This window comes from Leucopleurus acutus (genome assembly GCF_964270905.1).
Source record: "Leucopleurus acutus genome assembly, chromosome: 2".
In the NCBI taxonomy this organism is placed as follows: Eukaryota; Metazoa; Chordata; class Mammalia; order Artiodactyla; family Delphinidae; genus Leucopleurus; species Leucopleurus acutus.
In genome coordinates, this window is record NC_139143.1 from 145,815,041 (window position 1) to 145,887,129 (window position 72,089).

The 72,089-nt window shown below is 37.2% G+C and overlaps 1 protein-coding gene across 1 annotated transcript; it reads right to left on the reverse strand.

The window, feature by feature from the left end:
• Nucleotides 1-779: 779 nt before the first annotated feature.
• Nucleotides 780-59,985, reverse strand: PRKAA2 (protein kinase AMP-activated catalytic subunit alpha 2). Its single transcript, XM_082857807.1, has 9 exons — nt 59,830-59,985; nt 27,857-27,998; nt 17,772-17,865; nt 17,047-17,191; nt 15,721-15,808; nt 14,102-14,326; nt 5,918-6,422; nt 4,071-4,197; nt 780-2,802 (listed from the first exon to the last, which is right to left on the reverse strand). Exons 1-9 carry the CDS (start codon nt 59,921-59,923, stop codon nt 2,564-2,566), a joined length of 1,659 nt encoding a protein of 552 aa, XP_082713933.1. The 5' UTR covers nt 59,924-59,985; the 3' UTR covers nt 780-2,563.
• Between the last annotated feature and the right edge of the window lie 12,104 nt (nt 59,986-72,089).

Here is a 72,089-nt window from a genome sequence, read left to right on the forward strand (position 1 = left end):
CCACAATTACCCAGTTTACAAGACTGAAATGTGGGAATTTAGCAACTGATTTCTTTCCCTCTCCCTGCTCATTAGCAACAAAGAGCCTCCTATGAAAATGTTCTAGCCCTGTTATGCTGGGCTGAGCCTCCTGTAATCTTCTCTCTACAAAGTACTACGCCATCTACATTCACAGAAGAGCTGTGCTCTAAAACCTTAAGGACACAAGAACCCGAACTGTGACCCTTGGTTCTCCTAAAATTCAACAGATGGCTATCAAAATGTAGATATTCATAAATACTGGCAAGAATGAGAAAATAGTAAATAACTTCTTAACTCTTAAAAAACATGACAGTCATCCATTTAAAGCAATTTTTATGTAAGTTTCTAACATTTGATTCATTAGACTAAAGAAGCTAAAATGCTACTGGATTCCTTCCTACCTTTTCTCTGTCTTCAAAATTGTTAGGGATTTTGTCCTTGGGAATAAGGAATCAGATTAATTCCTTATTTTGAAGGTCACCCCATTCATAGGCAAGTATTATGAGGTGGCCCTGTTTTTCCCTAAAGAAGTATTTACACATTTGTTGAGGCCAAAATTATGCCATACCTATATGCAGCAGGACTGCTTTTCCCTATAAAAATATTCACAAAAAAGTATCCTTCGATGCCACTAGGTGGCAATCTTTCAAAGGTTTAAACTTAACACATCTTAACTGCCTGCAACCCCACCCTCTTGCCAAGTTCCCAAATTGGCTAATAAGCCAAGTTCCCAAATTGGCTAATAAGGATTCCTTGTATTTTGATATTAAGAAGTCAGGCTTAAAAGTTATATAACACCATTTTTAAAAAGTTCTGCAAAACAATATGATGTGACACACCGCAAACTCCTGACTCAAAGCTCTTTAAAGACAGACATACTTGTCTTTCATAAACACAAGAGAAATCTGGTCTAACATTCTCATTTGCTTCTTGGTAGAAAACACATTATTTTTGGCAAAGAGAAACCTGTCAAGGCAATGTCACTTTTTGTTTTCAAGAGCTTAATCTTTTATAGGGTAAGTCAGGTGAATGAGATTGTTAATTATAACATATTAGACAAGACAAATGAATAAATACAAATTCGATAAATTATACATAATTTTAAAATTAAATATTTTTACTAAAACAAAATATAATCAATGGGCTATTATCTACCCTGCTGTATATAGGTTTTTTGTTTTTTTAAAAGCCTTAAAAAAACCTGCACGTAGCCAAAAAAAAAAATGTTTGGTTTTTCATTTAAAAGCACTGGTGCGAATACATATATGTATATATGTAAACAACACATATATTTATTCAAGAGAGAATTTTTTGAATGTTTAAGGCTTCCCTGCCCTACCAGGTTCAAAAGTGAAAGTCACAGCCTACCAAACTTTGGAAGTACACAAAAGCCCTGAGGGCCAGAACAGTGTTTCAAACTTGATGGCTAGCAACCAAGATATAGAAGAAAGAAAGAGAACCAGAAAAGATTTCAAAGCTGAGTCAATCAGCCACTAAGGATCAAACAATAAACAAAGACAAAGGTGACTAGGGAAGGTGAGGGAGGGGGGTGAATACAGTAACAAACTTCTGATGAATAATTAGCATCATGGGATGCAACAGGACACACACATACACACAGCTCCACACCACCACACACAATAAGAGATCAAAGGTAGGAGTCCTCTTTAAGAGACGGTTGACATTTTGCTTTGTTTCATTTAACTGTCTATTTTATCATGCTTGGTGAAGTACAAAAATAAATAGAGTGAAAAAGAATCTGAGAAACGTAGATTTTGAAGGCATGTTGCAAAATGATATAAGTTTATGAAAAAGACAAAGGTGGTTGTAATTCCATATGTTCCAGTACTGAGTAGAACCTTGAAGGCTCTTAAATATGTTATTCGGGAAAATCTCAAGATAAAACCTCTAGTTGGTTATAGCTGTTTTTAAGGAACCTGGAAATGACCGTTACCTGTTTCAGGACCACAGCCCTTCTGTTGAACACTGGGCAATATTTGCAAAAACTGCTAGCAGAACTTGGTTTCTGAAATTTGGGGGGCTGGCTCTTAAGATTTCAACATTTAATTACTATCTTACTGATGTTTGGGCTATTTTTTTAATCTTCTTGTGCATAAACACAGCTTAAAGCCTGCTGAAATTTAGGAAGCAAACTGGATTTATCTACACTAAACAGGAAAGCAAGAAGATGTTGCCAAACCACCCTTTGACTGAGATGGTTTACCAGTAAAGGTGTATTAATCATCTGTAGTGAATCCACAATTTTAGATTAACAATAATCTTCATCAATGTTCACGTATTAAAGATACTACCTATGTAAATTTATCATAGGCAGAACAGAATTACAGATATCTACAGTAAATGAAATGTCAGACTTTTACGTTCTCAGTCATTTCAGTGGCGTTGAGCGTCCCCTGGAGATAGTCACAGCTCTCAACCAGTACTGCAGAGTATGTGATATCCATAAGTCAAACAATAATTTAAAGAATATATCTGATTTTCACAGTGCAAAAACAGAAAGATAGAAACTAAGGAAAGATCATCAACGGGCTAACGTAGTGATCAGACTGGCACACATTTCAAAAAAATCCATGGTGTGACTGCCCAGGCGAGGTGGAACTGAAGACGACGTGCTTCCGATCAGGGAGCCCGAGAGGGAGCCAGAGAGCAAATGGCTCTCCGCAGTTACAGAATCCAAACTGGATCGCGGTCTGTGTAAGCCAGCAGCAGAGCAGGACCGCTGGGGCGTTGAGGAGCCAGACCTCTGCTCCACCACCTCATCTGAAATGGACCAAAGAAGAGCAATTGATATGAAAGGTATATTTGCCCGAGCCCTTCCTACGAAGATACCTTATTCAGAATATTAAGTAAACACATCTGAGCAAGGGCAACCTGACAGCAAATGTCGTGTCTCAGCGTTTTGGAAGCAGGGGTGGCAAAAGCCCTTCCCTCCCACGATCGTAACAGACGCCACTCGCCAACCTCAACACTCCCGTGCGGTCAAAGTGGGGCTCCTGAGTCCTTCTCAACATAGTATTCGACAGTAACCTGGAAATCAAACTGACACCCCTTTCAGTTGAAGAAAGCGCACCTTTGGAGGATTATTTTCTTGCGTTGTAGCAATAGAAAAAAATCATTAAGATAAAAACAAAAGTTACCATTGCACTGATCCTTCAGCGTACATTGCAACCGCCCAGGGGAAGGGGCAAGGGAAATCTTGTTTAAAAGGCAGATTCCCAGTTTCCCAGGACCCATCTCCAGAGATTCTGATTTGCTAGGTCTGGGAGAGTTCCTAAGAATCCTCTTTTTAATAAGAACTCTGGGTAATTTTGATGAAGGTGGTCTGGGGACCATATAAACACAGCTATAGCTGATGGCAGTTTAAGAATAAAGTTTAAATGCTGTTGAAAACAACTTCCCTAACTATGCACTCCGTTTTCCTCTGGTTCCATCCAGCGGTGGACTCTTGGTTTACTCTGCTTGTATCCCACTTGGGCCCCTGCGTGGAATAAGCACATTTGCTCAGCCAGGTTTGACTCTCGGCACACACGAGGTCCTTGGACATGACCACCTCCGTTGACTCCTCTGCCTCCTGGATGGCCATGGGCACCAAAATCCAGCCCAAATCTCAGGAAAGGCCTATCTGGATACCTTGGCCACCCAAGGTGAAAGAAGCTGATGAAGAATGAAGTTTAGATATTGTAATGTTTACTGATAAAAGATGAATGGAGAAGTGTGACAAAGAATCTAACAACATCAACTAATTTTAGGTAAAAAGTTGCTTTCCTGTTGTTCCTTACTTTTCTCCACAGGCAACACTACAAATGACTTTTTTTATGCCAAGGAAGCACTTCTTTTGGAGAAGTGCTAGATTAGAGATTTTCCACGTCTTCAATCCTCTTTGTTTCACTTACATTTTTAGTTAAGTCTAGATTACTTAAAAACCAGTATAGAAGACCTACCCACCATGTCTTTGAGATGGTTTAATATCTTGTCAACTAGTGCCAAGTTTTATCTTCTCAGAGCTCATGCCTGCATGGCTTCCTTACCATCAATGCTTTTAAAGTCCAAAAGATAGCTTCTATTGTCAACTAGGTACAGCTGTAAGCTCATTTTCACATAATTGCCAGTCACTGGATTTCTTCTTCTTACACGTAGATGGTATGCATTCACTACCTAAAATGAAAAATCTTTAAGGAAAAACATTCGAAATAACAAACTGCAAAATATCTCCCTTATTCTTATTGCAAAGAATAATATCAAAACAAATAACTGATAGAGGTGGGGTAGAGAGGGAATTCCTGAATGATCTTTTTTTTTTAACATTACATAGTAGTTTAGTATTTATTTAATCCCACTAACAGTACTGTGTACAACAGTTAAAATTCAAAGGGAACTCAGAGACTCTAGAGAGTCCGGCCTTCTTTCCAGATATGCCTCCACTCTAAACCATCAGTAATATTTTGGTTGCCCAAAGGTATCAACTTGGATACCTTTACCTATGAATATAGAATAGACAGAAAAAGGACAAATAACATGTCAATGGTTTGAATCAGGAACTGTTAACAGGTACTGCCACGAAATTTAAGTATCGTAGTAATCTCGTAAAGAAGATACTGTTTGCCTTTTGAAGATAATAAAACCGCAACTCAGATAAAGAAGATTCTGGTTTTCAAAACATCTTATCAAATTAGTTCCAAAAATTTCTCAGTAAGAATTTTTTGCTTTTGCTTTTGTTTTCTTTTACGCGGGCCTCTCACTGTTGTGGCCTCTCCCGTTGCGGAGCACAGGCTCCGGACGCGCAGGCTCAGCGGCCATGGCTCACGGGTCCAGCCGCTCCGCGGCATGTGGGGTCTTCCCGGACCGGGGTATGAACCCGTGTCCCCTGCATCGGCAGGCGGACTCTCAACCACTGCGCCACCAGGGAAGCCCCTCAGTAAGAATTTTAAAGACATTAACATCTCCTTTTAAACTAAATAAAACTGCTTCAGAAAAGGGAGATCTGTTTTTTTTTTAATGGTTTTAAGGAAATATTATTTTGTTTATTCATTCCATGTACAAATAATGAAATAAAAACATGTCAAATGAATATTCACATGATATGTTTGAAAATTTTTTTCTTCCGTTAAAAGTACATTCACAGTCCTCAAGAAAGGAACAAGAGTAAAAGATGCCTGAAAATAAAAAACTGATTTTTCCCCCACATATACTCAAATAGAACTGAAATGAATTTGAGTACTAATAAAAAAGTAAAATGTGGGCTGAGAATAAGAAAAATAAACTGCAACTAAGGACTAAAAGAACAAGCCAAATAAGACAGATTTTTCTCAACTTACAGAAATGTATTTGTTTACTGAATAAATATGTCCTGATGGTATAATTTGTGTCAACCACTTGCTGTTACAGCTACTGGCAAAAAGAAAAAAACCCTCCCTTAAGAAGGAGAGAGAAAAGTAAAAACACAGTGTCTTTGACGACACATGATGTTTTATTGTTACGATGCATGCTGAAACAGGTTTTCAAGAGATTTCTCAAGAGATTCAAGAGATTAAGTTCTCTTGAATTCAAGAGATTAATTTCTCAAGAGATTTCAAGTTGATTAAAACTTTGTTTCTCAGCCAAGAATGCTATTCTATAATTAAAAAAATACATAGGTCTCCAACACTGACAGTTCTTCATCCTTACAGAGCTTTGTTTTGTTTTGTTTTGAATGCACATGGTACGTTACTGGAAAGAATGGGATTTATCAGCCAGAAGCATCAACACCACTAAATTCATATCTAAATCACAACCAACTTTTTTTATTGACCTTAGTACTCAACTCAGCAGCTCAGAGCAGCTTACTACACAAAAAAATGGCTTCTACAAATGATCTTCATATACTACAATTTCCTACCTTCCATTCAAAATCCAGCTGCTTCATAGCTCGGTAAACTTCAGCCATAATGTCATATGGTTTGCTTTGACTTCGGATTCCAAGATGCCACTTGGCTTTTTTCACAGCTAAAGATTTGGGCTTAGTTGTATTCAGTGCATCCAACGGACATCTTGCTTTAGGGCTGTCTGCTACAAGAGGTGGCATCCTTTCTGGGTGAGGTTTCAGGCCTGGGGGAATATGCATGGCACTATCATCCATAAAAGAACCAGTTGGGGGACTAGAGGCGAGGTAGAACTCACTGGCTTGGTTCATTATTCTCCGATTGTCAATGATAAGATGATAAGCCACTGCAAGCTGGTCTTGAGGGTCACCACTATATAAACTGTTCATTACTTCTGATTCTGTACACTCAAATTTTTCACACACTTCTTTCACAGCCTCATCATCAATGATGTTAGCATCATAGGAGGGGTCTTCAGGAAATAAGTAACTGGGCAAATCTTGTTTAAACCATTCATGCTCTCTAGGAAAAATACCACAATACACTATTGTAAGAACATGCTTTGGCAAGTCCCGAACAATTCAGACATGGGGTAATACAATATAACAGAATCAGAAAGACCTGGTCTCTAGTCACTTACTAGCTATTGGACCCTGGGTAAGTTGATTTGTCCCTGCTCTTGAATAACTATGATTATTCAGACTTGAGTGTTTGGCTGACATTTTCTCAAAAAATAAATGAAATGAGCCTGTCACGTCAAAGGAAACAACTGGCAGTATCTGTTGCCAATCATAAAATTCAAGCTTTCAAGCAAAATGTTAGAATTTTGTATAATTTGTGTCTGTCTCCAAGAGTTTGACAGCTTCTCAATACTTAAAGACTACTACGTTTATCATGAAGAGGATAATGACTGTAATTTGATATTATCTAATAAAATGTGTCACCATTTGGAACATCAGTCTACCTCAATAACCCAATATTTTCCATATGACCAATGCAAGATGTTACAGAATCATACATGGGCAAAAGATCCACTCAAAATACAGAACAGACCAGTGGATTTTAATGTAATAAAGTACAAAAGTTCACTGATATGTTTTCTTATTTGATATTGCAATTAACATGTTAAGCTTTGGTTTAATATCAAAGAAAAATATCTGTAACTATCTGAAAGGCTATGAAAATGTTCCTCCCTTTTCCCACCACCTGAGATCTGATATTTTTCCTAGACTTCAACTAATACAACATATTGCAACAGATGACTGAAGAAGCAGATAATGAGAACCTAGCTGCTGTCTCTGATTTACAGGATTTGAAAAATGTAAAATAAAGGTACTCTTGTCACCATATTGTCTTGTTTTGGAAAATAAGGTTATTTTTCATAAGAGACATATTATTCAGAATAACATGTAGTAGGTTTATTATTATTAAGTGAATTAAATATTTTTAAAATTTCTCAGTTTTGGTTTCTAATATGACATTGATAAATACGACCTATATTTAAAAAAAGACTCTTTGGAGTCCTCAATTTTAAGACTGTAAAGGGGTACTCAAACCAAAATGTTTGAGAACCAGTCTCCTAGATCTTATTTTCTCACTCTTCTGGGCCTTTGCACATGATGTTACTATTGCCACCCTAGAATATCCCACCCCTTTTCATTTAACTAACATGTACTACGCCTTCAAGATTGTGTAAGCATTGCTACATGGTAAACTGGGCACTCCCTAAGCTAAATTGAGATCAGTATATAGTTTACCTGAATGCCTTCTATTGACTAATTCACTTATGAATATTTACTAAGGACATACCGTGGTAAAAAGGCACACGCCTTCTCACAGAAATTATATTCTAGCTGAATACAGATTAAACAAACACTCTCAAAAATGAATACATAGTTACAAATACACAAATATAAAAATCCTGTGATAAAGATTATGAGTGAAAAGTACAGGGTAAAATAAGAGTATATAATTCAGAATGGGAGGTAGGTGATTAAGGAAGCCACTCTCAGTAATATTTAAGAAGATACCAGAATGACTAGAAGTCAGCTAAGCAGAGCTGGGGAACAGGTATTCACAGCAAAAGAAACAATACATGCAAAGACTCTGAGATAAGAAAAAATTCTGCTATGTTCAAGGAACTGAACTGAGGCCACACTCATGAAATCATAATGAGTTACGGGTTGGAGTGGCAAAAGATATCAGGTATATCTGACAGCTGTAGGCTATAAAGAAGGTTTTTGGACAAAACTATGGGTGATGAAAACAACTGAAAGATTTTAAAGAGACAGGCGTGACATGATCTAATTTGCATTCTGTAAAGATCATTCTGCTTGTGATAAAGAAATTGAATTGAAAAGATAAGAGTAATAATGATGAGGAGGAGGAGGATGCTAGTGCAATAGCCCAAGTGAGAAATGATGGTGTGCCAGGCCTTGAGTATACACACAGAGATGAAACTTCTACAGCTTCTAGTAGATGATGCTATTATAACACTCATACTTTCTTATAGTTGTTACAGTTTTTTTTTTCTTAATCCTCCCCACTAAACTGGGAACTCCTTGAAACAGGGACCATGCCTTATTCACCTGCATTCCAGTACCCAGTACAGAGTAAATGCTCAATAAATGATGAATAGCCAATGAAGTCAAAAATGAATTCATAAATGTGTTTAATTGCTATATCATGATAATAATAAGCACTTAAATAAATGTTTAGTAATAAAATGACTGGTGAATACTAATTTTTTCAAAAGAAATAATAGAAAAAAATAAATTGTTACACATCTAACGTTTTTAAAATATCAATATCAAATAGGGAAGATGAACACTTTTGAATGAACTCCAAAAATTCATTCTTCCATAACAGAAATGAGATTACTAGTGAAAATTGTCAAAATCAACTTTTTCAGAACTCTGGAAATTAACCAAAGGCCTGTAATAATCTGAGGAGTGTTTAAAAAATTGGCCGAGTCTCAGTAAGAACAGCGAGATCTGTGACACTTTAACACATTTTTGACCAGAGACGTATTACAGCCACAGGTGTTAGTCTTAGTTTCTGCAAAAATCCCCCAGTCAATAAAGCGTTAAGTTACTCCATATCCATCTCCTTTCCCCATTTCTACAGTAGCCTTGAAAACCAACAGCCTCACAATCATTGTAGCCCAAAAAACCAGCATCTAGCAACCACTGGTGGGGGGATGGGGAGAAGAATAGGTTTAGAGTTCTCCAAAAGTCCTATCCCAAGAGAACTGTCGTTATTTGACATGGCTAGCAGATCTCTGGAAACCTCTACACTCAAGCCCTGTCTTCATCTGACCTGACTCAGAGCTCCCTCTACAAAGCCTTCTCCCCAGAACATTTGTCAAAAACAATCAATGGCAACTGCCTAACATCCCAGCTGCTAAAAGCAGCAATAAGAGTTGGAGCAAACAAGAAGCTCGTCAAAAAACCAAAAAGGAAAAGTTAGGGAAGTAAATTCCATAGGGGTCCTTGAAATACTCTTACATAATCCTGGGACTCACAAATGCAGGGCTGTGTTCATTTCCAAGAAAGGCCCTGATTTCTCATCACTGGTTGACTTTGAGGCTCTGTGCTAGCAGGAATGAAAACAAATGCAGAGTTATGAGCTTTTCATTAAAGCACTGAAGACATACCCCAACATGCACACGAAGTCCCTCAGCAAAGGCTGGGAGACTTATTAGATCAAGGCCTTTAAGGAAAACTTTGTCTAATAATTAGCTGACCATTAAGCTAACCAAGCAGAGACTTCAGTGGCCACCCATGACAAAGAATATAGACTTATGGAATTAGTTCAATAAAATCACTTAACAAACAAGAGCAACAACGACGTACAACAATTACAAATTCTAGGCATCTATGCAAGAGGAATAAACACATATGACCGTTTAAAAACCTATACATAAATGTTCATGGCAACATTATATAAGAGCCAAAAAGTGGAAACAACTCAAATATCCATTAAGTGATGAATAAACAAAATTTAGTATATCTAAACAATGGAATATTTTTCAAGCAAAAGAGTAACGATGTACTGATACATGCTACAGCATGAAAGAACACTGAAAACATCATGTTAAGTGAAAGAAGCCATACTCAAAAGGCCACATGCCGTATGATTCCATTTATATGAAATGTCCAAAAGAGGGAAATCCATAAAGACAGAAAGTAGATTAGTGGTTGCCAGGGGCTGCAAGGAGGAGGAAATGGGTATAGAGTTTCTTTGGGGGATGAGAAAAATGTTCTAGAATTAGACAGTGGTGATGACAGTTTAACTTTGTGAACATACTAAAAACCACTGAATCATACAATTTAAAGAAGCAAATTTATGGTATGTGAATTATACCCATAAATGTTTAAAAAAATAAATAGAGAAGTAATCTAAATTTTCATTTCCAATTAATTCAGAAAAAGAACCACAGTTCTTCATAATAATAACAGTGCCAATTAAAAAGCCATACTTTGAGGCTGGGGGAGGAATAAATTAGGAGGTTGGGATTAACATATATACACTACTATATATAAAATAGATAAGCAACAAGAACCTACTATATAGCACAGGGAACTATACTCAGTATTTTGTAAAAAACCTATAACAGAAAAGAATCCGAAAAGGAATATATACATACATATATATACATATGTGTGTGTGTAACTGAGTCACTGTGCTGTACATCTGAAACTGACATAACCTTGTAAATCAACTATACTTCAATTTAAAAAAATAATTATAATAATAAAGCAACCCTCCACATGTAAAAAAAAAAAAAGCCATACTTCCAGCTTTTAATTTTCAGGAGTCAATTTCTAAATTAACTTGGCCAAGGTAAGCAGTAACCAGGATGTTTATGAAGGTTCACCTGAGGCAAAATCAATTCATTTCATATGGGCTACTACACAGCCACCAGAAATTACGTCTTCCTGTCACTATTGCCTAGCACCTGATTTTGACATATGACTTAAGACTAAATGAGTTATGATGACTACCAATCAAATTTTAGAAACTTCACAATGTGTGCAAACTTCTTTAAGTGCAGCTCAAAGGTCCTTATATATTCACTTTAAAATAATATTAATAGCTACTATTGTATGCTGGGCATTAGTCTAAAAGCTTTAATTATATTAGGATGAATGTTTGCAGTTTCTAATATTCAACTGTGCTTAGATCTACAGAAATAGTCAATTCATATGGTTCAACCTAAGGCTATCCTCCAAACAAATCCACTATATATGACGTAGCTAAAGCACCAAGAGTTATAAGGAATATGCCAATAGCTAGTAAACAAAGAATCAGAATTTGTAATTAGACAGTTGAACTTCAGACACTCACTTTTAACCACAATAACATTAACAGTAATACTAAGCTTACAGCACTTAAAGATGTGATTTTCCTGAAGACAATGTCTGTCTTGCCTACCAATATATTCCCAGCACCTAGCATAGGACCTTAAACAGAGTAGATGTTAAATAAATAATTGTTAAAGAAATAAAAGCAAAAATGATTAAATGAACGAATAAATACTGAGATATATTTTCTAACCTCCAATAGCTTACCATCTTAAAAGACAAAAAAGATCTGTACAAAAATACAGGCATACCTTAGAGAGATTGCTGGTTTGGTTCCAGATCACTGCAATAAAGCGAATATTGCAATAAAGCAAGTCACCAACATTTTGGTTTCCCAGTGCATATAAAAATTACATTTAGAGTACACTGTAGTCTATTATGTTTGCAACAGCATTATGTCTAAAAAAGCAGTGTGTATACCTTAATTAAAAAACACTTTATTGATAAAAAATGCTAACCATCATCTGACAACACAAGGTTCCCACAAACCTTCAATTTGTAAAAAACACAGTATCTACACAGCACAGTAAAGCGAAGCACAGTAAAACTAGGTGTGCCTGTAACTGTAAGACGGAATGTGGTAACATGAGAGAAATATAACATATCATGGTATTTTGGAGAAAGGCTGGATGCCACAGAACTGGTGTGCCAAGCTGGATTAGTGGAAGTAGTACAGGTTCTGAATCAGGCAATATCTGAGCCCTACTTCTGCCTGCCTCTTATTAGCTGGGTAATTTTCACAAATACACATTTACTCAAAACCTAATTCATATCAAATGCACAATGCCTAGAACATATTAATACTTGGTCCCTAATTTAAAGGACCCTAAAATTTAATAGGGACAAACAGATACATAAATCAAAACATAACCTTTCTAAGCTTCAGTTTCACGATTTGTAAAATGAGAATAATAATAGTTACCTGTTAAGAATCAATGCAATAAAATATGTCAAGTACCTAGCAAAATACCTGTTATATAATAATCGTTAATAATTAGTAACTCTGTTGAACCATATTTTGTCAAATGAAGAATTCCCAAACGTTAATAAACAGAATATGGATAAATAAAAAAATGATGAAAACTATAAATTCAAGTTATTATTTTAAGTACAGAGATGGTTGCCACTATTTTATACCACCTACATATGTGTAAATTAACTCATCCTAGTAGACTTTTATTTACATTTTTCTTCTAAAACTTGAAAATATACAGACACCTGTTTAATATAACAGAATCAGTACTTTTACTATTCTCAACATATGTGCTGATACAAACAGGGGCAAGTACGTATATATTAGCATACTTAACTTTCTTTTCTAAGGAAAAGCCAATTTTCTTTCTAAGGAAAAGCCAATTAAGTGAACTATTTATTCTTTTTTTTTTAATTTTTTTTTTTTTTTGCGGTACGCGGGCTTCTCACTGCTGTGGCCTCTCCTGTTGCGGAGCACAGGCTCCGGACGCACAGGCTCAGCGGCCATGGCTCACGGGCCCAGCCGCTCCGCGGCATGTGGGATCTTCCCGGACCGGGGCACGAACCTGTGTCCCCCGCATCAGCAGGCGGACTCTCAACCATTGTGCTACCAGGGAAGCCCCTGAACTATTTATTCTAAAGGACTATGAACACAACAGAGTTTTTCCCTGCTAAGTCCATTTCCATAACTAAATCTGGTTCTAATTTACAATTTTACATTTTTAGGTATGAGGCCTGGAACACTAAGAGAGGCTGGGGGAAGAAAACAGTACACGAATGCAACGGGAGTGCCAAAGAGATCAGCAGCAGTCACAAAAACAACTACCTCAGCCACCACTGAAATGTTCCAAGAGTCGTATTCTGGATTATGAAGACAAGGCAAAGTATTCTGGAAAGATGTCAAAAGAATGCGTTTGCAAATAAATACCTGATGAAATGTTAGGTGAGAACAAAAAACCCTCTAAGAAACATGACTGATAAATAAAAAGTAGAAGGCAATGAATCATCCTGACTTGTGTGTGCTATATAAAGGTCATATTCACAGTAACACCAGCAACTGCACTTTCCAAAGTTTCTCACATAACAAGAAATCCTTCTCAGCAAACCCACTAGCGGCTATTTTTGGATTCAAAATCTTAGCAAAAATTTTTATGGTTTATTTCATCAACCGTATGTAAAATATATAACTCTCACCCTGTTTTTCCATTTGAAACTTATTCAAATACTTTCTGAGTGTACACTATATTTCTAGGCCTTCTAGCACTGTATATACAAAGATGATAAGACACTCTCTCTACCCTTTTATAGTTACAAGAGAGGAGAAAGATACACTGAAAACAACTAGATACAGAATGAGAATGAAAGAATGAAAGCATGAACAAAATGTGGAAATCACAGAAGTGGAAGCAACTAAAACTGCTCAGGAGAATCAGAAGTGATTTCACAAGGAAGGTGATAAGTGAGCAGAATTTTAAAGGATGAATGGAGATCTTTCAGGTCCAAAAATGCAGAAAAGGCATCAGAGGCAAAGGGAATAATACAAACAAAGACATGAGGCATGAAATATGCATCATGTTTGAGGAACAAGGAAAAGTTCACTGTGGCTGAAGCTCTGGTATAAGGGGTACGGCGTTGAGCCTTAACTATGAAGGGCCTTGTATGCTTTGCTACCTAAACTGAAAAGTTTGGGAAACAATCTGAAATATTTAAAAGTTGAGTGACAGGATCAGCTTTATGTAATAAGGAAAGTAAAATTCGTATAAAATCAAGTGTTACAGTGCCTAACATAAAGCAGCCATTCAGGTAGTGGTACTAATATTAATAGTAGAATATGTACTTAATAGCAACAAAAAGACTATTCACCTTATGTCTTTGATAGTTGCTCGTTTCAGGGGGTCAACCTGTAGCATATGCATCAGGAGAGTGGCAACAGAACGATTGAGATATTCTGGGATATAAAAAACACCCCCTCGGATCTTCTTAAACAACGTAGGCACATGCTCATCATCAAATGGGAGGGTGCCACAGAGAAGAGCATACAAAATAACACCGCAGCTCCAGATATCAACTTCAGGACCTGCATACAATCTAGGGGAAAAGATGACAACACAAACCTGAAATGCAAGTGTCACTTCCCATCTACGTGTACCCTGTTTCTATATGTACCTATCTACACAGTACAGACTGTATATGTATTGCTTTCCAAGGTCTTTAGTGAAGTCCGTGGCCACTCCACAACACTCAATGGTTGTTCCCCAGAAAGAATAAGTGATCTAACCAAATACTATTCAAACTTCCCAAGAGAAAACAGTATTTTTAGACACAAACTAAACTGAGCTTACTAATTGACTAATTAAAAAATATAAAACTTTCTATGGTTGATTTTTGATAGAAACATCGAAGTGGACGACCATAAATTTGAAGAAAAGCAATACTATATAGTGTATAGGCTAAATCTTCTTACCATAAAGCTATTAAAAGAAAATGCATATATAATAGAATGTTTATGCCTGGCACACCTACTTTAAAGAATATTTGGAATAGTAAAGTACTAACTAGTCCTACTGCAATCTCTTTCACAGTATTCATGCTGTATCACGTTATCCTGGGTACCTACTACTTTCATTCCAACCACTCGGTAGCCCCTGGGACTAAGATTACCTTTATCCAGAAAACCTATGCCTAGAATGTTATTCCTTTTTCCTCTCACCTTTCTACATTATTAAGATTCCACTGATAGCACATTACCAAACTCAAACCTAAGTCTGAGGTAACAAAGTAGATCTCTACAATTCCAATTAAAAAAATACACTCCATTTCAATAAAAATTGCTGTCCATTATTTATATTGTTTGCTGTATAGTCCAAACTGCTATATCTGCAATAATACCTTTTCTTTATTTTCTCTCATAGAATTCTGTAAACTTTTAAAATCAGACATTGGTCACCATAGAAGACTTGAATTTATCACTGCACTCTGTATAAACATTTTAAAAATGTGCCAATGAGTAAGTTGCATGAATAAATTACACGGTCTTCTCTTGTGCAGTTAACTTCATGAAATGACAATACTGTCCCCCCAGAAAACCTCATTCTTCTAAAGACAAAACATAAAAATAATACTCTGTATGCTTTATAAAAGAGTATATACAGAATTATTAAAGGACTATGTCTGAGAAGCTTAAATGCAGCAAATGCTTGCTCTCCTAGCTGCAATTTTCTAAAATGAAAAAAATAAATCAAGTTTTGTTTCAGTTTTTAGTGGAAAAACTCCTTAAATACATTCATAACAAAATCTAAATCAAATGTTTTAAAAAATTGTTTAATATAAGTAATCTCTCTTCAACAATAGAAAAACTAAAGGGACAATATGTTTCTATTATGTTAAAAATCTTATCTTCCAAAGAGAATGTATTATAATTAAATGTTATCAGAATGAACAAAGCATTACAAAAAGCTTACTCTTCACTGATATATTATTACCTGCCTGAGATGACTTCAGGTGCTGCATAATTTGGGGAGCCACAACTAGTTCGCAGAAATTCACCATCTGACATCATATTAGATAATCCTAAAAATAAGAGTAATATGTTTACCTGGTGCTACATATGTTTAAAACTAAATACAGATAAATGCATAAGGAAAAACGTCAAGTTTGTAATGCCTCACATATCATAATGTTTATTTTTAAAAGCAGTAGAAAGCATTTGTTGGACTAGAAAGACTCCATTTCAGAGTGCTCATACATGACAAAAAAGCCAAAGCACACCATGCCTAAGATTGAAATTAAACTCCTTTTCTAAATAAGAATATTGATTCACTTCACAAATATGAGGTTATTCTAAATTATATGAACTTTTCCAAACATAAAAGCATCAAAATATTATTTACCCACATCTGCAAATGAAAGAAAATAGAGACTACGATTACTTTTTTATACTGTGCTTTCAAAGGCATTTTTAAATATCTCTAAGTAGAAATCAGATAGGCTCCAATTTATAAATATTACGTTCCAAAAGTTTTTAATTTGCAGAGCTTTAATTCAACATAGAAAAACATTCCATTGAACCAGAAATCTAGTTGCACTACAGCAGTAAATGAGCTTTGTGATTTAGAGAAGGAAGAGAAATAGGAAAATGACTTCCCTGGCTTTTAGATTAAAGACAAGGTACAGACAAAAATTTTAAATAAGTAATGCTGAACTCTGATACCTTTTCATCTCTTTCTATAATCTCTCACTTTCTGATCCTCTCCTCTACTATGGCACCCTGTCCAGGTATGTTTATCCCAGAAAGTGTTTGGGGCATAAAAACTACATTTTACCCTCTTATTTTACCACCAACAAAAACTCCTATTCTTCTACCAAGTTGTTACCTGTTACCCGTAGTCCACTGACATTCCTCCTCGATCAATTCAGAAGGACTGCAACGCTCCAAAACTGCGTGCAAATTTTCATGTACCTCCATTTAAGTGCATTTATCAGGGAAAGTGCCCATACTTTCATTAGATTTTCAAAGGAGTTTGTGGCCCTCACAAAAAAACAGTTAAGTCTCATTTCCTGAGGAAGCAACGCAGATTGAGTGGATTTACCTTGACGCAAGCCCTCTGAATGTCTCCAGACATACTTGCATTTTTAAAAAGTGGTTTAAATGAATAGAGCAAGCTAGTGTGCAGACTGTCCAACTAATCCCTTTTCATGGTATAGGATTTACATCAATGCAGTTGAAAGTTCTTAGTTCATTAAGAGTTGGTACTGACACACCTGCAAAGGCAGCTAGCACACTTCTAAACAACCCTGGAGTTGCATACCAAAATCAGCTATCTTGGCATTCATGTGTGCGTCCAATAGCACGTTCTCTGGTTTCAGGTCTCGATGAACGACCATATGCCTGTGACAGTAATCCACGGCAGACAGAATCTGCTGAAAGAGGCGCCTGGCTTCCATCTCTTCAACCTATCAGGTATAAAAGAAACTGCACTAAGAACATTGGGGACATCTACATAGCAAAAGTTTTAGTTTCATAATCAGCCTAAATATAACTGAGTACACTAATTAGAACTGTGCCAGAATTCTCAACAAATGAGACAAACAAGCCAAAAACTTGCATTCAAGCTCAACATGTCAATCAACAGGTTTTTCTTTGCTGCTAGGCAGTTCATTTTCAATTAATATTACCAAGTGTGCACAGTGTTTCAGGGAATCAACAAGTAAAACATAAACTAAAACAGAACTTACGTGAAATTGCTAAGAAAAGGAAATAACTGAAGCGTCAATAAGATGTTATGGAACAGATTTTTCATTTTGAAAAGCACAGGCTGTTCACGTTGGCAATTAAGTGGAATATATTTCCTAAAATCAGTATTTCATAAGGTGTACTTTTTAAGGAAAAATATATCTAATACTCTGTATGTTTAGTTAGACATTATTACAGAAGCAACCCCGACTCTGAAGATACATTTGTGGTTTGCTATTTCTCACTACTTTCTTCTTTTTTAGCTTAAGGGCTTCTTGTACTAAACAGCATGTTACTCACCCGTCCATGTTTACAGATGTAGTCAAATAATTCACCACCAGACACATATTCCATTACCATAAAAAAATCTGTTGGAGTGCTGATCACCTGGTATCTTTTTTGTAAATGAAAAAATTTAATAAAAAATGTTACTTTAACCAGAATCAACCTAGTACATCCATTCTTGCTATAAATTGATATTCCAGTATTCTACAATATTTTAAGATGGCAACAAATTATATAATGTTATCAAAATAATCACAGAGCTATAAACACAGAGCTTCACAAAACTCAATTACTTCCCAGGGCTTACAGACTTCCCTCCAGATCCCCCCTTTCATGTTTATAAAATTTAGGAAATCCTTCATTCCTCAACAACTAAATTAAGCATCAATTTTTCCATTTAAACAAAAATTTGTTTGTAGTCTATAGAGATGAGGTAGCTTATATTTAAACATAAGTGAAAAATATTCTTGGAAAGGTAAAATGATACCAAAAGGGATACAAATCAGCAAAATCTATAAAGTAGACAAATGATCCTTTCCTCAAAAAAATGAAATGCAAAAAAAGGGAGGGGAAGGTATAGATTAAAAGCAAATCAAGAGACATATTGACCAATTATACTGTATAGACTTGTTTTCATTCCAGTTCAAACAAACCAACTTTAAAAACCATTTATGAAACAATCAAGAAAATCTGAATACTGACTGGAGAGTTCATAATATTCTAACTGTTTAGGTGTGATACTGAACTGTGCCTGTTTTATTAAAATAGAGCCTTTAAATTCCACAGTAGATACTGAAGAATTTACAGACTAAAAACATACTATTTGGGATTTGCTTCAAAATAATTTGGGGTGGGAGAAGTAGGAGGAAGCAGATAAAACAATACACTAATAACTGCTGAAGCTGAATGACAGATAAATGAGGCTTCATCACTTTACTGCTGTATTCATTATGAAATATCCATAATAAAAAATTAAATAGATGTACGTATTTACGCATGTGTATGTGTTTATGTGTGTGAAAATATATATGTACGTTTTCTAGGCACTCAAAGCTGAGCACATAAAACAGTAAAGAACCTTAGCTCTATTTGACAAAATAAAATTTTTCCTAAAAAACTACAACTTCCACATACACACACAATTGTACCAGAGTTCTGAAAACTTTAAATACAAGTTAAATATAACATTAATGTTTTAAATGAAGGTTGCATTTAACACATATAAAAGAAAAATTGTTCTACTCTGCTTTATTTATAAAGAATTATTTATAATCTGGTTAATCATGAGCAGTATCTAATTTACACTGAGTTGCTATTTAAAGCCACTAAGTGTAGCTGGCAGTTCTGCATGCCTTAAAGGCACCCAGTGGAAGGCACAAGCAGGGGCTGAGAAGTGGCTCAGATGCCCCCCTGTAGGCAGTATACCTTGACACAGGATGTGCCAGAAGCAGGGGAACGTTTTGGTAATTAGTCCACCCAGATGGGGCAACTTTTATTATTAATGTGCAAAAAAAGAGAGTATGTTCGAAATGGCGGTTCTGGTTACTAGTCTTCATTAAAGAGGAGGGTAAAAATGACCAGGAAGTCGGTGATATAACTATATACTATATATTTTAAAAGAGGACACATCATGTATAAATTAAACACTTGCAAAAAGTAAAATATTAACACAACATTGTAAATAAACTATGCTTCAATTAAAACAATAGAAAAAAGTAAAAATTAAAGCTGTAGTATTGAAAATGATTACAGACTTTCAGAAGAAATTTTTATAATAGCCATCGTCAGTCCTGGGGATGAAAAATGACAAGGTACCCCACTTCACACAGAATAAACTAATATAACTGGCAAATAAGGCTGAGTCTACTTCAAATGAACTGTGAAAGGGGAATCTTCCCTGAGAACTCGAGAAAAAAGATGGTTCTGTAAGAGCAGCCCTAACAGGCAGCAAACTCTTTTTTTTTTTTTTTTTTTTTTTTTGCGGTACGTGGGCCCCTCACCGCTATGGCCCCTCCCGCCACGGAGCACAGGCTCCGGACGCGCAGGCTCAGCGGCCATGACTCACGGGCCCAGCCGCTCCGCGGCACGTGGGATCCTCCCGGACTGGGGCACGAACCCGCGCCCCCCCACCCCACCCCCGGCATCGGCAGGCGGACTCCCAACCCCTGCGCCACCAGGGAAGCCCAGCAAACTCTAATTGAATAAAATGAATACTGAGGGGCCGGACCACCCGCTGTGTCACTTCACTGTAGGCTGATCTGATTTAGTAACAATTTTCAGTCACTTTTCTGCTCTGTACATATTTGGGGTAAAAGAGAAAAGTGATAAAATTCTAATAAATGTAGTTGCTGATTCCTCTGAGTATACTGCAGTCTTCAGTAAATACTGTTGGATCCAGAGGCCTGACCAGATTTCAGTTTGATTTTAATTTTCTTCTTAAAGACTAGATGGTGGTATGTGCTTCCAGCCACAGGTGCAGGATATCTGCCTCTTTTTTGAGATATTAGCAGTCATTACTGATCACAGCCTAGATTTTATTAACTCACAATGAAAATTTAAATGCTGGCCAGTTTCCATAGTCTAGTAATGAACTACGGTCTAAAGGAAATATTCCCTCAAAAACTCACTGTCTCTGAAGTGCAGGCCACCAGATCACACTACCCAATACCTTTTCTTGTTATAGTCATCAACCAACCTCATTGTCAACTCCCTCCCATTTTGACTTAATGTCTCTTTCCCCACTGCTAATGCTGTCATCATTCTGGGTGAACAAAATATCCATCTAGATGATCTGTCCAATACATGCCCTCTAATTTCCTTCACTCGTCAGTTCTAACTCTCTTTCCCTCTACCACACACAATGACTCATTCCATGGTCATATACTGTCTAAGACTAACTCCTCCAATTATGCACTGGATTCCTTTGCCCCATCTACTAAAGGACTTGGTTTCTACAATTAGCTCTTCCTTCTCAGCCTCATTTTACTCAATATTCAGCAGTATAGCAACAGTTAATAATCTCTCTTTCTTCAAACACATTTTCCCCTTGGCTTCAAGACGCCAAATTCTCTTGGTTTTCCTCCAATCATTTTAACTGTTCACTTTCATTCTCCTTTGCTGGTTCCTCCTCATCTCCCAGACATCTTACCATCATACTGCCATAGAGATCACTCCCTAGAATTCTTATTTATTTATATGCACATCCTTGGTGACATCATCTAGTCTTTGGGCCTTAAATATCTTAAATACCATCTATACGCTGATGACTTCCAAATTTATCTCTGGTTTATACCTCTCCCCTTAACTTCAGACTCACATATCAAATAACCTACTTCCATCTCTACTTGGATGCCTAATAAACATTTCAACTTCAAAAAAACCAAAATCGAATTCTTGATACCTAACATCCCACTTCAAACTTGTTCCTCCTACAATCTTTTCCATTTCAATTAACGGCAACTCCATTTTTTTATTTGCCCACGCCAGCTAACCTTGGAGTCATCCTTGACTTCTCTCCTTCCACAGCCTACATCTAATCTGTCAGCAAACGCTGTTCTCTATCTTGAAAATATATACAAAATATGCTTACTTCTCAACACCCTCCACACTATGCTCTATTCCAAGCCACCATCTCTTTTGCTCAGAATACTGCAATTGACCCCTAACTGATTTCCCTGCTTCAATGTAAGTCGGGTCACATGACACCTGTGGTCAAAACTTGCCAATGGCTTCTCTTTTACTCAGAGTTAAAAGCCAAAGCTCTTACAGTGGTCTAGTATATCCTACACAATCTGGCTCCCCTTTATGTCTCTGACCACATCTCTTACTCCAATTCCCCCTAGATCACTCTGCTACTATGATCTGCCTACTATTGCCTGTAGCAATTTCCACCTCAGAACCTTTGTATGTGCTGTTCTCACCATCTGTTATTCCCCCCTCCAGATATCTGCAGGCATATTCCCTCTCCTCCTCACTGTCTAACATATAACATATTTTACTGACATAGCATTTATTGTCTATCTCTTCAACGCCACCCACTACACACACACACACACACACACACACACACACACACACACACAAAATACACACACACAGAAATATGAGCTTCATAATAGCAGAAATTTTGTTGTTGTCTCTTTTTGTTTGCTGGTGTATCCCCAGTACCTAAATGGTACCATTTGTTGAATGAATGGATCAACAAGCTAACACTCTGGCCTCATTTTCCTCCATCTCCCTATACATACTCTGTACATGAGACAAACCAGACTGTTTGTTCCCACCACACCATGTTCTTTACACTTTCATTCTTTTGCTTTGCTGTCCTCCTAGAATCATCAGGACCTTGTTCACATGTTACTTCCTTATATATGCAGTAAGTAATCACTGAACACCTAGTATTATATACTAGGTGTTGGAGAGATAAAGATGGTATTGGACATCTCCACTTGGATATCTAATGGGATTCTCAACTTAACACAGCCAAAGCAGACCATTAATGTTCACCTGTATCCCAACATGGTTCTCCTCCATTCTTCGTATCTCAGAAAATGGTATCATTATCAACACCTAGTTTTTCAAGCCAAAACCCAAAATCCCAGTTGCTCAGGCAAAAAAAAAAGTGGGGGGAGGGTCCTCACTCCCTTTCTTTTCCTCAGTAATTTATTAGTTTTACCCCCAAAATATATATTGAATTGACAGATTTACCTCCAGCTAGACCAGTGTTGTCAGATACAACTTTCTGCAATGATGGAAATATTTTATATCTTCTCTGTCCAATACAATAGCCACTAGCCACATGTGGCTATTAAGCGCTTGAAATGTGGATAGTGTGACCAGAGAACCAAAATTTTTAATTCATTTAATTTAAATTTATGTCACATATGGCTAGTGGCTACTGTATTGGACAGCACAAATCTATACCACCACTTGGCTAAAGCCACCATTAATCTGTCAGCTGGACCATAGCAACAGCTTCCTAACTGGTCTCTCTGCTTCCACTTCTGCCTCTGTACCCATTCCACACTATGGTCATATCATGTCACTCCCCCGGCTCTCTGAAAGCTTCCCATTTTGAACAGAATCCAAAATCAGCAAGATCTTCAAGATTCTATGATATGTGGTCCATGTCTACTCTCTGACCTCATGAACTACCTCTCTTTCCATCATTCACTCCACTCCAGACATAGCAATCTTCTTTTTCCTATAATACTCGAACTTTGTTTCCACCTCAGCAACTCTGAGGTTGCTGGTGCCCTTGCTTTAAAAACACCCTGTCCCCCGATTTTCAAATGGCTAGATCTTTATCATCCTTTAGGTCTTAGCTCAAACCTTACCTCTCAGTGAAGCTTTCTTAACAACCCAATCTAAATTAGCACCTCCTCCTTCCTCGGCACACCCTAGGACCGCACCCTGTTTCACTCTCCTCATAGCACTTATCAGTGCCTAAAACAGTCTGGTTAATTTGTTTACTTACTATCGAGAACTGCTAGATACCCCTAGAACATAAACTCCACAAGGGCAGAGACGCTGTCTTTTACCACTGTACCCCCAACGCCTTACCTATCAGATACTAGGTGCCCAATAAAAATTTGCTGAATAAAAGAAAAAACAAACATAGCTTCTGCTCCTAAAGAATTCAGTCTCGTGGCGATACTAATAAGAAAATGACCAATTACAATATAATGCCCAGGACTTTGGAAAAGCTGAAATTCTGGGTGCTCCAGGACTGAGAGGATGAAACCTAACCCAGTGTTAGGACTAGGGCAAAGTAGTTTTTCTAGAGGTAGTTGCATTTAAAAGCTGATATTTAAAGGACGTTGGAATTGGAAGCCTAGAGGAAGGGAGATATAGGTAAAGTTTTCCAAGCAGAAGCAACAGTTGAAATATAGCAAGCAAGAGAAGGTGGTGACCTGACAATAAGAGCAGAGAGAAATGAACAGATTTAGGGGACACTCAAGATTAAGAGTGGCAGAACTTAATGATCAATTATATGTAAGGGGCGAGGGAAGAGGAGTTAAATATGATGCCCAAGTTTTAGGCTTAGGAAGCTGTGTGAATGGGATTTTCATTCACGCACAAAAAATATGTATATATGGGATAAAAGGTTCAACTTAGTTTCAGATGACTCTGTGACTCCAGAATGGAAACACCCAATAAATAGTTCGATAAATGTGTCCAGAATTCAGGAGCAATATAGATTTGTAAATTTTTAAGATAGAGATGACAAATGACACCCAAAAAGGGTTCACTAAGATTACTCTAGCTCAGAATGCTGAAATACATCAATATCTAATGGCCAGGCAGGTAACAAGGGACCCAGAATAGAAAGTCTCAAGAAGAGGCAAGAATGTAAAAAGAAAATCAGAAGACTGTGGTCCCACAGAGACCTAGAGACTACAACATTTCAAGGTGGTAGTGGTGAATAATGTTAAAAGCTGTCCGTAGGTCGGATAAGATAAACATTTTTAAGAGTTGGCAGGCAAAACCATCTCTACCAAATTAGAAAGTATTGATCCTTTGACCAGTTAAAATGAAGTTTCCCTAAGAACCATGGGGGAATGAAAAACAAGGACAAAAGTCATTTCAACAAATTCTAGTTCATGGGAAAGTTTGGAGTTTCCTTTCAATCCTGTTTATTCCTTTTAATTTTCTCCCAGTGGGGTTTTTTCAATTGGAATTAATAGAGAAATTATGCAATATATAGCCTTCATTCTTAGTATTTACTTTTCAAACTTTCTTGCTTACTCTAGAAGCCCATTCTGTAGCAAGGAAACTATTCTTGGCAGTTAGTCCAAGACTGCAGAGAACAAACAAAACGACTAAAAGGATCAGGTCTCTCTCCCTGTTTAAATCACCGATGCTGTTAAAGGCTATGTCAGTAAGCTTGTTGTGTAGCAAGAATACATGAGTGCCTTTTTAAAAAAAATTCAGATCCACAATTAAAGAGGAAATGTGGCGGAATGGATAAGCTCAAGGCTGGAAGCCAGAAGCTTTAAACATTAAATTCACCTCTGCCAATTACCTTTGAGTAGTATTGAGAACATTCTATAACTCCTTCACAAAACAGCAAATAATTAAATAATTCTAAAACAGAATGATATAAGTAATCAAACCAAAATCAAACAATTATAAGTAATTACAGAAATGAAAGGAAGAAAACACTAGTAGTTATAACATCAAAAATAAGCTTCTGGGCTTCCCTGGTGGCGCAGTGGTTGAGAGTCCGCCTGCCGATGCAGGGGACGCGGGTTCGTGCCCTGGTGCGGGAAGATCCCACATGCCGCGGAGCGGCTGGGCCCGTGAGCTATGGCCGCTGAGACTGCGCGTCCGGAGCCTGTGCTTTGCAATGGGAGAGGCCACAACAGTGAGAGGCCCACGTACCGCAAAAAAAAAAAAAAAAAAAAAAAGCTTCTAAATCCTCACGACAACTGCAACTGCTTATTGACAAAATCTGATTTGTGTTTATAGGAACAGAACAGGAACTAGAACTCATACCCTAAATGGACAAAGGTTCCCTGGGATCTTTCAGGGTTGGCATTCTAAAAGTGGTGAAGTCAGGAAACAAGGAAAATACAGAGATCTCTCCCCTCTCCATTCTCATTTTGGCACGTGACATTTTTAGTCTGGTTTCCCAGTTTTCTCCTCTTATAGGAAGTGACCACTCAGTAAGGAAGAGCAAAGAGACTTAGCTTAGAAGTCATTCAGTAACTAGAATAAAGTCATTACTAACATGGAGCTGAAGTCAGACATGAGCTGTTTCAATTAACTGAAAATCATTGGGAATCATGAGCGGACTGGAATCAGCTTGCAGCCTGCCAATTCCTGCTTCTGGGCCAATGCACATCTAATAGCAAGCATTGTAACAGTAAGAACACATTTAATCCTCAAATAGCACCATGGGGTATCCCCATTTTAAAGTTAAGGAAACAAAGAATACAAGAGTGAGTCACTGAACTCATAGGTGATATTTTAATTCCTATGATAATCTTTAAAAGCCTGTATATACATATTCTAGATTATCTAGAATACAGGTCCTAGACGACAACCTCATAATCAAGTACTGCCATACAATTTCAGGGGCCTCATTTCCTGTTTACGTTTATGATCAAGTGAACTTCAAATGAAGATCAAATGACACTGAAGCTTACTGTTAGAATGAAGTTTTCATCATAGTGATGTGAGAAAAGAGTCATCACAGGTCACCCAATGGCACACCAAACCCAAAAAAAGCCTTCTTTGAACAGTCAGTGACATATTCATGCTGTTGGTAAGATACACTGAGTGGGACCCTCATTTAACATACCAATTTGCAATGGTTCTCTAGCAATAAACGTATCTAGTTATAGAAATACTAGAAATACTAGAAATATATAAATGCATGTTCCAAATCCCAGCGATAACTGGATCAGCCATTCATTTAAGGATTTCAAGAATGCTACTGTATTGGTTTCCTATCGTTGCCATACTTAGTGCTTAAAACAACACAAATGTATTCTGTATTATCTTACATAGGGGTAAGAAGTCTGATAGGGTAGAAGTCTGACACATGCCTCACTGGGCTAAAAAATCAAGACATAGCAGGGCTGCATTGCCTTCTGGAGGCTCTAAAAGAAATCCATTTCTTTGTATTTTCCAACTTTTAGAGACCATCTGCAATCCTTGGCTCATGGCCCCCTTCCTCCATCTTCAAAGCCAGCCACAGCCAGTTCAGTCCTTCTCATATCCCGTAACTCTGACCTTGCTTCCATCCTCAAATCTCTTCCTCTGGCTTATGATTCCCTCTTCCACTTCTATGGACCATTGTATTACACTCAGACCACCCAGATAACCCAGGAAAATCCCCCTATTTTTGTCAGCTGACTAGCAACCTTAAATCCATCCATAACCTTGGACTTCTCCTTTGCCATGTAATATAACATACTCACTGGGGATTAGGACATCTTGGGACTGGGGGACACTATTCCCTACCACAGCTACTACGCAGCCTTGTTATTAGGTAGACAACATACCTCTAGAGGGTTATCAAGTAGTTCCCCATCAATGCTGACATCTAAAGATGACTCACTAACAAAGTTTAGGTTAAATATAACCTCTGACTATAATGACCTAGCAAACAAAGCCTCAAAGATATTAATACTACTGCTTGTCATCTCAGTTTTCTCAGTACTGGAGTAGAAATTAACAGCATGGCATTTGAAATCAGATATGAACACAACTACTAGCTCTGCAACTTACTAGCTATTTAACCTTGGACAAGCTGCTGGTCCTCTTTAGACATGCAATTTTCTTATCCATAAAATGAGGATAATAATACTCCTTATATGCTTATTGTGAGAATGAAGTGAAATTATGTATGTAGAATGCTCAGTACAGTTTCTAGCCATTATCAGGTAGTCAATAAAATTAATATTTATTTGATTAAACTCTATCCAAGCTTTAAGATAAAAGTAAAGACAGTTTTCAGTGTTTAGCATATTACATTTTCACAATAAATAGTAAACATAACTTCAAATGATGTAAAGGAACACTGCTGCATACTTAATGTCTAAATTTTCTATGGGTCTAGCTGATTTTAAATTATTTACCTTTCAATTTAATTACTTAGTGTATTTATTAAACTCTTAATTTACTTATCTTCTAAGTTTGTAACTTGTCTTATCCAAAAAGAAAAAAAATCATTTGCCTTCCTAAGGGCTTTACGATCAGTAATTAAAGTAATGATTGCAGTTTGGCAAATAATATTCAATACTATGACAGATAATCTTTAATAGTAACTTTCTACCTTTTCCATAAAGAAAATATCTTGGTATGTTAATTAAAAGTGACTAGAAAATAATTATAAAAGAAATCTAGAAATAGCAAAGTACTAAATGACCTTCAACACGAATATTAGCGATGAGCCAATTTACAATTAGACTTTTAATTCTAAACCAAAAGTATGCAGAAAAGGATTGATGAGGTTAAATGAATTAACACTTGCTAAATATAAATATGAAAAAATTGTATATTTATAAAAGTTTAACTAAAAATAAATAATTATTAAATATAATATTTCAAGACAGTTTCTCTTTTATATTATCAAGTGCAAAAATACTTACAGTTTGATAATATGAGGATGACGAAAGAGTTTTAGATTTTGAATTTCTCGTTTTATTTTTCCAACAACATCTAAACTGCGAATCTTCTGTCTATTTAAAATTTTAACTGCCACCTTATGGCCTGTTAATTGATGTTCTCCAACTAGAGAAAAGAAAAAGGAAAATAACCTTGCTGTCATAGCAACATAATTATTTATTCATGCTTCCTTCCACTGTAACTCCAAACTTCTTTACTCATATATGCCTCTTTGATATCATTTATTGCATAGAACAGAAGATATCTCTTTTCATGTCTGTCTCTTCTATTGGAGTATGCACTCCTTGAGGACAGAAACTATATCTTAGTCTCCTCTGTATCCTCAACACCTAGTACAGAGATGTTAATTAAATCTTTGTGGAAAGGATGACTGAAGTCCAAATTCTTACCTAAAAGTATAATCAAATTTGAAACATCTTTTGTATAGAATAGAATAGAATTTACTATGTTTTGTTAATCTCTTTCTTTCTCCTCTTCTGGTTAATCCAGTCATTGTATTATTGAAGAATAAATAATTGCTATAATAAACTAAAACTCATAACTAGTTTCAAAACTATTTCATCAGAAAATCCACAAGTAACCCTTTTTTTTTTGCCTTTTCTATAAAGCTTTCCCATTTTCTCCCTATTTGATGGAATCTCAAATGATGTAATACTGAGGGTTTGAACTTCTTTCAAACCCTCACAGTCTATTTATAAAGCTCATGTGTCATTCATCATTTTGAGGCTATTTTATATATTTGTATTTTTGAAAAATCAAATGACATGAGCTATTAGCTCTTATCCTCCTTGAATAAGACAGTCAGTATTCATCTGAATCTCCTAGGAAGTATATAAGCACAGTATTTTGTACATACTGGATGCATCATACTTCCTGATTTCAAACTACATTACAAAGTTATAGTAATCAAAACAGCACAGTACTGGCATAAAACCAGACACAGAGATTAATGGAATAAAGAGCCCATAAATAAACTCATGCATATAAGGTCAATTAATTTATGACAAAAGAATCAAGAATATACAATGGGGAAAAGATACTCTCTCCAATAATTGGTGTTGGGAAAATTGGATAGCCACATACAAAAGAATGAAAATAGACCCCTATCTCACACAGTACATAAAAATCAACTCAAAATGGATTAAAGACTTAAATTTAAAACCAGAAACCATAAAACTTCTAGAAGGGGTTAAGCTCCGTGATATTAGTCTTAGCAATGATTTTTTGGGACTTGACAACAAAAGCAAAGGCAACAAAAGCAAATATAAACAAGTGGGACTAAATCAAACTAAAAAGCTTCTGCACAGCAAAAGAAAACATCAACAAAATGAAAAGGCAACCTACTGAATGGAAGAAAAAAATTTGCAAATTATTTACCTGATAAGGGGTTTTAATACCCAAAATATATAAATTACTTAACAACTTAATAGCAAAAACCCAAACAATCTGATTTTAAAAATGGACAGAAAAACTGAATAAACCTCTTGCCAAAGAACGTATACAAATGGCTACGTACACAAAATCATCAGGTAATCATCACTAACCATCAGGTAGATGCAAATCAAACCCACCACCACAATGAGCTATCACCTCACACCTGTCAGAATGGCTGTCATTAAAACTGAAAAGATAACAAGTGTTGGTGAAGATGTGGAGAAAGGGGAACCCTTGTGCACTGTTGATGGGAATGTACATTGATGTAACCACTAGGTAAAACAGTGTGGAGTTTCCTCAAAAAATAAAAAATAGAACTACCATATGATCCAGCAATCCCACTTCTGGATACTTGAAATAAAAACAGGATATCAAAGAAATATCTACACTCACATGTTCATCACAGCATTATTCACAAAAGCAAAGATATGGAAACTACCTCAGTGTCCATGAACATATGAATGAATGAATAAAGAAGATGTGGTGTGCATATTCCCTCCCTCTCTCTCTCTCTCTCTCTCTCTCTCTCTCTCTCTCATGTACACACACACAGACACACACACACACACACACACACACACACACAGTGCAATATATTATTAGGTCATGAGAAAGAAAGAAATCCTATTTTCAACATGGATGGACCTTGAGGGTATTATGCTAAGTGAAATGAGCCAGATAAAGAAATACTACATGAGATCCTGTTATATGTGGGATATCAAAGAAAAAATGTCAAACTCATAGAAACAGAGAGTAGAAGAGTGGTTGCTAGGAGCTGGGGGATGAGGGAAATAAGAAGTGGGTAAAAGGGCACAAACTTTCAGCACTAAGATGAATAAGATACGAGGATCTAATGTAAAACATCACCATGATGAACACTTTAAGTATTTTATAATTTTGTCAATTATACCCCAATAAAGCTGAATCTTTAATTAAAGTTTTTTCAAATCATTGCTTTGTCTATGATATCTGAAGAAATAACACACTCATTTATCTTTATACCTGAAGAAATTTTTCCTCGCAAAGCAACGGCAAAGAAATGGCATCGATGGAGTTGGGGGAGGATCAAGATGGCAAAGGAGTAGGACAGGGAGCTCACCTTCTCCCACAAAAACATTAAAAGCACATCTACAAGCGGAATGATTCATACAGAAAATCTACTGAACACTGGCAGAAGACCTCAGACTTCCGCAAGGGCAAGAAAACCTCCATGTAACCATATAGGACAAAGGAAAAAGACAAAGAAAGGAACTGGGACAGGGCCTGAACCCCAGGAAGGGAGCTGTGAAGGAAGAAAGGTTTATGCACCTTGGGGAGTACCCTCACCAGTGTGGAGATCAGCCTGCATGGAGGGGGAGCTCTGGAGCCTAGCAGGAGAGTGCAACAACCGGTTTGTGGAAGGCAAAATGGAGAGTAACGAACACAGAAGGTTGTCACTGCCACCCTGTGCTCCCCAGCCTTAGACACTTGCCTGTCAGTGTGGGTGGGGGCTGGCTGCTGAAGCTCAGCCTTCAGAGGTCAGACCCAGGAAGAGGACCGGGGTTGGATGTGCAGAGACAGCCTGAAGAGGCTGGACTGTGGCAACTGAGGGGTTACTCAGAAGAAACCAGAGCTCACTGGAGAGGCAAGGTGCCATTATTTGGGGGTTCACGAGGAGAGAGGCAGGAACACCATAAGAGCTTCCTTCCCTGTGGGCTCTCCCAGGCAAGAGGACACCACCTACAGGAACTCTGGGGGTGGGCACAAGTTGTCACTACCATCCTGGGCTCCAGAGGAGTGCTGTCCCAGGAGTGCATGGGTAGTAGCCACCCTTAGGAGACTGGTGAGCAGGTGCCAAGCTCTGTCCCGGGAGTGTGGGAATGGCAGCTGCCCCTAGCAGACCTGCAAGCAAGCAATGAGCCCTGCCGCCGCTCTCCCCAGAGTGCACAAGGGCCACTGCACCTGCATACACTGTACCAAGGGGATAATAGCCAACACACACTGAGGAAAGAGACAGCCACCATCCAGACTAAGAGCAGCCCCTCCATCCCGGAAAAGATGGTGGAGGAGAAGAACTTGAGCTCACTTCCTCTCATGAAAACACCAAAATCACAACTTACTACTGAATAACCACTGACGAAAGACCAGAACCTACCAGAGAAGATATTTTACATTCAAAGACAAAGAAAGAGCCACAACAAAACTGTAGGAGGGGTGCTTTCATGACATAATCAAATCCCATACCCCTTTGCAGATGACCCACAAACTAGAAAATACCTGTATTGAAGAGGTTCTCCCACAAGAGTGAAAATCTTGAGCCCCTGTCAGGCTCCCCAGCCTGAGGGTCTGGCATCAGAAGGAGGAACTCCCAGACCATCTGGCTTTGAAGGCCAGTGGGGCTTGAGTGCAGGAGCTCCACAGGACTGCGGGAAACATATACGCCACTCCTGGAGGGCTCACACAGGTTTCACATACACAGGGACCCAGCAGAAAGCAGTAACTCAATAGGAATCAGGGCTGGACCTACCTACAAGTCTTGGAGGGTCTCCTGGGGAGTCAGGGGTTGGCTGCGGTTCACTGTGGAGGCAAGGACATTGGTGGTATAGGCCCCAGAAAATATTGATCAGTGTGAGTTCTCCCAGAGGTCGCCATTTTGGTATCAAGACCTGGTCTTACCCAAGAGCCTACAGGCTTCACTGCTAGAATGCCTCAGGCCAAATAACCAGCAGAATAGGAACACAGCCCCACCCATCAGCAGACAGGCTGCTAACACCATACTGAGCTCAGAGCCATCTCTAAACACATCCCTTGACAAGGCCCTACCCACCAGAGGGACAAGACCCAGCTCCACCCACCAGTGGGCAGGAACCAGTCCCTCCCACGAAGAAGCCTGTATAAGCCCAAGGACCAACCTCACCCACCAGGGGACAGACAGCAGAAGCAAGAGGAGCTACAATCCTGCAGCCTGTGGAACAGAAACCACAATCACACAAAGTGAGACAAAATGAGACAGCAAAGAAAAATGTTCCAGACAAAGGAACAAGATAAAAACCCACAAGAACAATTAAATGAAATGGAAATAGGCAATCTACCTGAAAAATAATTTAGAGTAATGATAGTAAAGATGTTCCAAGATCTCAGAAAAATAATGGAGGCACAGATCGAGAAGATACAAGAGATGTTGAACAAAGAGTTAGAAGGTTTAAAGAACAAAGAAACAGAGATGAACAATACAATAGCTTGAATGAAAAATACACTAGAAGAAATCAGTAGCAGAATAATCGAGGCAGAAGAATGAATAAGTGAGCTGGAAGACAGAAAGGTAGAAATCACTGTCACAGAACAGAATAAAGAAAAAATAATGAAAAGAAATGAGGACAGTCTAAGAGACCTCTGGGACAACATTAAATGCACTAACATTCACATTATAGGGGTCCCAGAAGGAGAAGAGAGAGAGAGAAAGGGCCTGAGAAAATATTTGAAGACATTATAGCTGAAAACTACTCTAACATGAGAAAGGAAATACTCACTCAAGTCCAGGAAGTGAAGCGAGTCCCATACAAGATGCTAAGACACATATTAATCAAACTGACAAAAATTAAAGCCCCCCCAAAATTTAAAAGCAACACAGGAAAAGCAACAAACAACACACAAGTGAATCCTCATAAAGTTAACAGCTGAGTTTTCAGAAGAAACCTGGCAGGCCACAAGGGAATGGGCATGATATATTCAGAGTGAAAGGGAAGGACCTACAATGAAGAATACTCTACCAGCAAGGCTCTCATTCAGATTTGACGGAGAAATCAAAATCTTTACAGACAAGCAAATGCTAAGAGAATTCAATACCACCAAACCAGCATTAAACAAATCCTAGGAACTTCTCTAGGCAGAAAATAAAAGGCCACAGCCAGAAACAAGAAAAGTACAAATCACAAAGCTCACCAGTAAAGGCAAACACAAAGCAAAGGTAGGAAGTCACCCACACACAAATATGATACCAAAACCAGCAACTGTGAGAAGAGGACAAACACAGGATATTGAAAAGGCACTGGAAATGAAGAGACCAGCAACTCAAAACAATCTTGTACATACATAGACTGCTATATCAAAGCCTCATGGGAACAACAAACCAAAAATCTCCAATAGATACACATACAAAAAAGAAAAAGCAAACCAAACACAGCACAAAAGCTAGACATCAAATCATAAGGGAAGAGAACAAAAAAGGAAGGGAAGAAAAAACACCTTCAGAAACAAAGCCAAATCAATTAACAAAATGGCAATAAGAACATACATATGGATCATTATCTTAAATTTAAATGGATTAAATCTCAAACCAAAAGACAGACTGGCTGAATGGACACAAAAGTAAGACCCAAATATATGCTGTTTATAAGAGACCCACTTCAGATCTAGGGACACATACAGACTAAAAGTGAGGGGATGGAAAAAGATACTCTATGCAAGTGGAAATAAAAAGAAAGCTGGAGTAGCAATACTTGTATTAGACAAAATAGACTTTAAAATAAAGACTGTTACAAGAGACAAGGAAGGACACTACACAATGATCAAGGGATCAATACAAGAAGATATAACAATTGTGAATATATATGCACCCCACATTGGAGCACCTCAATATATAAGGCAAATGCTAACAGTCATAAAAGGAGAAATCAACAGTAACACGATACTAACGGGGGACCCCACTTTCATCAATGGACAGATCATCCAGACAGAAAATCAATAGGAAACACAGCCCTTAAATGGCACATTAGACCAGATGAACCTAATTGATATTTATAGACCATTCCATTCAAAAGCAAAAGAACACACTTTCTTCTCCAGTGCACATGGAACATTCTCCAGGATAGATCACATCTTTGGCCACAAATCAAGCCTTGGTAAATTTAAGAAAATTAAAGTCATATCAAGCATCTTTTCTGACCACAACACTATGAGATTAGAAATCAATTACAGGGGAAAAGAACTGTAAAAGACAGACACATGGAGGCTAAACAACATGTTACTAAACAAACAATGGATTACTGAAGAAATCAAAGGGAAATTAAAAAAAATACTTAGAGACAAATGACAACAAAAACACCACAATGCAAAACCTATGAGACACAGCAAAAGCAGTTCTAAGAGAGAAGTTAGGAACAATACAATCTTACCTCAGGAAACAAGAAAAATCTCAAATAAACATCCTAACCTTACACCTAAAGCAACTAGAGAAAGAAGAATAAACAAAACCCAAAGTTAGTGGAAGGAAAGAAATCAAAAATATCAGAGAAGATATAATCAGAGACAAAGAAAACAACAGAAAAGATCAATGAAATAAACCTGGTTTTTCAGAAAGATAAACAAAACTGACAAACCTTTAGCCAGACTCATCAAGAAAAAAAGATACAGGGCTGAAATCAATAAAATTAGAAATGAAAAAGGAGAAGTTACAACGGACACCACAGAAATACAAAGGATCATAAAAGACTACTACAAACAACTATAGGCCAGTAAAATGGACAACCTAGAAGAAATGGACAAATTCTTAGAAATACACAACCTTCCAAACTGAACCAGGAAGAAATATAAAAAATATGAACAGACCAATCACAAATACTGAAATTGAAACTGCGATTTAAAAACTTCAAACACACTAAAGTCCAGGACCAGATGACTTCACAGGTGAATTCTATCAAACATTTAGAAAAGAGTTAACACCTATTCTTCTGAAACTCTTCCAAACAATTGCAGAAGAAGGAACACTCCCAAGCACATTCTATGAGTCCACCATCACCCTGATACCAAAACCAGACAAAGATATCACAAAAAAAAGAAAATTACATGCCAATATCACTAATGAACATACATGCAAAGTCCTCAAAAAACTATCATCAAACCAAATCCAACAATACATTAAAAGGATCATACATGATGATCAAGTGGGATTTATCCAAAGGATGCAAGAATTCTTCAGTATCTGCAAATCAATCACTGTGATACACCACATTAACAAACTGAAGAATAAAAACCATATGATCATCTCAAAAGATGCAGAAAAAGCTTTTGATAAAATTCAACACCGATTTATGATAAAACCTCTCCAGAAAGTGGGCACAGAGGGAAATTACCTCAACATAATAAAGGCCATATATGACAAACCCACAACTAACATCATTCTCAATGGTGAAAAACTGAAAGCATTCACTCTAAGATCAGGCACAAGACAAGAATGTCCCCTCTCACCACTATTATTTAACATAGTTTTGGAAGTCCTAGCCATGGCAATCAGAGAAGAAAAAGAAATAAAAGGAATACAAATTGGAAAAGAAGAAGTAAAACTGTCACTGTTTGCAGATGACATGATACTATACATAGAAAATCCTAAAAATGCTACCAGAAAACTACTAGAGCTCCTCAAGGAATTCAGCAAAGTTGAAGCATATGAAATTAATACACAGAAATCTGTTGCATTCCTATACATTAAGAACAAAAGGTCAGAAAGAAAAATTAAGGAAACAATCCCATATACCATTGCATCAAAAAGAATAAAATATCTAGGAATAAACCTACCTAAGGAGACAAAAGACCTGTACTCTAGAAACTATAAGATGCTGATGAAAGAAATCGAAGATGACACAAACAGATGGAAAGATATACCATGTTCCTGAATTGGAAGAATCAATATTGTCAAAATGACTACACTACCCAAGGCAATCTACAGATTCAGTGCAATCCCTATTAAATTACAATGGCAATTTTCACAGAACAAGCCCCCAATTTTAAAAAATTTGTATGGAAACACAAAAGGCCCTAAATAGCCAAAGCAATCCTGAGAAAGAAAAAAGGAGCTAGAGGAATCAGGCCCCCTGCCTTCAGACTATACTACAAAGCTATAGTAATCAAAACTGTATGGTACTGGCACAGAAACAGAAATATAGATCAATGGAACAGGATAGAAAACCCAGAAATAAACCCATGCACCTATGGTCAATTAATCTATGACAAACGAGGCAAGAATATACAGTGGAGAAAAGCCAGTCTCTTCAATAAGTGGTGCTGGGGAAACTGGACAGCTACATGTAAAAGAATGAAATTAGAACACTCCCTAACACCATACACAAAAATAAACTCAAAATGGATCAAAGACCTAAATGTAAGGCCAGATACTATAAAACTCTTAAGAGAAAAACATAGGCAGAACACTCGTTGATATAGATTGCAGCAAATTCTTCTTTGAACCATGACATACAGTAATGAAAATAAAAAATAAGCAAATGGGAGCTAATTAAACTTAAAATCTTCTGCACAGGAAAGGAAACCATAAACAAAATGAAAAGACAACCCACGGAATAGGAGAAAATATTTGCAAATGATGTGATTGACAAGGGATTAATCTCCAAGAGAGACAAACAGCTCATGCAGATCAAAAATGAAAAAAAAAACCAACATCAAAAAATGGGTGGAAGATCTAAATAGACATTTCTCCAAAGAAGACATACAGAAGGACAAAAAGCACATGAAAAGATGCTCAACATCACTAATTATCCAGAGAAATGAAAATCAAAACTACAATGAGGTATCACCTCACACTGGTCAGAGTGGCCATCATCAAAAACTCTACAAACAATAAGTGTTGGTGAGGGTGTAGAGAAAAGGGAACCCTCTTACACTGTTGGTAGAAATGTAAATTGGTACAACCACTGTGGAGAACAGTATGGAGGTTCCTTAAAAAACAAAAATAGAACTACCATATGATCCCGCAATCCCCACTCCGAGGCATATATCTGGAGAAAACATAATCCAAAAAGATACGTGCACCCCAATGTTCACTGCAGCACTATTTACAGTAGCCAAGACATGGAAGCAAACTAAATGTCCATCGACAGAGAAATGGATAAAGATGTGGTACATGTATACAATGGAATGTTACTCAGCCACAAAGAAGAATCAAATAATGCCATTTGCAGCAACATTGATGGACCCAGAGATTATCATACAAATTGAAGTAAGTCAGACAGAGAAAGACAAATTTCATATGATATCACTCATCTGTGGAATCTAATTTTTTAAAAAAATGACACAAATGAACTTATGTACAAAACAGAAAAAGACTTACAGATATCAGAAACAAACTTACGGTTTACAAAGGGGAAACGTTGGGAGGAGGGATAAATCAGGAGCTTGGGATTAACATACACATACACACACTACTATATATAGATAACCAACAAGGACCTACTATATAGCACAGGGAACTCTACTCAATATTCTGTGATAACCTTTATGAGACAGGAATTTGAAAAAGAATGAACATATGTATATGTATAACTGAATCACTGTACTGTATACCTGAAACTAACACAACATTGTAAATCAATTATACTCCAATAAAATTTAAAAAAAAAGAAATGGCATCATCCCTTGAAACACTTAAGCACACTGATAAGCTAATTGGTTATCTGAGGTCAAAAGATTCAAATGCATTAAGAACACCTCCTCTTTTTGCTGAAATATACTAGCCTCTATTACCTAATAACTTATTAAGTGAATTAGTACTTAGCTATAATTAACTAAATCCAGATAGTTGTCTCATGATCACATCCTACCTGAAAGCCGAATGAATATTCCTAAAGATCTTGTAATATAAACAGATTTAACACCAAGAATTTCTTTTTGTGTATTACAGCTATAAATTTTCTATGGAAGTAACAGGGGAAAAAAGGCTTGGATTCATTAATGTTTAACTAACATTCATTTATTCAATCTAAAAACATTTACTGAGCACCATTTACATGCCAGGACTGTGTTGATCAAAGACACATGTAAAGAGAGATTTAATAGGTCTCCAAGTTTTAGTAGGGAGAAAAACAATCAGCAATAAAGGAGCTAAAATCGATTCTGTATGGTAGCAAATCTGTCTGAAAACTGTTAGGGATACCTTATTTGTGAAGGGAGAACATAGATGAGAAACAAAACATTTTTAAAAACCAAGGATGGACAAATTTGCCATAATCTATCATGTATATAAGTAAATATCCAGCTCAATACCTCTTTTGACAGGAGCAATAAAGAACACTCATCCATGGAACAACTATTTAATGAATGCCTACTATGGTGTATTCCATACCAACTGAAGTTAATAGGCACTTGGGATGTAAGCAGTGAACAAATTAGTTCTGTCACACTGCTAGGTGTCCCCCAATATCTATTCCAGCCTTCCTTCCCAGACATGTGATTCCCAAATTACACCTGTGCACGTGTCTACCCAGAGTAGAGACTGCATCCTAATATCTCCTGTAACTAGGTATGGCCATGTGACCTATGTTCTGGCCAATGACATGCGAGCAGAAATGTCTCTAGCAGCAGCTTCTTCATCCCTTCCTCCATCCTGAAGCCTGGAACTACCTGCTCAGACTGTTACAAGAGAGTAAAATACTATCTTGTTTAAGCTATTCTTAACTTTGAAAATTCTTGTCATTCACAGCTGAACCTCAATAATACCCTATTCAGAATACTTTAAAATGCAAAATGTTTGAACTTATTTCAAATTTCCCATTTTGCTGAACTACCATCCATGAACTAATGGAAATAAACTATAATTTATAGCCCATACAATTTCTTGGATTAAAGGATTCTACAAAATTATCACTCATTAGTGGTCCATTTTGTTTTTCCCAAACTCTATTCAAATTATACAAAATACTCTCTAAAGCGATTGAAAAATCTATACTTACCCAATCTATCCTTTTAGAATTTTACATTTGATAAGGTGAAGAGTTGTTATACAGAAGAAAGAATAAAACTGTTTTATATTGTTCTAGGAGCAAAACTGGGAATAATCAATACAAATTCTTTCAACAGAGTCCTCTGCTCTACGAAGCCCCTCTCACCTCCTTTTTCACCACTCAAGCCTATACTGAAAATTAAAACATTAAAATTTTTTAATGTTACTACTGTACCCTGAGTATCCTTTTTTTCACAGGATGTGTAACACTAACATTTATTATTTTTCAGTTCATCTCTCAATACTAGATGGGAGGGGGCTGGAGGTCAGGTCCCCTGTAGTCTTTTTCTATTGCCAGGGTTGGCAATAAGCGGTAAGCCGAGAAAATGAGGCACAGAGAAGTTAAGGATTTGCCCACATTCGTTCAGCTATGAAGTAGCAGGGCTGGAATTAAAACCCAGCAGCATGCACCATCCAATATTCAAACAGAGGAAGCTCAGCCATTCGTCAAGATCACCATAAGATAAATTCCTGCATTAACTAACAGGTTGGACTAGATCAAGCCTAATTCCCCTTCCAATTCTAAGATTTTTGTAATTATATCCCCAGGGATCATTCCACACTACATCTTTTAAGGGTATAAATCTTTTAAGCCACTCTAGCCTCTTGATTTTAGTTGTCATTTTCTGGATGCTTTCCAGCTTTTCTTGATACACAAGACGCAGGACTTCTTATGGCTGTATTATGGAGTTGTAAATACATGATTGTTTTGCACGAAGACTATAATTTTTCTAATGTCCAGTATCATTCCCAATGAAGTCTAGCGTTTTTTACCACAAGCATGGACCCTATAATTTTATGAAAAATAACTTGGAACACTTCTCTTCCTATATATTATTCCATATTAATTCATTTAAAATACTTCATTCAATTTTAATATCATAATTTAGAACAGTAATATAGCTAATAAACAATTAAATCTAATTAAGATTTATTAAAATATTTTAATAAAATCTAATTGAATAGAAATCCTTTATTAAAATCCAATAAAAGAACAATCAAAAAATAAACTATTGTGTATTTTAGGTCTAAATTATAATCTATTTATATTTGAGGCTCAAAGAACTGTCAAAATGTCATTCTTCTGTAAAGGCTACAAACTGTATAATATGTATAGTAATTTGAATTATTATTATTATACAGTATGTGTAAATAATGGTATAGTCTTAATGTAATACTATACAGCAATGAGAATGAGTGAATTACAACTACATGCAATGACGTGGGTAAATCTCACAAACATAATCTTAAGTTAAATAAATGAGAGAAATATGATTATACTTCTATGAAGTTCAAAAATAGATGAAACTATTTATAATCCATGGATAGTGGTGACCTTTGGTGGAGGTGGAAGATGGAAACGTTAACTAAAATGGGACAAAGGTGGGGGGCTTGTGTGATACTGGTCATTTTTTGTGCCTTTAAGTAGTGGTTATATGTCTATGTTCAGTCTGTGAAAATTCATTGAGGATTTATGTAAGAAATCACTTGGAATGTATGTACCGCTTTACATACATGGTACAATTCAATTTAAAACGTTAAGAAAGAATGTTTGGATGACACTATAGCCATGCCTAGGCTATTACAAGCCAAGGGACACCATGTGTCAGCAAGCAGGGCCTTGTGTGGCATCAGCCACCCTTACTCATTTGTATCAAGAGCCTTCATTCTGGGAGTCAGGAGTGTCACCTGATGCACACAGGGTCTGACCCCTACCTTCAGCAGACTCCTGCCAAAATAACACAAGCCTCCTTTCTTCTTTGCCCAGGGTGAAACAATAGAGTCTCATTGCTTTTCTCAAAATTTCCTTTCCTTGAAAGTCCTTTAAAATTCTCTAAAGGACAGTTATGAACAGGAAGCAAAAGATTTCCTGTTTTGATATACCACTGATTAAAAAAGTAATATGGGCACCTTATATACAAATCTTATTTATTCCCCAGAACCCTAAAAGTAAACATTACCCCTGTAATTAGAGAACAATGAGGAGCAAGGTTTATCTGCCTCCAACACACAAGCTCAAAACTCACATTACTTTGCCTCCCAATAACCAGGCTCTCTTGATGATAACACGTCAAGAGTGCTTACTTGCATGTTTATCCTTTTATGTCCAGCATTTCAGCTGAGGAATCAGGGCACAGTAAAGGGATGGAGTGAGAAGAATCAAGGAAGAAGAATTGCTATGTTCAGCTCAAATGCAGGCTGGGGTAGGGCTGTGGCCTTTGCTATGGATCAGATACATGAAAGTTGTTCTTTAAGAACTGCCTAATGTCAAGAAAATAAACTGCAGACTGAAATAATCCCATAATACAATATGCAACATGCACTAGATTTTTACTGAGAGAACAAACTCACATATCATTGAAGACCTTCTTCTCTTAGTTGTTTTTACTCCCTGTTGGCCTGAACATTCATTTGTTCATTCACTCAATCAACAAATATCTTCTGAGGGTCTAATGTGTACTAGCCATTGCTCCAGATGCTGAAAATGCAGGTATAAATGGAACTTGTATTCTGGAGGAGAATATAAACAATAAACGAACATATAATAATGGTGATAGAACGATAAGAAAATGAAAATCAAGCAGAGTACTGGGAATAACAAGAATGACTGGGGTGAAGGAGGGAAAACTAATTTGAACAGATCAGGAAGGGCCTGAGGATGTGATTTTTCTTTTTTAGCAAAGACTTGTTCTGAAGCTACCTTCTTTGAGAACTGATTACATGATATGCTGTATTCTGCTTTATTTTTGAAACCTGTGTTTATACTGGCTTGGACTATAATTTTAAAGTACTTCTTTAAAACTTAAGTCAATCAAGAATTCCATAGGAGAATCAACTTACTTTTTACAGAATCATTTAAGATGAATCATTTACATAGAGTCAGGGAAAAAGTTTTCTGGTATAGAAGAGATTATTTAAAACTGCTGGAGAAAGTATTAGCATTCAGGTCAGAGATAACAAATTTGAAAAAATGTTCATAGATGTTTCTCACTCCAGATGAACAACAGAATCTTCCAGAAACACTCCCAAAGATTCTTAAATCATCCCCTCTCTTCTCTTTCCAACACTGGTCCTTACGTGTCTATTCTCTTTGTGTGTTTCTCTTATTCTACATGCTTTGTCTCCCTCTTGTTCACTCTCCTTCCTTTTCCTGTCTTCAAACATCTCCCCTTCTATGCCCATCAACTGCCCCTACCTGAATAATTTTTGTTTTTGAATATATTTACTGAATATCATTTTATGTTCCATAGAATTTCTTCTGAAAGTAGACTTGTGGAATAATTTAAAGGTCTCTCCAAGTGTTCCTTTTAGTGGCTACCCTAGAGATTACAACATTCATCTTGGACATTAATAGAATCTAATATAATGTTTTCACCATTTCTTAGACAATGCATGGACTTTAGAACACTTTAACTCTATGCTTCCTCTCCTACTTTTCTGTTGTTGTATTTTAATCCTACATGTATTTTAAATCCCGCAAGATGTTATTACTTTACATAGTCAATATCTATTTAGTTACCCACATATTTACCCTTTCCAACGGTCTTCATTTCTTCTTGTACTCTTGCTTCCATCTGGGAAAGCATCACCTATTTTTCTGCCTGAAGAATCCCCTTTGGTGTTCCCTTTACTGTAGGTCTGCTGGAGACATATTCTCTCAGTTTATGCTTACCTGAAAATGTATTGTGCCTTTAATTTTGAAGAATATTTTTATTGGGTACAAAATTATAGGTTAGCAGTTTGTTTCTTTCACCTCTCTGAAGATATCACTCCACCGCTTCCTTGCTTTCATTGTTTTTGTTGAGAAAGTCTGCTTATTTTTGTTCCTTGGAAAACAATATGCCTTTTTTTTTTATCCTTTGGCTACTTTAACATTTTCTCTGAACATTTTCCCCCATCTCTGCATAGACAGATGAAGTCCACTCCATTATAGGAGAGTCTCAAGCAAAAACAAAACCAAACAAAAACAAAAAAACAGTTTTGAGCAGTTTTCCAATGATGTGCCTAGGAATGGTTTTCTTGTATTTATTCTGCTTAGGGTTCATGTATCTTCTGAATCTGTGGCTTGATGTCTTTATCGATTTTGGAAAACTTTCTCCCATTATCTCTTCAGATATTGCTTCTGCCCCACTCCCTCTCCCCTCCTCTTCTGGAACTGTGGAAGTGCCTACTCTGCAAGATCATCAATGGTCTTGGGTTCAAAATGACATTCATACTCACAGGACACAACAGGTAGTAATCTGAAGACTTAGCTTTTTGGAAGGACTTAGGACGGGAAACAGTCTATCAGCATGGCAAAATCAAACACATCTTTATCAGGAGTCCTTAAAAGATCAGTCGCTGCTTCCCAGACCCTTAATCAATCACACAGGGAGACTAGGTTGTAGATGGATACAATCTACTCCAGTATTCAGAAGTCTCAAACAGTAACCACATCAAATGCATGCAGCTTCTAAGCCCTGCACAAGGGGTGCACTGAGTTTTCCTTGGGTTATTTTTATAGATTCCCGGTCTCTGCTAAAATTCTCCACCTTGAACATACTAATCACAATTATTTTTTAATTGAATAAATTTGACATGCAATATTGTGTAAATTTAAGATGTATAGCATGTTACTTTGATACACTTACATGTTGTAATATGTTTGTCAACACAGCAATATTTATTACATTATATAATTAGAGTATCATTGTCTATATTAATTATAATGTGAATTAGATCTCTATGGCTTATTTACTATTCATTACAAGTTTGTACCCTTAAATACCATCACTCTTATCCCCCCTTCCAATCCTCTGGTAACAACCACTTTACTCTGTTTTTTACAGGTTTAACATTTTATATTCCACATATAAATGACATGATACAATACTTGTCTTTCTCTGACTTATCTCACTTAGCATAATACGCTCATATTGTCACAAATTGGAGGATATCCTCCTCTCCCATGGCTGAATAATATTTCATTGTGTACATGTACCACAATTTTTCAGTCATTCATCTATTGATGAGCATTTGGGCTGTTTCCATATTTTTGCTATGGTGAATAATGCTGTAATAAAAATTGGATTGTATATATCTCATTAAAATCCTGTTCTCTTTTCCTTTGGGAATATACCTAGAAGAGGAATTGCTGGATCATATGGTAGATCCATTTTTAATGTTTTGAGGAACCTCCGTATCATTTTCCACAGTGGTTGGACCAAGTTACATTCCCACTAACAAGTATAAAGGTTCCATTTTCACCACATCTTCACCAGCACCTGTTGTCTCTTGTCTTCTTGATGACAGCCATTATAACAGGTGTGAAGTGATATCTCATTGTGGTTCTGATTTGCATTTCCCTGATGATTAGCAATGTTGAGCATCTTTTCATGTCTGTTGTCCATTTTCATGTCCTCTTTGGAAAAATGTCTATTTAGTTCTTCTGCCCATTTTTTCACTGAATTGTTTGTTTTCTTATTAAGGAGACTGCATTCTTTATATATTTTGGATATTAACCCATTATCCCATATGTGGTTTGCAAAAATTTTCTCCCATTCTATAAACCTACAGATGATTTAAGAAGCTTTGGGGGTGTTTCTGGAAGTTTCTATTGTTCATCTGGAGTGAGAACATCTATGAACATTTTTTCAAATCTGTTATCTCATTTTGTTAACTGTTTCTTTTGCTCTGCAGAAGCTATTGAGTTTGATGTAGTCCCATTTGCTGATTTTTGCTTTTGTTGCTTGTGCTTTCGGCATCATGTCCAAAAATCATTGCCAAAACCAAAATCAATGAGCTTCTTCCTTACATTTTCTTCTAGGAGTTTTATAATATCAGGTCTTTTGTTTAAGTCTTTGATCCATTTCGGGTTAATTTTTGTGAAAGAGGGTTCCAATTTCATTGTCCTGCATGCGTTTCTTCAGTTTTCTCAGCACCATTTATTGAAGAGACTATCATTTCCCCACTGGGTATTCTTGGCTCCCTTGTTGAAAATTAGTTGACAATACATGCTGGAATTTAATTCTGGGCTCTCTATTTTGTGTCATTGGTCAATGTGCTTATTTTTATGCCAGTAAAATATTGTTTTGATTCAAATTCCTAAGTATGATACCTTCAGCTTTATTTTTTTCCTCAGGATTTCTTTGGCCATTCAGAGTCTTTTGTGGGTCCACATAAACTTTAAGATTTTTTTCTTCTATTTCTGTGAAGAAGGTTTTGGCATTTTGATGGTGACTATATGGAATTTGCAGATGGCTTTGGATAGTACGGCCATTTTAACACTATTAATTCTTCCAACCCATAAACACAAGATGTATTTCCATTTGTGTCTTCGATTTCTTTCAGCAAAGGCTCAGTTTTCACACTGTATAGATCTTTCATTTCCTTGGATAAGTTTATTCCTAAGCATTTATTGTTTATGATGCTATCATGACTGGGAGAGTCTCCTTTATTTCTTTATTTCAGATGCTTCATCATTAGTGAAAAGAAATGTAATTGACTTCCGTATATTGATTTTGTATCCTGCCACTTTACTGAAATTGTTGATTCATTCCAACAGTTTCTTGACTGACTCTAGGATTTTTATGTAAGATCATATCATCAGCAAAAAGTGATAATTTTACTTCTTTCTTCCCAATTTGGATGCCTTTTATTCCTTTGTCTTGCCTAACTGCTCTAGCTAGGATTCCAGTACTGATTCAGTCTCGGTAGGTTCTGTGTTTCTAAAAATGCATCAATTTCTTCTATGTAATCTGCTGACATATAACTATTCATAACAGTCTCTTATGATTCTATATTTCTGTAGTCATCTGTAATGTCTCCTCTTTCATTTCTAATTTTACTTGAGTCTTATTTTTCTTAGTCTAGCTAAAGGTTTGTCAATTTTGTTTATCTTTTCAAAGAACCAGCTCTCAGTTCCACTGATCCTTTCTATTGTTTTTCTGGTCTCTATTTCATTGTTTTCCTTTCTGATCTTTATTATTTCCTTCCTTCTACTAACTTTGGGCTTAATTTGCTCTTTTTTTTTGAATTCCTTGAGGTATGAAGTTAGGTTGTTTATTTGAGATCTAATTTCTTAGTATATGTGTATATTGCTATAAACTTTCCTCTCAGAACTGCTTTTGCTGCATCCCACAATATTTGATATACTGATTTCCATTTTCATTTGTCTCAAGACTTTTTATTTCCCTTTTGATTTCTTTGACCCAATGGTTTCTTATAAGTGTGTTGTTTAGTTTTCATATATTTTTAGATCTTTTCACTATCTTCTTCTTGTTGATTTCTAGTTTCATACCATTGTGATCAGAGAAGATGGTATGATTTCAATCTTAGATGTGTTAAGATTTGTTCTGTAGCCTATCATATGATCTATCCTGGAGAATGTTCCATGTGCACTTGAGAAGAATGTGTATTCTGCTGCTGTTGGATAGAATGTTCTGTACATGTCCATTTGTTTTAAAGTATGATTCAATTCCAACATTTCCTTGTTGAATTTGTTTGTATGATCCACTGTTGATAGTAGAATACTGAAGTCCCCTACAATTATTGTATTATTGTTTATTTCTCCCTTAAGATCTGTTATTATTTGCTTAATACATTTTGGTGCTTGCATGTTAGGAGCATATATGATTGTTATATCTTCTTGATATACTGGCCCCTTTATCATTATACAGTGACCTTCTCTCTTCTTACACTTTTTGACTTGAAGTCTATTTTGTCTGATATAAGTATGGTTACGCCCACCTTCTTTGGGTTGCCATTTACTTGGAATATCATCATCCATCCTTTCACTTTGAGCCTTTGTGTGTCTTCAGAGCTAAAGAGTCTCCTGTAGGTCACATATAATTGGGTCTTTTTTTTTTTTAATCCATCCAGCCACACTGTGCCTTTGGATTGGTGAGTTCAATCCATTTACATTTAGGGTGATTATCTGATATGTAAGAATTTACTACTGCCATTTTATTTTTAGCTTCTGTTATTTTTATCTCACCACTGTTTCTTTTTCCTTCTGTTTCTATCTACCTTTATAAGTTGGTGATTTTTCATGGTGATTTGCTCAGTCTCCCATTTTTAAAAAAATATTTATTTTCCTTGTTTTTTGTGGCTGCGTTGGATCTTAGTTGCAGCACACACGATCTCTGTTGAGGCATACAGGATCTTTTTATTACGGTGCATGGTCTGCTCGGTTTCTCTCTAGTTGCAGCTCCTGGGCTTCTCTCTAGTTGTGGTGCACGGGCTCCAGGGCACCTGAGCTCTGTAATTGTGGCATGAGGGCTCCAGAGAGAGTGGGCTCTGTGGTGTGTGGCACGCGGGCTCTCTTGTTGAGGCGCATGAGCTCAATAGTTGTGGCACGCGGGCTTAGCTGCTCCATGGCATGGATGGATGCTCCATGGATCCCTTAGTTCCCCAACCAGGGATCGAACCTGTGTCCCCTGCATTGGAAGGTGGATTCTTTACCACTGGATTGCCAGGGAAGTCCCTCCCCTTTTTTTTTTAATGTTTCAATCTCCATTCTAGATTTCTGCTTTGTGGGTACCATGAAATTTACATGAAACGTTTCATAGATAAAATAGTCCTTTTTCTGCTGATAGCAATTTATCTTCATTTGCCTATGAAGGTTCCATGCTTTTACTCTTCCTCTTTTACATTTTTGACATCACAAATTATCTTTTTATGCGGTGATTACAAGTTGTGGCAGCTACAGTTCTTTTCCTTTAAACTTTATACTCTAATTAAGAGTTTAATATACTATTCTAAAAAAGGTTAGTTTTCTGTCTAACATCTTAATCAGAGCTTTGTGTACTTTCATCTTTCATTTCAGCTTGAAGAGCTCTTTTCAACATTTCCTGTAAGGCAGGTCTAGTGGTGAACTGCCTCAGCTTTTGTTTCTCTGGGAAAGCCTTTATTTCTCCTTCATATATGAAGGATCATTTTGCCAAACTGAATATTCTTGGTTGGCAGCTTTTATCTTTCAATATTTTGAATATGTCATTCCACTCTCTCCTGGCCTATAAGAGTTTCTCCTAAGAAATCGCTGATAGCCTAATGAGGGTAATCTTGTAGGCTACTATTTTTCCTTGTCACCTTTTAAAGTTATCAGTGACCTTTGACAAGTTTAATATAATCTGTCTTGTAGAATGTCTTTTTGTGTTGAAATAATTAGTGGTTCTATTAGCTTTGTGGACTTGTATATCTAGTTCCCTCTCCAGGTCTGGGAAGTTCTCAGATATTATTTCTTTAATATACCCTCTGCTCCCTTTTCTCTCTCTTCTCCTTCTTTTGGCTCATCAGATGAAGGCCAAGAGTTCTGGCAGGGTTTCTTCACTTTTAAAAAATCTTATTTCTCTCTCCTCTGCCACCTCAATCATCTCTATATTCCTGTCCTTGAGCTCACTAATTCCTTCTTCCATCTGATCTGCTCTATTTCCACTGCATTCTAATTCTTCATCCCACTTATTGAGTTCTTCAGCTACAGAATTTCTGTTTGGTTCCTTTTTAGAATTTCAGTCTCTTTGGTAAAGTACTCCTTCTGTTTGTTAATTTTATTCCTGAGATCACTGTATTGCCTAAGTTTTCCTGTAGCTCATTGAATTTCCTCATAACAGCTAATTTCAACTCTTTCTCAGATCACAATATTCCATGTCCTTGGGTTTGGTTGCTAGAAAACTGTCATTTTCTTTTTGTGATACCATATTACAATGATTTTTTTCCATGGTGTGTGATGAAAAGAGCCTTTGCTGCCACATGTGAAGTAGCAACACCTTTATTTAGGCAAGGCTTTGTTTACTTTGCTCCTAACAGTTCAGTACATTGGTAATTAGAAGACTTCCTCTTGTTTTCAAGAAGATGGCGCTATAGCACAGGTTTTTCATTTCTCTTACCAGTGCTAACTCATCCCTAAGGTTGGGAGTTGGGAGTGGTGCAATAAAAACAAAACAAAACAAAAACTGTCGGAGAAAAATGAAAGAGGGGAGGGTGGCTGGCGGCACAGTGAGGGAGCTGTATATTAAGCACTTCAGACTTTGGGTGTGCCCACATCCTAGTAGAGGGATGCCCAAGTTTGGGGCTGGGGGGGATGGGCAGCCAGCAACCGTGGGCAGTCCTCTTGCCAGAATCCTAGGACCAACAGCGGGAGATGCTTTCCTTCAGTTTTCTTTGTCTGCCTAATTCCCCTTCCCTTCGCTCCCCCAGTCACTGAGGTCGTTCCTCAGAGAGAGCAACAAGCTCCTGCAGGGGCAGCATGCAGAGGTGGGCAGACCCCACTGACCACCTTCACCCGCACCTCCTCTGCCAAAAGGGTCTGTGCTGGCCCATGGCTAGACCTGCTGCCACCATTCCCTCACTCCACAGCCTCTTCCGCAGTCCAATCTACCCACTTTCAGGTACACAGGTGGATGGATTTCTTGAGTGTCCTGGTATGCTATGCAGAAGCGTTTTTTGTTGTTGTTGTTGTTATGCATGTCCAGTTAGATGTAAATTGAAGGGCAGAGAAAAAAGGAACAACGCACACCACCATGACGCTGACATAACTCCAATCACAGTTATTTTAACGTCCATGTCTGATAACTTTAATATCTGAATTCCTAGGGGTTTTTTTCTATTGTCTTGGCCTTGTCTCCTGGAATGTTAAACATTGTGTGTGAAAAACGGTAGAGGGTCCACCTGATTTTATTTCCCTACAGAGAATAAAGATAGGAGGCAGATCATCTTAATAAGTCTAGGATTAAGCTGATTCTAAGGATTTCAGTCTTCAGGGGGTTGCAACCAAAACCCAAATGGTTACCTGGGACTCTCCTCCTTGATAAGTTATGAACTCCAGCTGTTGTTCTCCCCAGGATTCAAACTCTGCAGTGCCTTTTAGCCACTGCTCTCTGTTTGGCTTCTTACAGTTACCATTTTTACAAATTGGCAAATGACTCAAAGAGAAAAGCCAAATAAAATGTCAGACTCCCTCCAATGCATTTTTCTTCTCCCAGGGATAGTGATCACTCAAGTCCTAACTGCCTTCAGATTTTTAATTTTCTCTAGATTTTCTAATTGTTTGTAACTAGAAAATTGATTTGATGCAAGTTAGAAATCATAGCCAGATATGGAAGTCAATCACACTGGAAAAAAAAATGTATATGCAATAACAGAATATTAAAGTTAAAAAGAACTTTATAGATTATCTACGCCAACTTTCCATTCAAACTAGAAATTTTATGGCAACGATCTTGGTAGCCATCTGATACCCAAGCAAGTATGTCAATAACAGAAATAAAACTGACGTGTGGTATAAGTTGTAGCATTCCTAGACAGTCTCCTTGATAGAAAGATCCTCATTGTTCTGGATTATAATTTGCCTCCTTAAAACATTCACTCAATAGTCACAGTTCTATCCTCCAAAGCATCACTGAATATGGGGACTCCTTTTTCCAGATGATGGTACTTTAATTGTCTAAAAACAGCTATCACACTTAAAATAGGTTTTCTCATAGTATGAAAAATATTCTTTACCATACCTCATATGGCATACTTTTTGAACTCCCCTAGTTATAATGATCATTCTCTGAATGAAACATAATTGGCTAAGATTTTTTCCAAATTGTGGAACCAAGAACTAAACCCAATATTCAAAATTTGGCTTAATATGAAGTACAGAACTATACTACCTCTACAGCTATCAACTAATATGGCCACCATATGTCTATTTTCTATCCAATAACAATTTTTACATTTAAGCACTCATAATATATATTTCCAAAACTCATGGTCAGACAGAACTTCAACATCTTAGGAACCGCTATCAACTGTTCTACTCTTTTATGCACCTGTTTTTTGTTTCTGTTTTTAACCAAGTGCTAGATTTGACACTTATCCCTATTAAATTCTACCTAGCAATTCAAGCAGTCGATACAAATTTAAATTCTGATTCTTTGTCTATTAATTATCTCATCTAGCTTTGCACTACCCCAAATAGGAAATCTTACTATACCTATTAAATAGAATAAACGACAAAGATTTCCCTTTAGAATGACTCCTAAATTCTTTGGGAATAGTTGTTCATCAGCAATAAGACATTCAGAGCACATTTCTTTATCTTATCCGAAAAGCTACCATAAGACACAAAGTCAAATTTCTTACTAAAAGCAAATTTACAGCATATAGTATAACTGTTATACTATCCAACTGTGAATTAGTAGAGCACTAAGAGGGCCTGGTATAAATCTGAGTAAAAGGTGGATTCATCATATCATATTTGACTTAGAATTCAAATGTGAGAGAAGAATCGTTTAAGTAAATTCTGTGATGAATATTTTCCTCTTTATTTTAAATTAGTAAATCATCTGTTGTAGTATCATTGCCACATTTTTAACACTGGTAAAAATAGTTTGCTTAAAATCCAGTATGACTAAACATGGTAGATGCTTAATATATAGTCGTTCTATTATTTCATTAACTAAATCTGGAAGAACTGAAGTCAATTATGGAATACATATGGTACCAAGTTAAGCTCCAACACATTAAAAACAAAAATTAAATAACTAATACTTATGGTATCTATCAAGTAAAGTTAAGAATTTAGAAAAATTTATGGTATATTTAAAATTTTAATTCCATTATTTTCAATTATGATAGCTAGATAACTTATAATTAATTTATAATTAATTTATAATTTAGAGATGTTAAATGAGAACATACTGCTCATTATGTTTTTAATAGCGTGTAAAATGTACAAAATACTATGAAGAAAAAAGATTCTAAAAAAACTATTTTAATAAATTGATACATAAACATTCAGGATAAGAGACATTACAGCAAGATTTGATGATTATATAAAAGGCTGTTTAAAAAAACTAAGGGCAAATTAAAAAAAGAATTATTAACACTTTAAAAACTAAAGCACCACCAAAAGAAATACAGTAAAATTTATCAGAGGCAAACACTGTTAACCATAAGACACCACTTAAGCAAGAATACTGTTCCCTTGAAGGGGTGAAGGTTTCTATTATTAGCAGAGATAAGAGCTGCCTCAAATTCTTTCCTTAATAACACCAAACTAAAAATAAAATGGTTCACCACCTTTCAAAATAAACACATTACTTTGCACATGCATTTCAGTGGTTTAAATAAGAGATAAAAATCTATTCAACTTGATTCAAAGTGTTTGCTCTTATATTTGCATCTAATAAATATACTAGGGAGACTGGCTCTCACTTTCATAATCCATTCAGTACTTTAGGGGTCTTGTGCCCCCACTTTCTCATTATCTCTTAAAGGATTTGAGATTAGATCTTCTGTTAGATCCAATTAAATCACCTACCTAGCTTCAAAAAATTAACTGCTTTCTCTATAAAATATTTTCTCTATCAAGGAAACCACAGGAATCTCAGAATAAATGGGGCAGTGTTATCATTACAAAACAGTACGAAATGCTTTAAGGAAGGCTAACATGGACCACGAGGTAAGTGAATATTTTTGCATGTTCTTACAAAAAACAGACAAACAAACAAAACAAAAAACAAAAAAAACCTAGATAAAGCAGTGCTGTGTCAGCATGGGAAAGGGAGAGAGGCCACAGAACTGAAGTAATTTCCTCAGTATATGATCAATTACAAAAATCCTTTCTAATTTACATAAATATGTTAGGAGAAAGTTTGTAGAAAGGCATTTTTAGTTCAGAGTCTGCATTTTCCATAGTTCTACAAAAAATGAACTGCATGTATTATTTTGGTTCTACTGTAAGTAGAACCTTGACAACAAGCCACACGTAAAAACTGCCAACTGCTGCTCACATCCTCCTCCCTGTTCCAGCTTTGCCTCCTTCTTCCAAGAGTTCTACGATCACTACCATGAGACCTGGAATATACATCTGTTACATGTTTGCATATAGGCATTGCATGCATACGCATGGTGTACAGAAGATGGTGATAAGTGAGCAGTGTCTAGAGAATTAGATTAATGAACATATTCAAATGAAATAGGAAAGAAGACCAGGGAAAAATAAAACAGGAGATAGTAAACTCTTCCTCATCATTATCAAATAAATTCTGGTCTCAGAACCAGATCACAGATTATTCTCAGAGTTCAGCAAATTACAGGTTTAAGTACATAATAGGACCCAAGTATATATAAAGTACTTAAAAGTTAAGTACTTGTATCTTTTCACCTACATTTTCTCCTGTACTACTCTCAACAGTATAAAAGAACATACAGTCTTATTCCCTTTTTCAGAGATCAAGTAACTTTGGCTTAAGGCCGCATAGCTGGCTTATATAACAGCAAACTTCCACACCAGGCCTTTTAAAATCCAGTGCTCTCTATACTATATACCATGTTGCCTTTGTGGACTTCACCTGAAATCTATCCATCATTTATAACATTGTTTCCTATGGAAAAATATCTTTTGAGAGTCAATGGATTACACAAAATGAACAAAATCCATGCAGCACTAAGGACAAAATTACCTATGTTGAAATCATAAAAAACAATATATAGATCAGCAAAAACAAAAAACAAAACCCTAAATAGCACACTGTTCACTTAATTGTTTTGAGAGATACGATGAATTGATTTTCATTCCAACACTAATGTTCTAGTATTTCAGAAAATATATAGCTTCATTATTTGGAAGTATTGTTTAACAGTTGTTTAGAATTTGCATATTTTCAAAAGTAAAATCAGTTCAGCTAGCAACTTACATGAACATTCAGTTATTTCCACTTCATTTTTATTTTATTCATTTTCCATATTTGTGAAAAAACAAATTTCATGGCTTAACCAAAAAAGATACTGCATTTTTAATATAAACATTAATAATTATCATATAGCACAAATGAATTAGTCATTGGGAACTTTCCAATGCAGGCAACCAAAAAATAGGGGCAGATTATAAAAGCTCTGTCTCAATGTTGCAATCAGAATTGCAATCAGCAAACACTTATTAACACCTCACACAGGGTGCAGGATTCACTCACAATGGCCGTGTAATCTAGTCATCTCCACAACAGTGCCATCTATTTGTACGGCAATTTATTTTTTAAAGCCATTTTAGTGCCTCAACTCATTTAATCCTCAAAAAAATTCTAGAAAGCAGGTAGGCCAAGTGTTGTTATTGCCATTTTACAAAGGAGGAAACAGGCTCAGAGAAGTTTAATGGTTTTCCTAAATTCATATAACTGGCTGTGGTATGGAATTAAAAATCCCCAGTTAATGCCTTCCTAAACCAATGTTCTTCCTTCCTAGGACATCAAGTTATTTTTTTACAAATTCTCTTTAGTCTGTTTACTAAAGGTTACTGGTAATCTTTAGTCAAGGTTATTTTCATAATGGGGAGGAACCCTGAAATACCTGGTATTTTTTAAAATTTGGGTTAAAACTGTCAGAATTCAGTAACTTTATCATGTAAAAAATGGAATGGATTAAGGCACCAGAGTAAAATTTATATGAAAATATAATTTTTAACCATCCATATGGAGTTTCAAAAATACTGTTATTGGCTGTAAATTTGGATTAAAATAAATACATTTAAATCTTATTTTCTTAATCCTTGATAAATATCTATGGACATGTAAAACTTATATCCTTGTAGGTTTGAAACTCACAAGATATCACACTATGCATTTTTACTTTCCATTCCATATACCAGAGACTTGCATCAGAGAACCCTGAATTTGCCATTTCTGCCACTTACTAGCACCATGACCTTGGGCAAATTACTTAAAGTAGCTGATTCTCAATATCTACATTAGTAAAATGGAGATAATATCAAATGCAGGATTACTCTGGGGAATAAATAAAAATCAATTGCATATATAGTAAACATAGTAAGAACTGATTCAAGTTGTAGCTTTTATCACTAAAGTGTTACAAATGTGTTTCCCTTTTCTTTTGCTTTATATTACATCTTTATTTCAGCTCTGGTCTTCGGTAATTCAAATTTCCATTAAGCCAGAGGAAACAATTAAACGTTCCCATTTTTTGAAATTAAATCTTTAAAAAATAAGTTGTAAAAGACCTCACAAATTTCATGTTCTAGTGCCGTGCTTTAGGAGAAGAAGAAAACAAAGCCCAGAGAGTGTTTAGGGCCTTGATACTACATGAGAGTCAAAAACAATGCCAGTGTGGGCCCCAAATACCATAGGTGTAACTCTGAGGCCCACCAACTGACCAGGTAGCTGTCCAAAATCTAATTTACCATTTAGGACTTGCTACTTACATTTCAAAAAAGTAACACTACTTGTTTAAAAAAATTAATAAAAATTTTTCCATTTGCTTATCTTTCCTGTTATCTAAAAAATAAGTGGGGTATTAATAAAATATTTACTTAATTTCTTGCAAGCCAGTTCTGTGAGCCATGCACATAACTATCTGAAAAACAGAAAAAGTAATGCCTTGATGAGACCTTGTTGACTAGAAAAGGCTACTTTGACTACAAAGGATCCTATGTTGTACAATTCCAATGAAGAGTAATTATTTCATAAATCAAATCTATCAGCCCTCACCTCAAAAATACAGGCTTCTTTTTAAACAAATAATTACCATTATATTAAAAACATTTTTTTCTCCAACCAGTGTATAACACAAACACCAGATCTATTCTAGAATTTCTATCACGTTCATTATTTAGATAAGAACCGAGCAAGTCTAATTACAAGAGCTCTTAAACAGAAGTTCTACCTTACCCTGCAAAGAGTAAGAACCAAAACAATCAATATACAGAAAAAAAATTAAGTAGATAAAAAGCATTACTTCTAAACCCTGTCAGCCCACATAATCTGTTTCCATAAGCACTCCCCTTGTACTCTTACACTAGAACAATGGAGAAAAATCAGTTTAAAATATTTTAAATAAGCCTTCAATTATTTATCAACAAATAGAAGGATTTCCATATGCTTTTGAAAAATAGCTTGAAACCAGTACTATTAAATGAAAACTAGTTATTTCCATTTTTGTTTACTGTACCTAACTTTGGTCTGTAAATTGATACATCAACAACTGAAGTTAAACTTTCAATATCTGTAAATAACAACAGTTAAGAGAGAAGGCACATAAAATATTCATCACTCCTCCATTTCCATGTTTTTATAGCCATATAAAACTAAATCATTTACTACTAAGTTTTTTAGTATAAATTAAATTTACAAAGTCTAACTCTATACCAAATAAAAATGCATGTATTTCCAACAAACGGTGCTGGGACAATTGGATATCCATATTCAAAACGTTGGCCTTAGAACCTCATCTTACACCATATTCAAATTTTAACTCAAAATGGGTCATAGACGTAAATGTAAGAGCTAATAAAACATTTATTTAAAAAAAAAAATACAAGCAAATCCTTGAAACCCAAAGCAAAGATTTCTTAAATATAACACCAAAAGCATCATCCATAGAAGGAAAAAAGTCAATAAACTGGACCTCATAAAAATTCAAAACATTTATACTTTAAAAGACACCATTAAGAAAATGAAAAGTCAAACAACTGACCTGGAGAAAATATTTGCAGTAAGGGACTTGTATCCAGAATTTATAAAAAAAGATTCTTATAAACTCAACTTACAACAAACAACTCAACAAATGAACTAAATATATGAACAGACATTTCACCCAAGGAGATACCATTTCACTCCTCCTAGAACAGCTATAATAAGACAATAAACAAATCTTAGGATTTGGAGAAATAAGAACCCTCATACATTGTTGGTGGGATTGTAAAATGGTACAACCACTTTGGAAAAGTCTGCAGTTTCCCCCAAAGCTAAAAATAAAACCATGATATGACCCAACAATTCTGCTCTTAGGTCTATCTACCCAATGTGTCCGAGAACATATGTCCACACAAACATTTGCATGTGAACGTTTGTGGTGGCATTATTTGTAATAGCCCCAAATGGAAAACAATGGCCACCAACGGGTGACTGCAGAGGCAGAATGCGGCATACTCATGCAACGGAATATTATTTAGCAATAAAAAGGAACAAACTACTGACACATGCCATGTCATGCATGAACCTCAAAGGCATTGTTAAAGAAGTCAGACATGAGAGACTCCACGTTGAATGATCTCATTTATAAGAAATGTCCAGAGAAAGCAGATTTATCCAGACAGAAAACAGATTAGCAGTTTCCTAGGGCTTAGGGTTAACTATAAGTGGTAGAGGAATCTTACTGCGGTGATGAAAATGTTCTAAAATCGATTTATGATGATGGCTGTACCATGCGGTAGTTACTGAAAATCACTGAATTGTACACTTGGAATGGGTTAATTTTATGATATGTAAAATACATCTGAATAAAGCTGTGTTTAAAATGCATGTGCTTTTGTTTCTAGTCCCTTAAAGAATTACAAGTGACCCTGAACAACACTGGAGTTAGGGGCACTGAACCCCAAGCAGTTGAAAACCTGTATTTAACTTTACAGTCAGCCTGCAGTATCCATGATTCCGCATTCTAGGAGTCAACCAACCTGGGACTGTATAACACTGTAGTATGTCTTTAGTGAAAAAAGTCTGCTATAGGAGTACACCTGTGCAGTTCAAACTCGTGTTTTTCCAGGGTCAACTGTAAATGAATAACTTTAGACTGCAGCAACTTATATAATTTTTATTAAGCAATTGTACTAATTCTAACCTTGGATGGGAAACCACAGACTAACTTTGGAGAAGTGCTAATATAGTGTTAGGAACACCCCTCCAGTTGGTTGCTCACTGGGAAGGGGTCCTCCAAGAAAAGGATTTCTCATAAATCAAAGTAACTTCTGTTGGTTTATATTTTAAGAAGTGCCTAGAAGCAGCTCAAGAATATATACAAAAGATATTTAAGTTGTCCTATGACAATGGACCGATTGATCTGATGGGTGTTTTAGCCAACATTCAGATTACAGAAGAATTTAAAAGGACAAAATTTTAACACAGTTTGAAAGGGCGTAGGGTACATTATATAACCTGGAGAGTGTACATGTCTAGATGGCAAAGGTTTGAGGGTATAACGTCAAAACACAATAGTCCTTAGTAATGTCACAGGCATTAATCCAATTCCTGGATCCTCCTATATTCATTCTAAATATATTCTCCTAACTGTCCACTTTATGATGTCTTTCAAACCTAAGCCAGGACTTCACAGCCCTCACGGGACTTCAAAGAATTTTACCAACTTGAGGTCTTTACACAAATACCACCCTGTCTGTGAGGCCTTGCCTGACAACCTTATTGAAAATTGCTAACCTCACTAAACTCCCTATCCTCCCTTCTCTGATTCATTTTTCTCAATAGCACTAAAAATACTGTATATTGAATATTTTATATACATATTGCAATTATTGTTTGTCTTCCCCTACTGGAAGAGAAGCTTCACAAAAGGAGAGATTTTAATCTGATTTTGTTCCTAGGGTATCCCCATTACCTAGAACAATGCCTGGCACATTGTAGGCACTCAATAAGTGTTTTCTGAACAAACCATAGGGTATCAGACACGTGGAAGTAAGTAAGAGCCGATCCTTGCCACAGGAATGAACGAGTCTCTTCTATCCATTTAACAGCCTTGATTTAAGGTTAAAATATGATTTTTTAAGGAAATAGAGGCCTCAGTAAAATCTCCAAAGTGCCTACCTAATATTTCCCCTGCAAAAAGAAAAAAAAAAGCAAACATTTTACTTATAATATTGGATTTGCAACAATCAAAAGAGAAGTATTTTTAATACTTCTCGTTCTAGTTCTGGAGAGAGGACAAATTAATTAAATCCCACGTGACCCTTATTAACAAGAAAAACAGGAAAGTTCAATACTTAACTAGTAAGAAGTAAAGAAATTTCAAAACCAGCCTGTTTTACTACACCCAAAATGGGATCCCATCACCAAGAATACAGACCTCAGCAGAGCATGTCTTAGCAGTTCTGGCCTCAGCCCTACATAATCCAAGATCCCCATCACCGTCCTCCCCATCCCAGAAGCCTTCCTAGAACCATTTTACAAACACCAACCAACCTTCAGACCTCCCAGTTCTGATTAAGCCCTGACCCAAGCCAGCTGCATTCCAGCGTTTCACACAGGCATCAGAAAGACCCACCCCGCTCATTGCCCCGGGAGCATCCCCTAAACTGTCATCCCCACCCAACCCAGAGTCTGAGAGCACGAAAGAATCGGAATGTCAGGAACCGCCCAGCCTGGCCAAAATTAGAGGACATTTTAGACCTTCATCACGGTTCTGCCAATTTCAGTGTGACCTTGAGCACGTTCCTATACCCCAGGGGTCCCCGTTTTCTCACGTTTAAGGTGAAGATAACACCTGCACCTTCTATAAGGATTAAAGGAGATCACACGTGAAGCACCTAACTGGGCACCTGGCACGAAATGGAAACTCCACCATCAGGAACGTGGGTCATTCCCCAGTCCTATCCGTACAGCCTCCCAGCTGGAAGGCACCTCGCCCTACAGCACAGTCTCCCGGCTTCACAGAGGAAGGCACTGAGGTCGGCGGGGAGAAGCGCGGTGGGCGCCGGCCCTGGACCCCGCGACGCCCGCGCCCCAGCCCGCGCCCCCTCGCCCGGCGCCCACAGCTGCCGCGGGGCGAGGCGCTGCACGCTGCCCTCCCGGGGTCCCCAGGCTCCGCGCGGCCCGGGCGGGGCCACTCCACCTGCCGCCAGGCCCCGGCACCCGCTGCCAGCCGCCCGCCCGCGGCCCGGGGCTCCCGGGCTCCGGGGCTCCGGGGCTCCAGGGCTTGGCCTCCCGCGAGGTTGGCAGCTCGGCGCGGCGGCCTCGGCGCGTACTCAACTCTTCACTTTGCCGAAGGTGCCGACGCCCAGCGTGTCCCCCAGCACGTAGTGTCCGATCTTCACCCGCCCGTCGTGCTTCTGCTTCTCAGCCATGTTCGGGGCGCGCAACCTCGCGCCGCCGCCCGCGCCGCCGCCGCCGCAGCCGCCGCCGCCGCCGCCGCGAGCTCTTCTGTGCTGCCGCCGCCGCCTACCCACAGTTCAGCGGGCCCGCGGGGGGGCGGGGGCCCAAGACGCCGGGGACCAGGCGAGGCGGGGGCGGGGGCGGGGGTGGCCCCCAAGAGCAGGTGGGCGGGGCGGGGGCCGTGTGCGCGCCCAGACCCCGAGGCGGGCGGCCGGGGTGGGCGCGGGAAGCCGAGCGCTGCGGGAGGAGTGGAGGGAGGGCCCGAGCTCCGTGCGGGGAGGGTCGGAGGCAGACAGGTGTGCGCGGGAGGGGTGAGGGGCGAGAAGGCGCCCAGCTACCTGGGGGAGGGGCCCAAGGGCGGGAGCCGGGTTAGGGGGCCCGTAAGCAGGAGAACCGGAGGGAGTGGAAAAGAGAGGGTGAGATTTGGGCCGAATCTTAGCGAATGTAGAGATGGAAGTTGAATCTGGAGAAGAAACAGGCCTGAAGTGTGAGGAGAGAGGGACGTGAAAAGCAGCGTGTGGGTGCAAGGGAAGTGGGGCTGGAGACGGTGGGGAAGGGCATTGATCGAAGGTCAGTCGGAGGAGAGCCACAAGGAAGTTTCTTGAGTCACGGGCTGAGTGTTTTGATACAGGTCACGGCGCAATAGAGAACCCGATTCTGTGCTGGCTTCAGTGGTCCTCCTCTTCGTACTTTCTAATTCTCAATTATTTTGTCCTAGAGATGGAGGAGACCCTCTCTCCCAGAGCTCTCAATTTTAACTAGTTTGCACAAAGTTCTCCGGTCAATCAGTCCCAATATTTGCTCGATTGTATTTTAGCGCATACTTACATAAATATATAGAGTAGGAATAGTTTGTGGTAGAGCTGCACAAGAGGGAAACAGTGAAAGAAATGGAGAGGGAAACTGAATGTGGTGAGCATGGGAAGTAAGATACCTAAGGGACAAAGAATTATGAAAAGCAAGAGCAATATAAGGACACAAATTAAAGGTAAAGATTGAAGGGGGGAGAAAACCGGTAAGAGGTAACTAGAAGCGTGACATCCAGGCAGAGCATTTAAAGACTGCCGAGGTATAGTAAATGAAGTGATTATTGCTTCCTCCTCCCTCCCTTCCTTCTTTACTTCTTTCTTTCCTAACTTGCATGCCCTATTCTTCAGTGTTGCCTGTCTTTTAGTGCTTTAGTGATTGGGAATAAATGTTTAAGGATTAGTTGAACATTTTTAACTTAGTGTCTGACAGTAGAGTTTCAAGGTCACATTCCCCAAACAGTAAGTCTCATTTCACTATTTATAGGTAAAGAGAAAAATGTATTGATCAGAAAGAATAAGATGCAACAAAAATTTGTTTTCTGAGAAGTGATAAATATACAAATGACAAACATGCATCCATTCTTGCTTGGACACCAAGACAATCCAATGAGAGATGATCACAGCTTATAAATTATAGACATCACAGCTGTTGAACAGAGGCTATTTTTGTTCATTCTTGGGATCATCTTTCTTGCTTACAAGAAGTATCATTTAAGAATCACTCTACCTAGCCGACAATTCGGGGAAAATAGCCAGTTATTTTTGATACTGAACCTTCATTTGGTTAAGGGTCATTCCTTCAGTATTCATTCAAGTTAGTAAGAAAAAATACGTCTTCTACTTTTGAGGTACAAGAAGTATGTGTCTCTTGTTATAACGTCTTAGTAAAAGATGTTAAAGAGTGTTAGATTGCTTTCTTGAAGCTATATGAAGACAGCCTATAAATAGAGATTTTAAAGCATTCAGCACGGTCTTAACTATTGGTTGATAATTGCAACTTGAACTATTATACACCTCATAACTGTGATCCTTACCTAGCAACTATGAACTACCTTGTAGCTTTATTATTATGCCAAACAAGTGGGTTGATACTTTGTTGATTAAAAAGTTCATTTAAACACAGTTATCTCACTAATTGTCATAAAAGAAACTTATTATTATCCCCGTTTCATAGATGATAAATCTTAGTTTTTCCCTTTCTGATTTGCCCAAGGCTAATCAGCTAAATGGCAGAGTCAGAACTCATATCCAGTTCTGACTTGTCCATTTGTCTTTCTACTATACAACAGCTACCTATATAAAAAAGAATATGTGATGCACTAAGAACGTTTACATTTTTCACAATTAAAGTCCAATTCTCATTTTTTTATCATTTTTAGGGCAGACTAACAATATATACTGTAAACTTACATTTTTGACTGTTTTCCCGACTTTTATTTAGAGGAAAGATCGAATGCTAGGTGGGTGAGGAGGGAGGGAAAGGACAACTCTTGGTGGCAGCACTCAGTCTTCTGTTGCCCTGAATATTTCAGATATGGGTCCATATTTGTCTCACCCTACCCCGCAATACAACCTGACGGTTCATCAGACTGAATCTCCTTAAGAGCTGTGCCACTTGGGGGTCTCACCTCCCCGCTCCAAAGAAGTTCTGGTAAATACAATATTCCCCATTTTATTATTTTCCAGTGATGTTTTAGTGTCCCTCTGTTGTTCAGTACCAGTCTCTAAGATTAATGTCCCACGCAGCTATTCAATTCTTAACCCCAGTCCAACTGTTACTGCTTTACCCTCCTACTATTGTGACTTTGGAATTATTTTACTTCAAATATTCTAAATTGGGGGCCTGAGTAATAGAATAATGAAGCACCACTAAACTTACATACTTAACTAGACTCCATTGATATTATCAATTACCAGATCCTTCAATTCTTTGCTTCTCCATGAGGCTTACCTACTCTGACGACCCCCAATGCTCCCTGCCCTGCACTCTCATCCCCTTAACCTTCTCCTTTTTCCGAGGCACTTACCTTCTGACGTGCTGTTTAATTTCCTTGTTTATTACATTTTTGTTTTGTCTGTCTCTCACAGCTAGAATGTAAGCTTCACAGGAGAGTTTTCGCCCCTCTATTTTTGCTCACTGATGGATATATCCTTAGCACTGACATATCCTAGCAAATTACAGAACCTCCAGTGGATTTAGCTGGTGGGGCACCTGAAGCTTATAGGGTGAGGGGGAACCTCTTTAATTAAAAAATACAAAATTGGGCATGAAAGTGAATATTTGAAATGAAAAAAAAAACCACTATCTACAAAATTTTTGAAGCTAACAAATAATACAAACATCCCTAAATCCAGAAAAATAACAATATTTTTATAAATTAGCTATTCCACATGTCTCTATAATACTTATTTTCTACATTTTTTTGGCTATGTTTTCTTTGATTGCTTCTTCATATTTTATATTTTTATAGAGAGAAGAAAGATAATTCCATTCTTCCTCTAACATGATTGATCAAGTTTCACTTCACATCTTCCTCTTTCGGATTCCCATAGTGCTTTTTTCATATAGTTAATACAGCATCTATCAATTCTGTTGTTATATATATGAATACTTCGTATGTCTTTCACATATTTTCATATATAAATTAATATTTCACATACATGTGAAAATGACATACCCCATCTACTATTCCTAGGGCCTAACAGACCTGGTATGTTATTGAAGAAATATTTATTGAATTGAAATAAAGAAAATGATTACCAAATTGTAGAACCAAGGAACAGAATACAGGGAAGAGCAATTTTTTTATTTTTTAATTTAATTTTATTTATTTTTTATACAGCAGGTTCTTACTAGTTATCTATTTTATACATATTAGTGTATATATGTCAATCCCAATCTCCCAATTCATCCCATCCCAAACGGACAAAGCTTGTGTTTCCTTATTTATTTTCATTTTGGATGATCTGTCCATTGGTGTAAGTGAAGTGTTAAAGTCCCCCACTATTATTGTGTTCCTACCAATATCCTCTTATATAACTGTTAGCATTTGCCTTATGTATTGAGGTGCTCCTATGTTGGGTGCATAAGTATTTATAATTGTTATATATTCTTCTTGGATTGATCCCTTGATCATTATGTAGTGTCCTTCCTTGTCTCTTATAATATTCTTTATTTTAAAGTCTCTTTTATCTGATATGAGTATTGCTACTCCAGCTTTCTTTTGATTTCCTTTTGCAAGGAATATCTTTTTCCATCCCCTCACTTTCAGTCTGTATGTGTCCCTAGGTCTGAAGTGGGTCTCTTGTAGAGAGCATATATAGGGGTCTTGTTTTTGTATCCTTTCAGCGAGCCTGTGTCTTTTGGTTGGAGCACTTAATCCGTTCACAATTAAGGTAATTGTCATTATGTATGTTCATATTACCATTTTCTTCATTGTTTTGGGTTTGTTTTTGTAGGTCCTTTTCTTCTTTTGTGTTCCACACTCAGAGAAGTTCCTTTAGCATTCGTTGTAGAGCTGGTTTGGTGGTGCTGAATTCCCTTAGCTTTTGCTTGTCTGTAAAGCTTTTGATTTCTCTGCCGAATCTGAATGAGATCCTGCTGGGTAGAGTAATCTTCGTTGTAGGTTCTTCCCTTTCATCTCTTTAAATATATCGTGCCACTCCCTTCTGGCTTGCAGAGTTTCTGCTGAGAAATCAGCTGTTAACCTTATGGGAGTTCCCTTGTATGTTATTTGTCATTTTTTCCTTGCTGCTCTCAATAGTTTTTCTTTGTCTTTAATTTTTGTCAATTTTATTACTATGTGTCTTTGTGTATTTCTCCTTGGGTTTATCCTGCCTGGGACTCTCTGTCCTTCCTGGATTTGGGTGGCTATTTCCTTTCCCATGTTAAGGAAGTTTTTGACTATAATGTCTTCAAATATTTTCTTGGGTCCTTTCTCTCTCTCTTCTCCTTCTGGGACCCCTATAATGCGAATGTTGTATTTAATGTTGTCCCAGAGGTCTCTGAGGCTGTCTTCATTTCTTTTCATTCGTTTTTCTTTTTTTTTTTTTTTTTTTTTTTTTTTTTCGGTACGCGGGCCTCTCACTGTCGTGGCCTCTCCCGTTGCGGAGCACAGGCTCCAGACACGCAGGCTCAGCGGCCATGGCTCACGGGCCCAGCCACTCCGCAGCATGTGGGATCTTCCCGGACTGGGTCACGAACCCGTGTCCCCTGCATTGGCAGGCGGACTCCCAACCACTGCGCCACCAGGGAAGCCCTCGTTTTTCTTTATTCTCTTCCACAGCAGTGAATTCCACCGTTCTGTCCTCCAGGTCACTTATCCGTTCTTCTTCCTCAGTTATTCTGCTATTGATTCCTTCTAGTGTATTTTTCATTTTAGTTATTGCATTGTTCATCTCTGTTTGTTTGTTCTTTAATTCTTCTAGGTGTTTGTTGTTTAATTCTTCTAGGTGTTTGTTAAACATTTCTTGCATCTTCTTGATCTTTGCCTCCATTCTTTTTCCAAGGTCCTGGATCATCATCACTATCATTATTCTGAATTCTTTTTCTGAAAGGTTTCCTTTCTCTACTTTATTTAGCTGTTTCTCTGGGGTTTTTTCTTGTTCCTTCCTCTGGTACATAGTCCTCTGCCTTTTCATTTTGTCTCTCTTTCTTTGAATGTGGTTTTTGTTCCACAGACTGCAGGATTGTAGTTCTTCTTGTTCTGCTGTCTGCCCTCTGGTGGATGAGGCTATCTAAGAGGCTTGTGCAAGCTTCCTGATGGGAGGGACTTGTGGTGGGTAGAGCTGGCTGTTGCTGTGGTGGGCAGAGCTCAGTAAAACTTTAATCCGCTTGTCTGATGATGGGTGGGGATGTGTTCCCTCCCTGTTGGTTGTTTGGCCTGAGGTGACTCAGCACTGGAGCCTACCCCACTCTTTGGTGGGGCTAATGGTGGACTCTGGCAGGGCTCACGCCAAGGAGTACTTCCCAGAATTTCCGCTGCCAGTGTCCTTGTCCCCACAGTGAGCCACAGCCACCCCCTGCCTCTGCAAGAGACCCTCCAACACTAGCAGGTAGGTCTGATTCAGTCTCCTATGGGGTTACTACTCCTTCCCTGATGCACACACTACTTAGTGTGTGCCCTCTAAGAGTGGAGTCTCTGTTTCCCCCAGTCCTGTCGAAGTGCTGCAATCAAATCCCACTAGCCTTCGAAGTCTGATTCTCTAGGAGTTCTTCCTCCCATTGCTGGACCCCCAGATTGGGAAGCCTGATGTGGGGCTCAGAACGTTCACTCCAGTGGGTGGACTTCTGTGGTATAAGTGTTCTTCAGTGTGTGAGTCACCCACCCAGCAGTTATGGGATTTCATTTTATTGTGATTGCACCCCTCCTACCGTCTCATTGCAGCTTCGCCTTTGTCTTTGGACGTGGGGTATATTTTTTGGTGAGTTCCAGTGTCTTCCTGTCGATGATTGTTCAGCAGTTAGTTGTTATTCTGGTGCTCTCACAAGAGGGAGTGAGCGCACATCCTTCTACTCTGCCATCTTGAACCAGTCTCTGGGAAAAGTATTTTTAAAAATAAGTCAAAATTAATGTTTCATTTCATGCATACATATGTTAAATACAAAGTAGAATTTCCCATCTCTGTGTCACACTCGTTAGTGAGGTTGGTGATAGGCAGAACCTAGAACATATAGGACCTTAGAGAGTCATGATAAGATCTTCCTATTATCGTTCTCCAGTTTAAAATAAAAAGAAAGTTGGGCACTCAGTGATTAATGAAGTGTGTCGATGGTGTCTTATATGAGGTATAAGTTCAATAATTCCTTCTTTTTAATTTTTATTATGAAAAATTTCAAACATACACCAAAGTAGGATAAATAACTCCCACCCTTAATGATTATCAATATCGTTAACATTTACCAGTCTATCTTTGCACTTTTTAATTTGTTTGATTCCTAAGGTGTTTTATAGCAAACATATTGTTTGCTATGTCACTGGTAAATACTTCAGTATATACCTCTAACAGATAGGACTTCTTTTTAGCATAACCATACTACCACTATCATATCTAACAAAATTAACAATAGTTCCTTACTATTATAAAACACCCACTCTGTGTTCAATTTCCCTTGATTGTCTAAGAATGTAATTGTACATTTAGTTTATTCTAAACAAGATTTTTAAAAGTCTACAGTTAGCACTTTGTTGAGATGGATCTTATATCTCTTTTAATCTATGATTTTTTTCTTCCCTCTTTTTAAAAAATGTCATTTATTTGCTGAAATAGTGGGTCATTTTACCTGTGGAATATCATAAACCTTGTTGGACTTAGCTCAATAATTATTCTTGATCATAAGAGGTAGTATGGTGTTATAGTAAGCATAGCATTTAGAAACAAAATCCTGAGTTCATGTCTCAGCTTAGTCACTTAACAGTGTGTCCTTAAACAGATCATTTACATCTCATTGGTAAAACTAGTAGTGTTGAAGTAGATTATTTTTCAAGTTCTTTTCAACTGTTAGGCAATTCAATTCCCAAATCCCACTCCCCATTTTATCAAAGGAAAAAGGGAGATTACTGTGAAGTGCTATAGGCTATAGTCCAAGGTATCTCAACAAACTGATCTTGCTACATTGTTTTCCCTGCATACATTTTACCTCTTGACATTTATTATTACTGGTTTGTAAGTTTGAGAGAATGATATTACCTGGCCCAACATTCTCCAAAAAGATTAGTAGATACAATACATGTGACAACCGTTAAAACCCTTTCAAGGAAGTGTAAAACTTTGCGATGTTATTTTTAGCAGATAGCCTAGTAACAAATATTAAGCTTAATGTAATCCATTTCCATTTTGTGGCCTAGTACGTTTCTAAATTGCTTCAATATGAGTCAACATTTTTTCAGCGTAGTTGAGAAAAAAATAAAACATTTTGGATCAGATTTCCTCCGTGAGCAGATTCATTAATTGGAATAACAAAGGTTGTTCGCTTTGCTGTATAAACATTATGGATCTAACAGCATTTTTAGAATCTTGCTTTGATGTGTGTGTTGACAGCTTGTCTGAAAAAGCTCAAACATACTTTTAAATCAGTTAAATCAATTATTTCTCCCCTGGCATGGATTCAGTGCCTATCTATACTGTGCTTTTAAACTAGTGAGGTTTGAATAAAGAGATACCAATGTCACCTTGAAACGATTATCATCTTTGTTATGGCTGTGCTTTGGAATTAAAACAACCCTTGACAAAACTATACAGTATATACATTATTTGAAGTCTTTTATAATACACTTTTAATGACCTCCAGCAGGTGTTAATGCTTTGGCTTTTAGGTTCAATCCTGTGAACATTAACTACAAAGCTTTAACATGATTAATTAGTGCAAACTTAAGATCAATTAGCTAATTTCAAATTTTGCAAATGCTCTGTAAATAATAAAATAACTCTCCCTCCGAGAATAAAGACCTTTAAAAATTGCCAGAGATTTCCATTTCTTTTTTAATTAGAATGTGAGCTTTCACTAGGTGCCCTTTAAGGGCTCTTAACTCTGAGGTTCTGATTTTATGAAATTAAATGTGTTAATAATTTTTTTAAAGGTTCATTAATAAACTTTTCACTCTCATTTTTAAAATACTGAAATGTTTTAAAAGTGGTATAAAACTAGCTATTTCACTAATTAAAGATTCCCAGAGTCTTTGAGTATATTGTTCCTTGTTCTAAATATATTCATTCATTGAAAAAAGATGTATTGAATGCCTACTGTGTGCTAGGCACTATTCTAGATTCTGGGGATATGGTAATGAACAAGACAACCTGGTGTCTTTCTTGTTTACCACTCGTAGTGTTAACATTGGTTAAAGAAAAAAATATTCATGCCAATTTTAAAGAAGCTAAGTCATCCTTTATTCAGGACTATTGTTATAGGTATAGGGACTACTGTAATAGGGTTTTGCAGGAGGTGAGAGAAATTGGATTGGGCTCAACTCTGAATACAACAAAGAATAGTTGGGGTTTACAGCCAAGGAGCAGGGTGGGAGTATTGGTGGGTAGAAAATTACTAAGAGGGTAGGGTAATTCTTTGTTAAACTAACGTAACAGGATCCTTGCCAGAGGAAGGCCAAGGTGATGGTGAGGATGAGGAATTTTGCTGGATATCAAGGGTGATTATTTTGGCTAAACTGACTTAGCAGGATTCCTGTTTAAACTGGGCTCTTGAAGATGTGCCCAAGGATGGGGCCTATTTGGGCTCAGAGGAGCCTGACAAGAGTTAGGTCAAGGAGAGAGTCTTTGTCACATTCTAGTGGAAAAGCCAGGCAATAAACAATCAAACAAATATATAATATAATGTACTGTTAGTGACAAGTGCTGTAAAGGAAAATAAGCAGAGTAAATGAATACAAAGATGAAAGTGGGGAAAGGGGGAGGGTTGAATAGGCATTTTATATAGGTTGTCAGAGAAAGTCTTTCTGAGAATGTAACATTTGAGCAGAGACCTGAGAATTCTGTGAAGGAAGGGGTCATTGAAATATCTGGGATAAGAGCATTCCAGACAGAAAGAAGAGGAAGTGCAAAGGCCCTGAGACAGTACAAATACCATTTTGGAGGAATAGCAAGAAAGTCACTGTATTCAGAGTGGTAAGTACAAGAATGAGAATGGCAGGGTTTGCAATTAAAATGCCTGGAGCCGGATCATCTAGAGTAGGCTATGTTAAAAACTATGGATTTTCTTTTAAAGTGTAATCACATATTTTTGGAACATTTTTGAACAGGGGAATGATATGATATGAATTATAAACATAAAGGATCTCTCTATTTGGCTGTGTGGGAAAGAGTCTAAGGGGACAAAAGTGGAAGAAAAACTAATTAAGAGCCCATTGTAGTAGATCAGTTGAGTGCTGATAGTAGCTTACACCACAGTGGTTACAATGAAGATGGTGAGAGGCATTCAGATTTGGCACATATTTTGATGTTAGCACCATGCGGATTTGCCAGTGTTGGATGGGAGGTGTAAGAAGAATCACCAAAGAGGGATCAAAGACTTGGGGGTTTTGGCCCGTACAACTAGATGAACAAGGGTGCCATAGACTGTCATGCAAAAGACTTCATGAGAAATAAGTTGGGAAGAAGGGAATGATGGGGGACAAAATTCTGTTTTGATCATTGTGAGTGTGAGAGGTTTAATTGAAATTTGAAAGGATATGTCAAGTAGGTAGCTGACCGCAAGTGTGTGAACTTCAGGAGAGAGGTCCAGACTGAAAATGTAAGTTTCAAAATCATCAGCATATATACAATAGGACTGGAGATACCTTAGGAAGTAAATAGAAACAGCAAAAGGAAGAGATTCTCAGACTGAGATATCCCAGGTTTAAGGATATGTAAAAGGAAGAGGCGTTAGCAAAAGATCCTGAAAAGGAATATCCACTAAAGTGGGAGGAAATTTAAGAAACTATTGTCAACTCTTTCAAGACACTTATCAACCATGTCTCATGCTACCAAAAGATCAAGTGAGATGAGAAGGAAGAGTTGACAGTTGGATTTGATGACCTTGACAAATGGCTTTGTAGTGGAATGATGGAGATAAAAAGTGGACTGAGTTTATGAGAAAGTTGCAGTGAAGAAGTAGAGAGGTGATTCTATACAATTCTTTTAATGTTTGCCATGAAAGGGAGCAGAGAAAGTTTTGTTTTGCTATGAAGGGGGCAGTAGCAAAGCGGGGATGTGGAGGCAAGGGTAGATTTTTTTAGGGTGAAGAAAAACTCAACATGCTTGTATGTTGATAGGAATGATCGTGTAGAAAAAGAAAAAAGGATGGTGTGTGACAGAATGAATACTATAGAACATTTAGCTGTGGATCCCATTTTGACATTCCTTCAGGAACACCCATACCTGCTTTCAAGGAACTTAAACCCTAATGGAAAACATATACATTTAAATTAATAAATTTCAAAATGGTGCAGTGAGTGATGTGACAAAGCTGTGGGTAAGACTGACTGAAGAGTATAGAGCAGGAAGTTAAAAGGCTCTTGTATTTAACCAGAGGAAAAATAATAAGGACCTGAACCACTGGCAGTTCCTGTAGGGAAGGAGAGGAATGGATGAATTTGAGAGATATTTAAGAGAAAGAATGAATAGGATTTAGTGGTGCTTATTTATACATTAGGAGATAAATGGGGCAATTCTGGATGATGGTATTGTGATAGATGAATCTTCCAAAAACCGTTCTTAGTCTATCACTTACTTCCTTCAAAATATTCAAAGACTTTACATTGCCTAAAAATTAATGTTTAAAACTCTATACTGGAATTCATGGACCTCTAAAATCTGCCCTTTTGCCCTTCATCTTCCTGAGGTACTTCCTTGGAACTCAAGGACTTAGTGGAATGCAGTTTGCAAAGTACTGGTCTACAGAGTCAAATTCAAAGTCTTTAACTCTGCGTTCAAGGCCCTCTACCTGGTCTCTGCCAACCTCATCTTCCTTACTCAAAGCTCTATTCATATCAAATTTCTTTCCATTCTGTGTACACACCAAGCTATAGTAAGCCTCTGTACTCATTCTCCATTGTTCTCATTGTCTGTAACTTCTTTAGTCCTTGGTACTCTCAATCCGTCTGCCTAAAAGACATAGTTTCAAAATTCACCTCCTCTATGCAGGCTTTCTTCAACCTCCCAGATGCATTTGACCACTTGCATGTAATAATGCTGTGTAAATTACACTTAATTAGATCCATCACTGTACTTATCTATTTATGTCTGGGCCACCATTTGACTATTAAGTCCTTGAGAGCAGGCACTGTGAACATAGTAGGCATGAGTAACAAATGAATGAAATCTCAGTTCAGGCAAAACTTTATCTCAATTTACCTATCCCCTCCTAGGCAGCACTAAAGGCTCCTTTTGGTTTATTCCTATAAGGCCCTCTATCACTTCTGTTCTAGCACTGTGTTGTGATATAACACTGTATTTGTTCTGTGGGATTGTTTTTTCTCCCTTTTTGAGAGAGAAAAACATTTCTCCCTGCCTGAAATATTCAAGGGCGTGGGTTTTATCCTGTTTATCTTTGTATCCTAAGCACCTAGGTTCTCAATAAATGTTTTAAGAATGTATTACTTAATAATTAAAGAGCTATCTTACCTTTTAAAGTCTTATATCATGTAATCATGCCCATCTTTTTCCACCTTCACAAAGAATTCCCTAATCACTCTTGGCTAGAATTAACCTTTTCCTCTGGCATCCTATTAAACTGTAGCTATATCTCTTCTGTGTAATTATCACTTTCTAGGATATTATTGATATACAGTATCTACGAAAGCCTAAGAACAAGAAAACTTTTATTCTTCATTGTATG

Bases quoted from the DNA above. Each gene is read 5' to 3' on its own strand.
- PRKAA2 (XM_082857807.1), bottom strand. From the start codon at position 59,923: ATGGCTGAGAAGCAGAAGCACGACGGGCGGGTGAAGATCGGACACTAC. The intron at 17,866-27,856 runs GTAAGTATTTTT...TTTACAAAAAAG, and splicing joins CATCCTCATATTATCAAACT to ATACCAGGTGATCAGCACTC. The intron at 15,809-17,046 runs GTATGCAACTCC...TCTTATTTTTAG, and splicing joins TGCCAAGATAGCTGATTTTG to GATTATCTAATATGATGTCA.